Below are 72,089 nucleotides of genomic sequence, written 5' to 3' on the forward strand. Positions count from 1 at the left end.
GGTATAAACAATGTGAATTTAGGATTGCATTTAGATTATTTGGCATACTAGTTGGTAGAATCATATGCATTAGGATGTATATATGTTAGTTGCATCATGGCATGTAGTGTGCATGTTAGAAAAATTTTGTGAAACCGTCTACTTGGGAAGCTTGACAAGTGTATATAGGCCCTAGTAGATGCTTTTTTCTTCTTAAGACCTTACTTGTTAGAATATTTGTAAAACACCCTAGGATGTGTCATGCTAGTATCCTTTGATCCATGGATTAAGGCCTAGTCAAGAGTACCTTGTGGTGTGATAACTCCTTGGCTACCGTTTATTCCAAGGTGACCCTTGAAACCATGCAACCATCATTCATCCATGTTCTACCACATTTTTATCATCAAAGGGAATGGGCACAAAAAGCAATTGTTCAAAAATTTGAGTTCAAGGAAAGAAAAGAAAAGAAAAAGTTTGCAAAATGCATCAAAAAGAAAAGAGGAGTAACAAAAATAAAACTCCTATGCTTCAAATATAAGGCACCCTCGTTACTAATTGGGGTGACTTTGAAAATGTTCAAAAGAAAATGCAAAAGTTGAAAGTTGTCAAGTATTGAAATGCCAAAAATCAAAAGAAATGGCAAACAAAGTGTTCTCAAAGTGTTATATGCCACAAGAAATTGGGAGGAAAAACAACAACAAAAGCAAACTCCCAAATGAAACTCAAATACTATCGATCCCTTTATCCATCGTATCCATTTTTGTGCATGGTAGAGAGGGGACGACCCTTCTTCTTCTCTAGGCAAGAGGGGGAATTCCGCGATCCTCCAGTGTTTCTAACACCATAGGGAGTCTATTCTTGACAAAAGCATTTAACGATTGAGGACAAAGGTACCCTAGCTTGACATAACTTGGAGGTGATTTATTGGTATCCTTCTAGGCTTAGTAGTTTGAAGAAATTGCATCTATGAAGGAGTGTGTACCCTTGAATTGCTTCCCTTGTAGATAATTTCCGCCACTTAGATGAGGAAAGTGGCTATTCTTTTGTAGATGCATCCATTACTTGATTTTGTTTGCTTTAATGATTTGATGTGTCGCCATTTTGGCAAGACCCACCTTGCCTTGCAAGAAAGCATCCTACCTCATGGTTGTCTTGTTGTGAGTTGAAGGGGCGGAGTGAGACCCGCTAATTGTCTCATGTCGGCTATATTAGTAGGATAGTTTAAATAAGGGTCCTAGTTTTGTCACCTCTTTACTCGGGACGAGCAAAGGTTCGGTTTGGGGATATTTGATGTGACCATTATTTGAGCATATTTAGTCCCCGAATTAGCCTCGTTCCTATGCTTTTTAGTGCATATTTGGGTCATTTACTATCTTTAGTCCTTTGTTTTGCATATTCTTTGAGGTTTTGTTTCCTTGGTAGGAGAGGAGTGCAAACCTTGTATTTTCATGGCAAAATAGAGCTAAATTGATCAAATATAATGACCAAGCATCAAAAAGAAGACAAGACTAGAAGGCCTTTGTACATATTATAGTAGATGGGCAATGATGAAGAAATCCTTGCATCCCCGACTAAATCCCGGAGGATTATTGGAAGAAGAGAGGAAGAAAAGAAGGCTGGAAAACAATCCGCCCGTCCAACAAGGCAAGACGCCCGTCCAACAGTTCAGGAATCCGAGCGTCTTTGCCAGAGGGACGCCCGTCCAACCACGCCACAATCCGCTCGTCCAGCGTACCAATCCGCCCGTCCAGCCACCACGAAATCCGCTCGTCCCGACACCTTGGACGCTTGGATTCTCTTACAGTCCCATACGTCCTCTTCTTCCCTCCATGAAAGATGCGCATATTTATGAAAGACCGGCAAAAAGGAGACTCGCATATTTTCTGAGAGGAGCGATTCCTCAAGGACTTAATCGTCATTTAAGCCCTTAGTAAACCCTAATTTGTGTACCTAATCCCCACTACAAATACCCCATTAGTCTAATTAGATTAATCATGTTCTTCTTATCAATCTTTAGTGTAGTTTATATCATTCTAATCTCTTCTTAATCTTGTAATCAACTTCTAATCAAATATTAATACAAATCTCATTTCCTTAATTTCTGTTTGATTCATCTTTTATTTTGGGTAATTGAAGATTATTTGGTTTATTATTGGGAGATTGACAACCTTCCAATCATTCATCAAGTACTTCTATTATTCTTTGCTTTATTTTGGAATCATTAGTAGGTATAATTCTCTTAATCCCTTTTTAATCATTGTTAATCTTTCTTACTTGTTCATCATGTTTTGCTTTGTTAATGTGATTGACAATCTTGTTAACATGTTAAACTTGATAATGAGTGGGTAGTTTCTTTAACTAGGGTTAATGGGTAATTAGGGGAAACCAACATGGGAGATGATTCATGCTTAATTTAATATGTTTTCATAGTTTATTTGCTTTCTTGTTGTGATCTCAACTTATGCACATGTTATGTTTGATGAAATGCGAGCCTATGAATCCTTGTATTTTTTACCCATCACTTACCTTTTCAATGAGACTTATAAGACATAAACAACCTCGAGTCTCATTAGACCATGCATATAGTTGAGTAGGGAGGATTAAGTGGACTTGTAGGTGTTGTACAATCTAATCGATTCGGCTCCGGGACCCAAACCTTCCTAGGATTGTAAGATATAAACCAACTCAATCCATCACAACAATAATTGCTTGCTTATAATTTGAGAATATGTTTTTATGATCAATTCCCATGAATCCCATATGACTTCATGACACCCTAGTGCTTTTAATCAATTGTTTACATCTCGTTTTAATCATCTTGCTTGTTTACTTTTATTGCTATTTAGTTTAGTGATCTTCTCATCTCAATCCAATTCGTGACACCCCTTGACACCGCTACTTGCAATTGAAAATCCTACATCAATACCCGTCCCTTGGGATCCGACCTTTACTTGCCTCTTTACTAATAGTAGAGTTGTTTGTGAAGTTATAAATATTGTTTTGGTCTAGGTGCTCCTAACGACAAGTAACCGAAAATTAAGCTCCAACTGAGTCCGACCAAAGACATCACGAGAGCACTGACGAGTCAAACGCTCGCCCAAGTACCACACGGGACCCATCGACGTCCTCAGCAGCAACCGGCTCGAGCTCCTAGGTCGAAGGACCTCGGCCACAAAAGGAGGGTCGCCAGTGTAGTCCACCCAAGGCCTGGCCACCCACTATGAAAAGAAAACAAGAGGTCATTCTTATAATCAGTTCTAAAAGAAAGCAATGAAGTAGCAAATAAAGAAAGGTGTGTCGAAGGTACTCACGACCTCCAACTACAGAGCGTTCACATCCCATCGACAGACGTCGTGAAACGAACGCTGGCTCTTCGTGCGACACATCACCCAATCCCTCACAATGGGATAGGCTCTCTCCACTAGCTCCGTCCTCTTGGGCGCGAGACTCGAAAAGTAGGAGTACACCCACGCCTGCAAGACATGATAATCAATAACGATCTTTCGCGATTCGTAAGAAAAGAAAATGATCTTTCATGATACGAAATGAAGGTTTAAACTCCGGCAACAGTCCGGGGCCAACGGTGGCAGGAGAAGTCCCCTTCTCCATCAGCTCCGGACGAACCATGGCCCTCATATAGCGAATGAGGACTGCAAAATCAGCAGTGACCCAGTCCCAACGGCCTAGGTCACTAAAGTCAGAAAGGAAGGGAAGAAACTTCGTTGACAGCCTCTCTCCCTTGTCTCCGAGGTAGATCGAAGACAAGAACCACCAGAGCCACAAACGAGATCTCTGCTCTGCAGTACAACGAGGAGGAGCCGTCTCTCTCCCATCGATCACCACCATCGTCGGTCTCTTCCCAGCGAAGTAATCCCGGACGTAGGAACTCGGTACCAACCCGGGAACCGCAGCAGCCTTCGGCATCAGGTTCCAACCGATCAAGCTCCTAGCCTCGGCCGAGTCCACCCTCATAGCTGTCTCCGGCCACACCACAGCCTCGGTCCCGCACGGTAAGCCAGAAATCATACCGTAATCCTTCAACGTGACCCCAACCTCGCCAAAAGGCATGTGAAAGGTAGAGGTCGTGTCCTAAAACCGATCAAGGAAAGCTCGAACCATGATAAGGTTAGCCTGAATCTTCCTTCCCTTGATGTCCCTCCAAGCTCGTACCAAGGCACCAAACGCACCCCGCTCGATGATGGTCCGCTCCTCCGCCGACAACCTCCAGTAAAACTCCATCATCGTCGTGTAGCCCGAGAAAGATCTGATGTTCCCGGCCTCCTATTTGGATTCGAAGTATGAGATATCTTTAGCTCGAATGAAAGAGAAAAGGAATAGCAAATAAGAATAAAAGAAGATAAATGAAAGAGTGATGAGTTCAAATTACCAAGCTTTTCACCGTCCTGTAGGACAGGTGACCCTCCGCAACCCAGATGAGGTGTCTACTGTCCCAACTCTCAGCCCACTCGGGTGCTCCCCTCAGCTGATGACCACCTCGTCCAACGTTGGCCCGTCTCGGGGCCTCCTCCTCCTCAACAGCCTCCTCCTCGATGACCTCGTCCTCAGCAGCTGCCACTACAGCAGTAAAAGCCTCCTCTAACGCCTCCTCGAGCGTACGAGAAGGGTTAAGAACGGTATCCATGTCCATGGGACCTCTCCCTCATGTAGAAGCCTCATCACCTGCAAGAGTAAAGTGAATTTAGGCCGCGTTAAATGACGACGAGCCTTAGTTAGGGGATTTTCGAGTTTTCAAAAGCTCCGAAATCGCTCTTTTCTCGACATCTTTGGCCATTTTCCCACAAACTCGTCCGCTCATGTGGTAATATAGGTCAAGTCAAGTCTAAATTGAAGCCTAGTCATGCGTTCGAGTCGGAATTTCGACAGCATTTCATTATTACGATGATTATGCCCTAGAAAAGTGTCCTGAAAAAGCCGACACAAATCGAAAATCCGAGATGGTGGAAGTTTACCCATCATACAATGATTCTAAATATCAAGTTTCATCGCAAATGGGCAATCCTATGGCTATTTTCGAACTAATTTACGGTTCAGCTGTGAGACCGTCTCAATTTCACTCAAATGCTCAAAACTCAATGAAAATTCGAAATGAACACATGGTTATGATCCTTATATTGCCAATTATCCATTTACTAAGTCAATTTTACAAGGCAAAATCGTTTGGGAAAAAGCCCCAAATTTTCGACATTTTTAGGGTTGGAAACCCTAATTTGTCGATACAAATTGATCAAATATGGGAGATTAATGCAAAGATAATACACATACCTCGGTTAGTCATGGCAAATTCAAGCTTTTGATCAAATTTTGGCAAGAAATGGTTGGAATTTAAGAGAGTATTGTGAGGATTTATGTTTCGAAATTATGAATAAAACACGACTTTTATCGGGTTTTTACCCAGACAAAGCCACATCAAGGAAAAGACGCAGCAGGTGTTGCGCCTCTTCTAAGAGACGCAGCTCTTGCTGCGCCTCTTCCTCAGTTTCCCTCCAAATTAATTTTCGAAGATTCGTTTTAAGTTCGTTATTTGTGGGCCCATCTTTGGTGCGCCTCTTCCTCAACACCATATATCATATATTTGGTCCGTTTGATGTTTATTCTTCGCCCGGACCCGTATTTTCGAGTAAACTGCAAACTGTCGCGGTACGTTATCAAGACCTCGCTTGCCATAATGAGCGAGTACCCTCTGACAGGTGTTTCAACACACCTCTATTCTGTTCCCCCGGCGAGAGTCCTGGACAGACAATTGTCCCTCTCAAGACGTGGAGATCAGCCTCGATTATGTTCCCCCAGCGAGAGTTCCGAACAACCAGTCTTCCCTCTCAACACGTGAAGATAAACATCAACCTCAAGTTTTGCCGAAGTTTGCTTGAAAACCGACCCAAGCAGATTTCCCCAGCAGTTCCTGCCGACGTCCTGCTGCCTCTTCGATTTCACGTTTTACCTTCCCTTGGAGTCTCAAGGAATCTCAGGTATGGTCTCTTCTTATGGCTGGCGAGCCTCCTTACGTAGTCTAATGGACTTTAAATTATCCTCCTCGATAGTCAACAGACTCTAAAATGTTCCCGACGACAGGTCCTTGGCTCAGACCCCTTGAGCCGCCTCGCGTCGCCATAGTCGTCAGGTTGTAATCTTCGATTGACCTGATGGCTATACTTTGACTTTTCGCCTTGTCCAAGCCTCAGTCAAAGTGGGGGCTCTGTAGATACCTCATTTCTGCACCTCCCGCAAGCCACCCGGTGATGATTGGGCCGCATGTTTCGTACACGGAACGATTTATAACAGTTCATAAGTTTATCGTCAAGTGATAGCTCAAACACTTGTGTATACCTCATAGTCGTCATCTACGCGCCGATACGGTCATTTTGACAGTAATTAGAGTACATTTGGAATCCGGGTCAAAAACCGTCTTCATTTTCTAATAACCGTTTAAAATGCCGAGTCAGAATATTCTAGAATGTTCCGGATATTTCTATTCCATATTTTCAATCTTTTAATCTCTTTGGCAAATTATATCCCGGAAATATTATATAAAATATTAAGGAAATTGAGATCGAACCGCAATTCCATAATAGAAACGCGGAAATCTTTCTTCCGCAGTAGGAAACCACTTGGGAAAGGACGCAGCAGGTGTTACGCCTCTTCCAAGAGATGCAGTGGCTGCTGCGCCTCTTCCTCAGTTCCTTTCTGCGTATTTTTAAATCTTTACAATATTCACTTCCAAAGTTTCTCCGAAACCCTAATTCCTTCGTGTGATTAGTATAAATAGAGACCTTCGGTCCTCATATTTCTCACGCGAGTGTCCGCCCTTCTCTTCTCCCTTTGCATTCTAAGACCACGCTCTTGCTTTTTTGGCGTCTACGTGCTTGAACTTTCGACCACGTAAGCTCGGATCTTTCTGAGTACCAGCCTCGTTTTGCATGACCGACCAATTTGACCAACTCCACATCAATCAACTTAATCAATCTTGTTTAATTTCCTCTTAGAGGGCACTTTCGTCGTACATTCGAGTCGAGCATCACTCAACGTTAACTTAGTTAATCTCGTTTCGTCAAACATGTAAGTATGAGGGTGTAAATCCCATCTTTTATTATTGTACTTTATTTTTGTAATCATTATTGTAAGGTTTACGTCGAAAACACATTCAAACTCGATTTATAAAACCTTGTTTAAACCTTTTTTACGGATTAACAGGAGACAAACGTCGAGAAAGGACGCAACAACTGTTGCGCCTCTTCGAAGGGACGCATCACCTGTTGCGCCTCTTCCTGAGGCTGCCGCAGTTCCTGCTTCCTTTCTTCTTCCTTCGTCTTTTATTCGTCTGTTTGTTTTGTTTTTTCTTTGTTTGTTCATGTTTCATTGACACGATAATTCTAGTATAATATTTTTTAACATGTAATTCGTTATTAATTAATTCATCTTTTAAAACCCGACTTAAATTCCTTATAATTCATATTTGCGGGTTTTCGTCATTAAAATCAATTCGGGTTTTTAGAGGTTTGATTCATCAGTATTGAGTCTCTGGAATTCATCATTGGTATATTTTCATCTGTTTATTATCATTGCCATCATTATTTCGTCATTAATAACCTAATTAATCTAACTAGTTTGTTAATTTGTATCATTAATCCCGTAATTAACCTTTTTATTGATTTGTCCTAATTAATTTTATCCATGTTTTAGTGTTTTTATGACCCAATCATATGTAAATGATATGTTAAATCACTTCTATCCGAGTCAAATGTCCATAACCAATCCTTAAATCACCAATGAATATTAACAATTTGCAATTCCGGCTTCACAGCCAGAACTGAACTCAGGAAAAGACGCAGCGTTTGCTGCGCCTCTTCCAAAGGACGCAGCTCTGCTGCGCCTGTTCCGAGTTGAGTTATGTCTCTGAACTTCCGTTGTTGCTTTGACCTAGTTATTAGCTTACGTATTAATTAACTATTACTCGTATTTTCGCCTAATAATCTGTTCGTTAATTTATTTTCCCTTTCTTTTCTAAATCCATCCATTTAAATGTATTTTCGACGTAGATCAATTAACCCGATATAATTATTGTAATTTTCTTTATTGTATTTGCTTTGTATTTCTTTATTACCATATTGTTTGTATGCTCTCACATGCAATTAACCAAAATCTCTACCTCAACATTAATGCATGTTAAACTACTTGATCACCGACTTAGTCTAAATTCACATGCTAGGATTAATCTAATGGATGTTGCATAGCATGCATATAACCTTCAACATATCAAGTATAGACGATTTTCCCTAATCATTAGTAGAGGCCGTTATCGAGGCGGGTAGGATTAGGTTTTCGATCAAAAGAGCTTCCTAATATGTACCCTCACCCCTTACTCCAGATCTATGTGAACATCCGTGTTCATTGGCATCCACGAGAGTCATTCTAGACATAGAATGCTAAGGGTAACGAGTTCTTGGTGTTCATGTCACTACTTTGTGTCTTGACATGACACGAGGCATTCGAACGGTTTCCAATTTTCCACAATAAATTGGTGGCGACTCCACAAATGCAAAGCTTGCTCGTTTTCACCGATCGACCCCCGTGGGCCCGCATCCACAGGCTTAGTCTGTCGAGTAAGTATGATTTTATACGAAACAGTAGATGACCTGATGGGTACTCGATCGAGTGCGTGTGACACTCAATCGAATAAGGGGCACTCAATCGAGTAAGTCACTTACTCGATCGAGTAAGTGAGTCTTACGGGTATTTTATCCGGGTTTTTTTAATAACGCGTGATTAGTATAAAAGGTTTTCGTCATCTTCCTTAATCACTTTTACACTTTTATAAAGCCTTTCAAAAGAAAAAGAAGTTACGTAGTTCTCTTCCATCGCGGTATTAGCAAATCCTAAGGGCTAGGATCGTCGGATTGTCTTGTTCTATACATCGTTGAGTTCGTCGCGTCGAGGGTAAGATTCTTGTATAATTTTTATAATGTTTTGTTGAGTTTGGTTAAAACCCTAATTGGGTAGATTTGGGGGTTTTGGGTGTATTGTGTTGATTAGGCGTTAATTATGTGAATATATGTTATAGGAGGACGATTCGAAGAGGATTATTACTGATTAGCTGTTGTGACGGTCTTGTGGTTGCTATTCCAGGTAGGGTTTCCCTACTCGGTTATTATTCACATGGTATTGTTGATGATTGATCGTTGTTGTTGATTTATATCATATCGGAATTGATAAATAGTAATGGTTGTGGTATAATGTCGTTGTTGTATAACTGTCTGTGGTTTGCGAAGTGCGTCCTTGGCTTGAGTGGAGTCACTTGTGGGAGTGGCTTCACGCCCTTGATTTGCCCTCTGTGGAACCCACCACAGAGGGGATGTGCACATTTAGGAACATGGGTTATCTCTCGGATAAGATGAGCAGGGCTTAGGTGGGAACGGCTGCGGTCCCCCACTGGCGGTGTGGAATACTTGTTGCGATGAGTATTCTGGCAGGACTACACACTTTAGTATGTAGTCAGGTGTGTGGAGATATGATGGAGGTTGGATGTTTGTTGTATTGCCTTTGTTGTATTGTGATGTAAACAGTAACTGGCCCTGGTTTAAATATTTTGAAAACTGTGGTGATCCATTCGGGGATGGTGAGCAGTTATTGAGCAGGTATGAGATGATGCGCATGGGATAGCTGGGTTGAGTTGCCACGAGATGTCTAGAAGTCTTCCGCTGTGTCATAAACAATCTTTTACATTATTTTAGTTGGTTTGACAGTTTTAAGGAACAGTTGTATTTACTTTATCAGTTTTGACTTTAGACTTATATCAGTTTAAATTCATTTATTAAAGTACGTTTCTTTATTGTCTATTTGATATACATTGCCTCGGGTAATCGAGATGGTAGCACATGCATGGTTTAAGTGGTCCTGGTAAGGCACTTGGGGTATGGGGGTGTTACATTTATTCTGCCAATCCCTAGCCCGGGGAAAACCCTCAACCGCCGTTAAGTTAACCAGGATACACCTGAGGACACTCGAGACAAATCTGCAAAACCAGCCTGGGCCTTAAACCAGAATAAATCTGAGGACACCATTGACAAGTCTGGAAATGCAGCACCAGCATGGGCCTAAATCACAATGACTGGTAACCAATATGCATATGACATGTCAATGAATGCAACAAAGATGATATAATTCCATGAAGCACTCCATTATAATCTCTCAGCCAAAGCTATAAACCAACCAATCCAACATGCCATATGAATAATACAACACCAGAAAAATATAGTTGAGTAGATATCCTACCTGGCAAGCAAATATTCCAATTACGTATTCCCAAGAAATCAAGTAAAAGTATTCTTCAACAAATGTGTCACCTAACACAAATAATATTTACAATTACTAATTATTTATAATCCATTGATTTAATTATCTTTTAATTACATTAATTATATTATTATTACGTAATTCGTTATTTATTAAAACTCGTCTTTAACAAAACCCAATTTAATACCCAATCCCGTGTCAACAACCGACTTCTAAGACCCCACAAACACCAACACCAAACACGGTTTAATCCTATGTTACACCCGCACCAAATCCCGTGTAAAAACACCCATCTCACGGCCACCATTACCCTTGCTCTTTAATTAAGGTTATATTTAATGTTTTTAATGCATATCATAATGTCATTTGCAATTAGCAAGTTTATACCTATCGGAGGTATCTAAAATATAATAATAATAATAATAATAATAATAATAATAATAATAATAATAATAATAATAATAATAATAATAATAATAATAATAATAATAATAATAATAATAATAATAATAATAATAATAATAATAATAATAATAATAATAATAATAATAATAATAATAATAATAATAATAATAATAATAATAATAATAATAATAATAATAATAATAATAATAATAATAATAATAATAATAATAATAAAACTACATTTTATAATAATATATCAAAACATAACAAAAGTTAGAAAAAATTGAAGAAAAAAACAACAATAAACTGTTACAATGTACAATTATAAGTAAATTTTACTATAACTTCTCAAAAATTTATTCAAACACTTCTTAAATCCCTGTCAATTACATTTACACGGGTATGCAGTTACAAACTTGTTGTCTAAATTAATGTTAAAATGATGGCTGCGTTTTGTATAAAGTCGTATTTAAAAATTTCAATTTAAATGATTGACAAATTAATATATCCAACCTTAGTCATTTTAACACACTTAAAACATATAATATATTAACAAAATTAAATGGCAGACACTACTCCGTGTAAAATACAAAAGTGCGAGCACAAGACAAATTTAACCCGTGCAAATTACACGGGATTGTTTTACTCGTGTTGACTGTTAATTAGGACCCGTGTATTAAACTTATTGTGTAAATTGTACGGGATTGTATTACACGTGTTAACTGTTAATTAGGGCCCGTGTATAAAACTTATTGTGTAAATTGCACGAGATCGCTCAAGATATTTGTAATCTGGGCCCGTGTATTAAAATTATAATACGTAAGCATGTGTAAAACAAAACTGTGTAAATTGCACCTGATTGCTTAAACTTTTTGTGTGTTAGTGTTATGGTTGTTTTAATGGGAACAGTCTCGTGCAAATTCTTAATATAGTTGTTGTAATTTATAGAGTCCCCTGAATTTGAAAGAACGTACCTTTAGATTTACACATGTTGTCACTTGTCACGGCTGTTTCAATGGGAAACATGTAGACCTGGCAAAAGCAACCCGACCTGATTGACCCGACCCGAAAAAGTTGACCCGAGACCCGAAGTGACCCGAGCTACATCACCCGAACGTGACCCAAAAACCCGAATTGACCCGACCCGACCAGAACATGACCCGAGCTTTCTTGATCCGAACTGGCCCGACCCGAAAATGACCCGATCCGAAACCACCAAACCCGAAAATGACCCGACAAAATATAACTCTAACTGAACCGAAAAAACTTGAAATGACTATTTCTCTATTATTCATTGACCCGAAAATGACCCGACCCAAAACAACCCGACCCGTTTGACCTGAAACTGACCGGACCAACAAACCCGAAACCCGAATTGACCCATCCCGACCCGAGTTAACCCGAAATCAATGAGAAACCCGAACTGACCCGACCCAAATTGGCCCGACCCGAACCCGACCCGTTGACCCGTTTTGCAAGGTCTAGAAACATGCACTTTCTCCTATTCTTGATAATTGTCATTATTGGGAGTTGGCATAAGATTTAAGAAATGAAATTAAATAAGGCAAAGTATTTTTGTGGGGTAAGATAATTGGAGAGAGAGAAGGTATTGTAGGGTATTATTATGGGTGGGGTGATTAAAATAAGTATTGTTGTGGTTGAGTTGATTAAAATAAGTATTGTTGTGGGGTGAGGTGGGGTGTTGTGGGGTGAGATGATTAAAATAAGTATAAAACTTTACTAAAAGGGGAAAGTGGGACATTATTGTGAATAGACGATTATGAAAAGTGAGACATTTACGTAGAATAGGAGGGAGTATGATTTTATTAGGTAAATGCATACCCATGCAATTTACACGAAAATAGTAAAAGTATGAAAGTAATTGACAAATTAGTATAAATTCATATAAAAAAAACTATAATTATGCTAGTAGTTTTTAAATAAATATTACTTTGGTTGAAGGTTTTAAAAAGTGGATTGTGATGAGTAATATATCTACTGCCAAAATTAGCACCGATTTCAAAAACCTTCAATTTTTTTATAAAAAACGGTGATTATTCTGTATAAAATCATACTCCTTCTCATTCACTCCAAAGGTAACATGTACCCATTTTTCCTTTCACAAAAAGTGGGTCCATGTTACCTTTGGAGTGGATGGGAGGAATTGTAAAAAACTCGAAACGTAACTCGTATAATCATACTTGTATTATGACTCTACCCGTATAACTTATCTGAGACGATAGTTATACGCTCAATGAGGCAATGGTAACGTATTTAAATTCTACCGAATTAAACCACCCATGTATTCTCATTTAAGACGGTATTATTCGTCTTAAACTTAAAACAGGTCAAGTATCATACCAATTGTATATAAGACAAATTTATTGCTTTTGACTTTCATTTTATATACACAAGTGAAATTTAATTGACCTGTTTTAAGCTTAAGACGGATAATGTCGTCTTAAAATAAGACTTATTGAACAAACAAATACATGACTTAAACAATGGGCCACTAAAAATCAGATTTAATTTGGGCCAAAATTTGCTTGCGCTTATCTATAATAACTAATAAACCATATTTAATCCAACATATAAATAACTATTGAATACTGACCTTTCTATTCATTCAGCCTCTCGCCGTCTCAGTCTCTCAATTCTCAATTCTCTCACCCTCAGACCTTCTCACTCTCACCCTTGCCAACAAAATTTGATAAACTTCCCATCATGGCATATACATTGGCCTTCCTTTGATTTTGTTCTTTATCATAATTCTGAAATCTACCTCATTCTATTTTATTTTATTTTTATTTTATAAAAGTTATTTGTACATCAAGTTCGAATTTTTTGTTTTGTTTTACAATTTACACCAAGTTCAAGCACATGCAGAAAAAAAAAACTATAGTTGTGTCCCGACGTTTTATTTTATAAGGTTTGATCTGATTGTTTTACGTATTGGTATGATTTATTTTTAGAATATTTTTTTCTATTTTCCTATCTTTTGTTTGGATCCAATCCTTCGTCCTTGTTGATTTTTACAATTTCTAATTTTCATAAGTGTATTTTGTTAAATAAAAAGAAAGTAAAATAACGCGTCATCAATTAATGGGTCATCATGAACTGCGAACTATATCAATTTAGTTAATTAATTGTTTATTTACAATATTAATTTGGTTAATGGTTAATTATAAAATTTATTAATAATTAATAAGTAATGGAAAATAATTAAAACCATATTTGTGATCAAATCTTATATACCGTGCTTGTAAAATTCTTGAAGTTTATTATTTCGTTTTAACTGAAATTTGAGATTGTGATTTTTTTTTTAGGTGAAATGTGAGTATATTATATATGTATCAAAACAATCAAGTCCATATACAGTCAAAACTACTGATAAAGGACCTACAAAACAACAGAACCAATCAAATGAAACCTAGCCTTGCTTGAATATTCAGTTCAGTAAGGCCATCCTTTTCCTTTGCTTTACTTCGAATTCTCTTCTGCAGCATCTCCTTCAATTGCCTTGCAACCAGTTCAGGTCTCAACATATATAAATTATGCCTTGCAGAATTTCGATGATACCAAATAGCATATCTGAATGCTGTTAGTATCAAAGCCAGCACTTTTGTAAGCATCCTGTTACCATTTGCAGACTGAATCTCACTTACAGTAGGGAATGTCCTACCAGTCCAGGCTTCAATACAATGTTTAACTCTGCAGCTGTAGGTGCACTCTTCAAAGAGATGTGTAATTGTCTCATCTTGCTCTTCACACAGAATGCATAAAGCATCCTGACAGTAGCCATAAGCATGCAGTTTAGACTTAGTGTTTAGGCCTTCCTGCATTATCACCCAAGAGATAAAGGAATGCTTGGGTAAGTTCCAGTTGCTCCACACCATAGGAGTCCAAAGTTGTTGAGGATGTGGACCCATCAGCCAGTCATAGCCATTGCTAACAGTATACCCTTTATGATGGGGCACCCAACAGTTATCAATGAAGCCATCTCTGATCTTATTCTTCACCTTGCATATACTTTTCCATGTCCAAGTAGAGTGTTTGGAGGGGTGTAGTCATACAGATTAGCACCCTTTAGATAGATGTTATCTATCCATTTAATCCCTGATCTATCAGGCTTAGTATAGATCCAATTCACCAGTTTGCCCACAGAAGCTACATTCCAAACCTCAGCTTTTTTGATGCCTAAACCACCTTCAGTTTTGGGTCTAGTAACTTTATCCCATCCCACCAGAGGTACTCTATGGTACTCAGTACTACTATCCCAAAGAAAGTTCCTGCAAATAGTCTCAACTCTTTTAATTGCAGCCTTGGGTATAACAAACATAGCAGCCCAGTAATTGTATAGAGTGTTAAGGACTGAATTGATGAGGACCACCCTGCCTGCATATGATAACTTCTTAGCACCCAGACTTCTAATTCTAGTCACCATTTTCTCAACAAGGCTATTACAATCCTTCTTTGATATTTTGGCAGGTTGGATTGGCACCCCTAGGTATCTAAAGGGCATTTTTCCTTTCTGAAACCCAGTGACAGATAGCAAATCCAACTGCAAATCTTCATTCATACCATTAAAAAAGATCTCAGATTTAGTAGCATTGAGCTGCAATCCTGATGCATTTGAAAATGAAGTGAAAGCTCTCATCAACAGAAGAATGGAGGGGGCATCTCCTTTACAGAACATCAGCAAGTCATCAGCAAACATCAAATGGGTAAGTTTGAGCCCTTTGCACAAAGGATGATAATGGAAAGGCCATCTGACAGTAGCAAAATTGATGAGCCTAGTCAAATAATCCATACAAATAGTAAAAATTAGGGGAGAGACTGGATCACCTTGTCTTAGTCCTCTCTTCCCCTGAAAATATCCAAAATTATTCCCATTTAAGACCAAAGTATAGGAAGTGGTTCTGATGCAGGCCATAAGAAGAGAGACAAACTTGCTAGGAAACCTCAAACCAATTAGTAATTGTTCCACAAAATCTCACTCTACAGTATCATATGCTTTTTGCAAGTCTATCTTGAAAAGACATCTGGGGGAGACATTGTTCCTTGAATATTGATGGACTATATCTTGGCAAATCAGGACATTTTCTATTATGGACCTTCCCTGAACAAATGCTCCCTGGTTCTCATGAATAATGTCAGGTAACACATGAGCCATTCTATTGCAAAGAAGTTTAGAGACAACCTTATATAAAACATTGCAACAAGCAATGGGTCTGAATTGCTTTACAGAAGTAGGTCTCTCACACTTAGGAATCAGGCAAATGTTAGTTGCATTCAGCTGAGTTAACAATTGACCAGTACAGAAGAAATCCTGGACAGCTGCAACTATATCCTGCCCTATCAACTCCCACGCATCCTTATAAAATCCACTAGTATAACCATCTGGTCCTGGAGCCTTATCCCTGGGAATAGAAAAGATCACTTGCTTCACCTCCTCATAAGTCACAGGCTGGTTCAGCAGGACAATATGCTCATCAGTACAGACCTTACCATATCCAAGAACACTATTTCTAACAGGTTCAGTTTCTTTCCTACTACCAAGAAGCCATGTATAATAATCCAGAAAAGCAGTCTGAATGGCCTGACTGTCATTGCAAACAGACCCCTTCTGATCCTCAATTTGAATAATAGTATTCCTCATGCATCTCTTCTTAATGACACCATGAAAGTAAGCTGAGTTAATATCCCCCTCCTCAGTCCACAATGCCTTAGCCTTTTGCCTAAGAAAACTATCCCTTGCCTTCACCAATCCCCTCAAATTCTCCATAGCTGTCACTTCCATATTGATCAAAGAGTTATTGAGAGGGTCATCAATAATTTGAGCTTGTAATTTAGCAAGAACATGCTCAGCTTCAATGATCGGATCTCAATATCGAATAACATCGCATTTAAGTTCTTGAACTTAGGCTTCAAGCTTTTTAATTTCTTTACAATGCAAAACATTTTAGTGCCATTTATAGGATCATCCCATACCTCCTTAATCATAGGAAAGAATTCAGCAGCACTACCCCACATGTTGAAATATTTAAAACTCCTCTTAGTTGCAAAGATTCGAGTTTTTATTAGATATAACACAAGGGTTATGATCCAACAGCCCTTCAGGGTGAAAATGCCCCACCATTTCCGGATACATAGATATCCAAGCAGGATTGACTAGAAACCTATCAAGCCTACTGAACTTCCTATCCCCAGCATCCTGTTTATTTGTCCAAGTATAGAAGGCTCCAGTAGCTTGAATATCAACCATGTCACAAATACTCAGGCAATTCACAAAATCATCCATATCCTCAACCCTAGTCTGTCCCCCTAACCTCTCATCAGGATTTAAGACAGTATTAAAATCTCCAGCTAAAGCCCAAGGACCACTGCAAGAACTTGCAAACTGATTCAAACAATTCCATAACTCTACTCTATCTTTCCCTTCATTAAAGGCATAAACCATTGTTAAGTAGAAGCACTTACCAGTAGTTGTGCCCTTGATCATAGCATGAATGAACTGAGGATTATACTGCAGAACAGTAACATCAAACATCTGAGGTTGCCAAAGCAACCACACTCTTCCTCCCTTATGAGTGTGACAGTTAGTGGTAATACACCAACCAACAAAAAGATTGTGGGAGATATTCATCACATTATCACCATTTATTTTTGTTTCAAGTAGGCCAAACAAGCCAACTTGTTGCTTATTCATAAAACTTTTAACTACTTTCTGTTTATTTACACTATTTAACCCTCTCACATTCCAAAATCCTATGCTATTCATGAGGAACAGGTTGAGTAGGAGGGTCACCAGTTTGAACCACACTATTCTGTTGCTGCTCAATCTTGTCCAGGTCAATGATTTCCTCATCTTCTTCACTGTCACTCTCCTTATTCTGTAGAGAGGAGACAATAGGAGTACGTGGTAGAGCAGGAAATTCTGTAGGAGAAAGAACAGATGCAATTTTAGGCACTGGTCTCCACTCTTTGCGAACAACTGGCTTGGACTGCATTTTACCTTGTGCCTTCCTGCATTCATTAGCTTCATGTCCCATCCCCTTGCACTTTGAGCAAATGGTGGGCTTCCAATCATATTCAATCTTAACTTGCAGAAGACTACCATTTTCATCCTTAAATTGTACACTAGAAGGAAAATTATGCCCGACTTTTAACTCCACCAAAACCCTTGCAAATCCCAACCTGGTTTTCTCTTCTGTGGCTTGATCCTTTCTAACAAAAGGCCCTACCAATTCAGCAATCCTTGGTAAACACTTACCCTAGAACTTAAGAGGTAGACCATATAACCTTATCCAAGCGGGAACAATTTTAACCTCCTCCTTCAGAAGGTCCACATTACTCTGCCATGGTTTAACTATAAGAGGTTTATTATCAAACATATGATACCCAGCCTTAAGAACATCCTCTTTACTCTTCAAAGTGTTAAACCTAACCAAAAAGATGCCATTTGGTAAAAACGAGATTTTATCAACACCATACTTATTCCAAATTCGATGAATGAAACCCTCCAATACCTCCCATGGTGGATTTGCCCCTAGAACAAAACACACCACCGCATTATTCCAATAGTCTACCTCCTCCCCGCACGTCCTCTAACGAGAATTGCAGGATTTGTGGGATTTCATCATTAGGACATACAAAGACATTAGGTCTAACCTAGGTTCTTCATTAGAGACATCCAAAACAGGGGATGACACATTCTCAGTCGACTTAATACTCTGTGTCGCAGAATCAGATTTCTTACCTCTTCGTGTCACCCATTGCACATTTTCAGATGGCTCCTCTTCATCATCAAAGGATAACCCTTGAACTCCATTAACCTCATGCATGGGTTTGGTACGTACTACATCATCCTCAGAGGGACCCTGTTTTCCTCCTCCACTACGGCTTTTCTTTGTTTTTCCATTCGAATTAGGATGTTTCTTACTTGCAGATTGTTTAGTTCTAGATTTCGAAGCAGAATTACGAGCCATAAGGAAGAAAATTTAAGCCCTAGCAATGGCAAAAAATCGCCCTTGAAGTCGCCTCAATATCGCCTTGCATTAGGGTTCTTTTCAGAAATTCTATTTTGTGATTTTTGTTGCATTAAATTGGCTCTTGAGATTGTGATTTATTCTATGTAATTTACTGAATAATTAATTATTTATCAAATTTAAATTTAAAATACTGATATTACAATGTATTTTTTTTTCATAAATATATCGTATTAAATTTAGTGATTGAATTATTTTAATGGTTGATTTTGTTAATCGTTTGTATCATAATTAAGTGAATAACTATTTTATTTTGGTTAATTAAATTTATTGATTGTATTATTTAGTTTATTTGTACAACTTGATTTTTGTATATAAAAAGACTGATTTTGTAAATAAAAATGGCCAGAGAACGTGAGAGATAAAGTGGGCCACTTTAATAAAAATAATAAAATAATCTACTTTCAACCACAGGCTGACAACTAAGCCTTGTGGTTGTTTGTTTAATAAAGAGGATTATATACCTCCTTCAATTTTCTTTGAAACCTCTTATAAAGTTAATAATGTAATTGCCCAAATTATTTTAAGTTACTAATATTCACTCTATCTTGTTAATAGTTTATATTTTTCTTTTTTAAGTGTTTTAGTCAATAATTTACACTTCTCTTTATTGGGTATGTTTAACTCTTTGTGTTATCTTTTAATAATCTTAAAAACAATTTCCCTCTCTTTATACATTATCTTTGTATAAAGCATATGTAAACATTTTATCGAGACAGAGGGAATAATATTTATGAATATTGGTAAATGTCACGCATCAAAAATAAGGTGACAAAGTCGTTAATTAAATTCCTTAATTGCCAGTTTATATATGGCGCCGCGTACTATTAGGGCTGAGCAAAAAACGATTATCCGAACTGATTCGATCTCCAATCCGAACTTCTGGATATCCGAACCGAAGTTAAAGGGATTAGATATCTGTTCCAAATTTTTTGATATTTGGATCAGATATAGATAATACTCCCTCTCATCCAAACCAAAGGTAACACTAAACCATTTTGAAATCTGCTCCGATCGGATCCAAACCTATATATTTCTATTATTTACTACTCGTTCTAAGTCTCTCATTTGTTCCCTATTTCCTTTTCCATTCAAGTCACCTTTTATTTTATCTTTCTTTTTGTGGATGTGGTTGTATGGTCCAAATTTAATTGCACGTGGGGTGGTTTGTTTTGTATTGTCTAAATACATTCCCTTAATTTGTGTAAAAAAAATGGAACAAATGAGAGATCTTTCTCGTTGTTTATTACCAATTTTTTTATTCAATGAGTGTGTTTAGATTGCAATATTTATTGTGGGTTGGAAAAAGTTTCCAAAGTTGCAGTATTAAATTATTATTTTTTAAATCATTCTTTGGTGTTGTTTTAAACTTTCAGAGCCAAAGAAAAGTTTAAAATTTAAGAAAATATATAAGTGATACTTAAATTTTATGTTGAGATTATTGGAGTAATGACACAAACGAAAATAATTATTATGTAAAAAGATGAATACTATTGTGTTTTAAACTTAATTTTCAAGCAAATTCCAAAGATATCCGAAATATAGATATCCGAAATATTTGAGTAGGATATAAATATCTGACTTCGGTGATTTTTAATATAGACATCCGATCCGAACTATACTTTTGGATCCGATCTTCTCTAAAGAGTTATACGTCACAATTGCGTGAGACCATTATCATCCCACATACATGCAAACCACATTAGAAAAAATAATAAGAAAAAAGAAGCCGTAATCTAACTTTCCAGAATGCGACCAGATAGACACAGCATGCCCAACACTCAAAAAGCCAACTTGATGGAATCCGACATTACTATAACTTACTGGGTCCCCGTTTTATCGATGTTCCCGACGTATACTCTAAAGGTACGAGATATAAAAAAAAAAAAAACTAATTAGAAAAAGATTTTTAAAAACATACCATTAGAGATTGGGGTACAAACTAGTCTGTTTTGTTAATTCCATAATTTAACGGGAACGGGGTCATGTTGAGTTCAGTTAATTATTATTCCGTAATAGAAACCTAATATTAATATTAATGGCAATAGCTCCTGTGAACTGGATGTTGGAAATAGGGGCTTATGTGAGGCTTTCCTATTTTTCCAATTGTACCACATTGGTGAGGAAAAGAGAGTTTCATGTGTTTATATATGTTCTCTTACCTTACACTATCACTAGTGGGTCAAGGGAGGCTTTTGTGGAAGCCTTGCGAGGTGCTTAATCCAGCTCGCACACGCGCACAAAAAGAAGTATGTTGTGGGAAAATGGTTGAGATTTCAAATGGCTGACGGGAAACCTATCATGGATCAAGTCCATGTCTATGAAAACTTATGTGCTGATGTTGTGAATGAAGGCATGAAAATTGATGATATTTTCGTAACTAATGTTCTGCTAGAGAAATTCCCTCCCTCCTGGTCTGATTACCGAAACCAACTTAAGCACAAAAAGAAAGACTTGTCCCTTAAGGAACATTTAGGACATATGAGGACCGAGGAGGCTAATCGCCTTAAAGACCTTCCTGCTAGTCAATCTGTGACTGTTCCTGTTGTTGCTGCTGTTAAAGCTAATCTGGTTGAGTCTGGTGGTCCGTCTTATGCTGAGAAATATAAGGGTAAGGGTAAGGCCAAGGTTGGCCAGGGTGAGAATCAGGGTCCTGCTAAGAAGAATGGTTCAGGGAAGCACACCAAACCGGTTCCTAAGATTTAGAAAGCTGCTAAGGGTCCTATTGTCTGCTATGTTTGCGGAAAACCTGGGCACAAAGCCTACCAATGCTCTGAGAAGAAATCACGAGGCCAATGTTCTTTGGATCGATGATGTTATTGCGGTTTGTGGTTGTGGAAGCTAACGGTGGGTAATGTTCTTTGAATGAGTCTTGATATCTCGGAGCTTCGAGACACCTCTGTCCGATAGGAGTTTATTTCTTGAGTTCGAGGAAGTTTCTTTGATGGGGAATGCGTCTACATGGGTAATTCTTCATCCGCAAAGATCACAGCAAAGGCAAGATCTTTCTCAAACTCACCTCGGGAAAACACTTGCTCTCAGTAATGTTTTATTTGTACCCTCATTGCGTCGAAACCTTGTCTCTGGTGCCTTGTTAAACAAAGCTGGTTTGAAACTTGTTTTTGAGGCCTACAAGGTGGTAATGTCGCGTAATGGGGAATTTGTGGGCAAGGGTTATCTTTCTGGGGGGTCTTTTTGTATTGAACTCTGATTCTGCTATTAATAATATTGCATCTTCTTCTGCTTATATCGCTGAGTCTATTGATGTTTGGCATGGTAGGTTAGGTCATGTGAATGTGGATTATATTAAAAAACTTAGAACTATGAGTTTAATTCCGAGTTTGACGAGTCAAAAATTCTCTAAATGTGGTAGCTGTGTTGAGGCTAAGTTTACAAAGAAACCTAGTAAACCTATGACTACTAGGAACACGAGACTTCTTGAGTTAATTCACACCGACCTAGTTGACTTCAAAAATGTTGCAAGTAGAGGTGGCAAGAATTATTATGTTACATTTATAGATGACTGTTCTAGATACACCCGTGTCTATTTGCTTAAGACTAAAGATGAAGCTGAACACTCTTTTATAAACTTTAGGAATGAAGTTGAGAACCAACTTGACAGAAAAATTAAAAGGGTAAGGTCTGATAGAGGTGGTGAGTATAAATCCAGTTATCTAGCTGACTTTTGTGCTGCAAATGGTTTAATACTTGAGACTAGTCCACCTTATTTACCCCAATCCAATGGTGTAGCTGAACGTAAAAATAGAACCTTAAAAGAAATGATGAATGCTATGCTTTTAAGTTCTGGCCTATCTGACGATATGTGGGGGGAAGCAATTCTTTCAGCTTGTCACATTCTTAATCGTGTACCTCATAAGAAAATTGACAAGACACCCTACGAGATTTGGAAGGGCTATCCTCCTAACCTGAGCTTCCTTAGGGTATGGGGGTGTTTAGCTAAAGTGGGTTTACCTGATTTTAGGAGACCTACCGTTGGACCTAAGACCTATGATTGTGTGTTTATAGGTTATGCTCAAAATAGCTCTGCTTATAGATTTATGTCTTTGAGTGACCGTTCTATATCTGAGGCTAGAGATGCCGAATTTTTTGAGCATGTTTTTCCTTTTCGTAAAATCGTTGTACCATCTCCTAGTTTATCCGTTGCATCTCCGATTTGTCTTCACATGATAGTGCTAGCACTTCTATTGATGTTTCTGTTGAACCTAGAAGAAGTAAAAGACCTAGATGCCCAAAGAACTTCGGTGATGATTATGATACAACTATGTTGTCTGAACTAGGATACACTGTTTGTGCTAGTGATGAGTTTGTTTCGGCCTTTTTAATAGAAGATGACCCAAAAACCTATAGTGAGGCAATGAAATCCATTGATGCTAATTTTTGGAAAGATGCTATTAAAAGTGAACTTGACTCTATTGTGTCAAATCAGACTTGGGAGTTGACTGATTTACCTAAAGGTAGTAAACCCATTACAAGTAAATGGATCTTTAAAAAGAAAATGAAACCTGACGGTACAATAGAGAGGTTCAAAGCTAGACTTGTAGTTAGAGGCTTTACACAAAAGAAGGGTGTTAATTATTTTGATACTTACTCTCCTGTGACCAAAATTTCGACTATTAGGACTCTTGTCGCCTTAGCTGCTATTCATAACCTTGTTATACATCAGATGGATGTTAAAACTGCCTTTTTGAATGGTGAACTAAGGGAAGAGATCTATATGTCTCAACCTGAAGGTTTTGTGATTGAGGGTCAAGAGAGTAAAGTGTATAAACTGAACAAGTCACTTTATGGACTGAAACAAACACCTAAACAGTGGTATGAGAAATTTAACAACACTTTGATAAGTAATGGCTATGTGGTTAACAATTCTGATTCATGTGTTTATTCAAAAATGATGGGATTTGATTGTGTAATTATATGCCTATATGTTGATGACATGTTAATACTTGGTAATAATTTAGAGGTGATAATTAGAACCAAAGAATTTTTGTCATCACAATTTGAGATGAAGGACTTAGGAGAAGCTGATGTTATCCTAGGAGTTAAGGTCATCCGAAACCCCAATGGAATCTGTCTAAGTCAATCTCATTATGTTGAAAAAGTGTTGAGAAAGTTTAACTGCTTTGATGATGTGCCTGCTAGAACACCCTATGATCCTAGTGTAACATTGTGTAAAAACTTGGGCAAGAGTGTTTCCCAAGAAGAGTATGCTAAAATCCTAGGTAGTGTGATGTTTTTAATGAACTGTACTCGACCAGATATTGCTTATCCAGTTAGTAGACTGAGTCGTTATACACATAACCCTAGCAATGAACACTGGAATGCTCTTCGTCGTTTATTAAAATACCTAAAGGGAACAGTTGACTTATGTTTGCATTATAGTAAATTTCCTGCTGTGTTAGAGGGATATTGTGATGCGAACTGGGTTGCAGGTAACGATGAGATCTGTTCTACTAGTGGTTATGTCTTTACCATGGGTGGAGGTGCTATATCGTGGAAGTCTTCTAAACAGACTTGTATTGCACGCTCTACCATGGAATCTGAGTTCATAGCTCTTGAGTTGGCAGGACAAGAGGCTGAATGGTTGAAAAACCTTTTAGCTGATATACCAGTGTGGGGCGGACGGCTAACACCGGTCTCCCTGCACTGTGACTCGCAGGCTGCTATTGGTGTAGCAAAGAATAGTGTCTACAATTCGAAAAAGAGACATATTCGAATAAGGCACGCTGCAGTTAGACAACTCCAAGACAATGGAGTGATTGCTTTGGACTATGTGAAGTCCGAAAACAATCTTGCTGATCCCTTTACTAAAGGGCTGGCTAGGAGACTAGTCGTTGATACGTCGAGGGGAATGGGGCTTAAGTCCTTAGGTCAAGAGTGAGACTTGACTAGGTCTAAAGCTTCTATTCCTATGGTGTTGTATGATTCATAGCCTTAATGGTGGTGCTTTTGAGACGCACTTGATGGATCATACACCAGGTTGGACTTAGGTCCTTAATGACTCATGTGAGAAGTGCTGTTGAGAAGCACTTGAGCCACCTATGCAGGTGTGATGATCACAAGACTATGAGAAGTCCTGTGAACATGTCTGCCAATATCAAGTTAAACGCATTGCTCTAACAGAGCGCGTTGCACTTTCGCGGAACGATCATAATCTGAAGGTATGATATGTGTTGTGGGGGGTATCGACCGAAGCTCAGCTAGGAATTCAAACCGCAAGATATTCTCTCGCTGTAAGTAAGTTGTTTCCTCATTTCACTAAAGTGTCAATTCAAATCGAAAGATATTGATACCTAAGTATCCAATTCTTCCTTTACCCAGAATTCTTTTCTTGTCTCTGGCGCCCCTAGTGGGGGATTGTTGGAAATAGGGGCTTATGTGAGGCTTTCCTATTTTTCCAATTGTCCCACATTGGTGAGGAAAAGAGAGTTTCATGTGTTTATATATGTTCTCTTACCTTACACTATCACTAGTGGGTCAAGGGAGGCTTTTGTGGAAGCCTTGCGAGGTGCTTAATTCAGCTCGCACACGCGTGCGCGCGCCGTGCCCGAGCCCGGGCCCGGATTCGGGAATCGGGAATCGGGAACGGCGGGCTATGCCTATCTTTTGGGCCAGAACCGTTTGTTTTGTTATGGACTGAAGTGTCCAGGTGCTTAGTCAATATGACTGTTAGTGGGAGATTAATGTGCTGTTAATGCTCCCCTAATTTCTGCCCTTGACTGCTCAATTACAGGAACCGTTTTTGGCCCTTGCTCTTCTTCCGTTTTCCTATATAAGCAGTCCCTTCACTTCAGAAATGAAACAACATAAACACACTTCCTTCTTCCCTTTCTCTTCTGCTCTCTTAAAAGTTTCTGGGTATTGTTTTCGATCGTTCTAAGTCTCACAGTTCCGAGTGGGGCGGAACTGCGTGGAGATTGTAGTGTTAACCTTGGCGAACTACCGGCACTAGCTGATCGCCACCACGGTTGTACCGGAGAAATAGTTTTCAAGGCAGCGGTTCTTTATACGCGGCACTACCTTCCGGTTTTCGGTATTTCTGATTCTTTTGTCACTGTTTTATTCCTTTTCGAATAACACTGGATATTAACAAGTCTTGTACTAGAATTTCACACTTTTTTCTTGGTACATTACCTGCGTTGTGATATTAACAACCAAAAACTAAAATCCCACAACTTTTCACTAGTGGAAATGAGAATGATAATGACTTTTTGACCCCCAAAAGAAAAAAGAACATAGCTGCCACAACAAATGTAAAAGCATTATCAATTCCAATGTTTAAAAGTAAGTCACTAAAAATTAGAGTGCATAACAACCAATGAAGGCTTTATATATGTTAAGTTTCATCAACTTAGCAGTTTACAAGTTGATATATTCAGGGCACTGTCTGTCTGATAATATTCACATTGGTTATAACTTCACATTGCCAATTCCGGTGGAGTACATTCAAGGGTTTAACGGCAAGGCTTACTTAATGGAAACTGATCAAATGCCTCTTAATTTTCGGACAGCATTGAGTGTTGATGCAGTCGATGGCATCTACTGTTGTTCGCTCCAAGTTTTCTTAGGGAATGTTAAAGTTTGGAGCTCTGGACATCGTTCAATGTTCTGTACTACTTCTCAGAGTTGTGTTCTTGAGTTTACTGAAATTGGAGATTTAAGGCTCAAGGCCTTCAATGGTCAAATTGGTTGGCGTACTGCAACTTCTGGACAAGGTGTGCAGGTAATTCTTCTACTGTTTTTTATTTTATTTTATTATTATTATTTTTAATTGTGTGGGTCTGTGTTTTGTGGGACAGTAAAGTTTTTTTATGTATAGTTGTGAATTTGTAGTGAGTAGTCTTTTCAAAATGGTTTCCGCAAAATGGCTAACTAACGATAATGTGAGGTTGTTTCCGGATGAAAATGTATTTGTATACAGCGCCAACAGCGGCACATAAAATTTGACAGAGGGAGTAATTAAGTATATATGTATGTATTTCTTGTAGTTGGTCACACATTGATGTTTCCTCAAGTTTCCTCAATGAGAACACTGTTGGAAATAGGGGCTTTATTAGCCAAGAGTGCTTTTTCCAAATGTCCCACATTGGTGAGGAGTGGAGTAATTTATGTGTTTATAAGTGTACTCTCTCCTTACACTATCACTAGTGGGTCATGAGAGTCTTTTGTAAAGGTTTGCGAGGTGCTTAATTCAGCCCGTGCTCGGATCGGGATTCGGGATTCGGGATTTAGCAATCGCTTGCGGCGGGCTTAGCCTATCTTTTTGGGCCGGATTCTTTTGCAGTTGTGTTGTGAGAATAAACTGTCTAAGTTCATTCTCACATGTGTCTTATTGATTCAGTCAATAAGACTGTTAGTGGGTGAGCCTTCTGCTCCTGGTTTCGTGCGGTTGACTGCTGCATTCCAGGGAGCACGTTTTTGCTCTTAACCGCCTCTGCAGCTATCAGAAAATACAACTCAACACTTCTCCATCTCTTCTTTCTCTCATAATCATTTCTGGGTAAAGTATTATTTCGTTTCAGATCTCTTACTCTCGAGTGGGCGAGTGTAAAAGGCGACAATAGTGTAATCCTTGGGGACTACCGGTCATCGCTGATCGCCAACACGGTCGATCCGGGCAAATAGTTTTCAAGTCAGCGGTTCTTTATCCGCGTCACTACCTTCCGGTTTCGGTATTTCTGATTCTATTGTCACTGTTTTATTCCATTTCGCATAACAATTTGAAAACTATTTGGTTGCTGTAACTATGTCTGTTATGTCGAAAATTGTTCCTGATATGTCGAAACTGGAGTCATTAGACGGTCACAATTATAAGCGCGGTCCCGAAATTATTGATGTATTTTTGATTAGAAATTGATTACGTTTTATTTAATGACCCGCCTAAGCCTATCACCAATACTGATGCTGAGAAAACCCCTCCTCCCTCTAAAGATGTTAAGTCCAATGAAGAGGATATTGCAAAATTCGTAAAGGACAATAAAACATCTAGGTGTCACATTTTGAATAATATGACAAACACCCTGTTCGACTTACTTGCTGTGAATAAGTCCGCTAAGTTTATTTGGGAGGCTTTAGAAGCTAAGTATGGAGCTGATGACGCGGGGAAAAAGAAATATGTTGTGGGAAAATGGTTGGGATTTCAAATGGCTGACGGGAAACCTATCATGGATCAAGTCCATGTCTATGAAAACTTATGTGCTGATGTTGTCAATGAGGTCATGAAACTTGATGATATCTTTGTAGCCAATGTCCTGCTAGAGAAATTCCCTCCCTCCTGGTCTGATTACCGAAACCAACTTAAGCACAAAAAGAAAGACATGTCCCTTAAGGAACTTATAGGACATATGAGGACCGAAGAGGCTAATCGCCTTAAAGACCTTCCCGCTAGTCAATCTCGTGACATTCTCTTTTGTTCTTTGTTATAGCTAATCTGGTTGAGTCTGGTGGTCCGTCTTATCTTTGAGAAATATAAGGGTAAAGATAAGGTCAAGGTTGGTCGGGGTAAGAACCAGGGTCTGCTAAGAAGAATGGTCCAGGGAAGCATACCAAATAGGTTTCTAAGCTTAAAGTCGCTAAGGGTCCTATTATGCCGCTATGTTTGCGGAAAACACGGGCACAAAGCCTACCAATGTTCGAGAAGAAATCACTGAGGCCAATGTTCTTTGTGATGATGATGTTATTATTTTGTGGTTGTGGAAGCTAATCGGTGGGTAATGTTCTTTGAATGGGTCTTGAATCTTTGGAGCTTCGAGATACCTGTGGCCGATAGGGGTTATTTCTTTGAGTTCGAGGAAGTTGGCGATGGGAAATGCGTCTACATGGGTAACTCTTCATCTGCAAAGATCACAGGTAAAGGCAAGATCTTTCTCAAACTCACCTCGGGGAAAACACTTGCTCTCAGTAATGTTTTTATTTGTACACTCATTGCGTCGAAACCTTGTCTCTGGTGCCTTGTTAAACAAAGCTGGTTTGAAACTTGTTTTTGAGGCTGACAAGGTGGTAATGTCGCGTAATGGGCAATTTGTGGGCAAGGGTTATCTTTCTGGGGGTCTTTTTGTATTGAACACTGATTCTGCTATTAATCATATTGCATCTTCTTCTGCTTATATCGCTGAGTATGTTGATGTTTGGCATGGTAGATTAGATCATGTGAATGTTGACTTCATTAAAAAACTTAGAAGTATGAGTTTAATTCCAAGTTTGTCGAGTCAAGAATTCTTTAAATGTGCTAGCTGTGTTGAGGCTAAATTCACAAAGAAACCTAGTAAACCAGTTACTACTAGGAATACGAGTCTTCTTGAACTAATTCACACCGACCTAGTTGACTTCAAAAATGTTGCAAATAGAGGTGGCAAGAATTATTATGTGACATTTATAGACGATTGTTCAAGATTCACACGAGTGTGTTTGCTTAAAACCAAAGATGAAGCTGAACAATCGTTTATAGATTTTAACACTGAAGTTGAAAATCAACTAGACAGAAAAATCAAAAGAGTAAGGTCTGATAGAGGTGGTGAGTATAAATCTGATTATTTAGCTGCCTTTTGTGCTGCAAATGGTTTAATATATGAGACTAGTCCACCTTATTCACCTCAGTCTAACGGTGTAGCTGAACGTAAAAATAGAACCTTAAAAGAGATGATGAATGTTATGCTTTTAAGTTCTGGCCTTTCTGACGACATGTGGGGAGGGGGGGGGGGGGAGTTGTACTTTCTGCTTGTCACATTCTTAACCGTGTACCTCATAAGAAAATAGACAACACCCTATGAGATCTGGAAGGGCTATCCTCCTAACCTGAGTTATCTTAGGGTATGGGGGTGTTTGGCTAAAGTGGATTTGCCTGACTTTAGGAGACCTACCGTTGGACCAAAGACCTATGATTGTGTTTTTATAGGTTATGCTCAAAATAGCTCTGCTTATAGATTCATGTCTTTGAGTGATCGTTCTATATCTGAGGCTAGAAATGCTGAATTCTTTGAGCATGTTTTTCCATTACAGAAGAATGTTGATTCATCTCCTAGTTTGCCTGTTACATCTATTGATATCTCTTCACATGCTAGTAGTAGCACTTCTATTGATCATGTTGCTGAACCTAGAAGGACTAAGAGACCTAGATGTCCTAAAAACTTTGAACCTGATTTTGTTTCAACATTGCTGTCTGAACATGGTTACACTGTTTGTGCTAGTGATGAGTTTGTTTCAGCATTTTTAATAGAAGATGATCCAAAAACCTATAGTGAGGCAATGAAATCCATTGATGCTAATTTTTGGAAAGATGCTATTAAAAGTGAACTAGATTCTATTGTTTCTAATCAGACTTGGGAGTTGACTGATTTACCTAAAGGTAGTAAACCCATTACGAGTAAATGGATCTTTAAAAAGAAAATGAGACCTGACGGTACAATAGAGAGGTTCAAAGCTATACTTGTAGTTAGGGGCTTTACACAAAAGAAGGGTATTGATTCTTTTGATACTTACTCTCCAGTTACCAAAATTTCGACTATTAGGACTCTTGTCGCCTTAGCTGCTATTCATAACCTTGTTATACATCAGATGGATGTTAAAACTGCTTTTTTGAATGGTGAACTAAGGGAAGAGATCTATATGTCTCAACCTGGAGGTTTTGTGATTGAGGGTCAAGAGAGTAAAGTGTGTAAACTGAACAAGTCACTTTATGGACTGAAACAAGCACCTAAACAGTGGTATGAGAAATTTAACAACACTTTGATAAGTAATGGCTATGTGGTTAACAATTCTGATTCATGTGTTTATTCAAAAATGATGGGATCTGATTGTGTAATTATATGCCTATATGTTGATGACATGTTAATACTTGGTAATAATTTAGAGGTGATAATTAGAACCAAAGAATTTTTGTCATCACAATTTGAGATGAAGGACTTAGGAGAAGCTGATGTTATCCTAGGAGTTAAGGTCATCCGAAACCCCGATGGAATCTGTCTAAGTCAATCTCATTATGTTGAAAAAGTGTTGAGAAAGTTTAATTGCTTTGATGATGTGCCTGCTAGAACACCCTATGATCCTAGTGTACCATTGTGTAAAAACTTGGGCAAGAGTGTTTCCCAAGAAGAGTATGTTAAAATCCTAGGTAGTGTGATGTATTTAATGAACTGTACTCGACCAGATATTGCCTATGCAGTTAGTAGACTGAGTCGTTATACACATAACCCTAGTAATGAACACTGGAATGCTCTTCGTCGTTTACTAAAATCCCTAAAAGGAACAGTTGACTTATGTTTGCATTATAGTAAATTTCTCTTTGTGTTAGAGGGATATTGTGATGCGGCGGGTTGCAGGTAACAATGAGATCTGTTCTACTAGTGGTTATGTCTTTACCATGGGTGGAGGTGATATATCGTGGAAGTCTTCTAAACAGACTTGTATCGCACGCTCTACCATGGAATCGGAGTTCATAGCTCTTGAGTTGGCAGGACAAGAGGCTGAATGGTTGAAAAACCTATTAGCTGATGTACCAGTTTGGGGAGGACGGCTTACACCGATCTCCTTGCACTGTGACTCGCAAGCTGCTATTTGTGCTGCAAAGAATAGTGTCTATAATGCAAAAAAGAGACACATGCGAATAAGGCACGCTGCAGTTAAACAACTCCTTGAGAACGGAGTGAATACTGTGGACTATGTGAAGTCCGAAAGTAATCTTGCTGATCCCTTTACTAAAGGGCTGGCTAGGAGACTAGTCGTTGATACGTCGAGGGGAATGGGGCTTATGTCCTTAGGTCAAGATTGAGACTTGACTAGGTCTAAAGCTTCTATTCCTATGGCGTTGTATGATTCATAGCCTTTATGGTGGTGCTTTTGAGACGCACTTGATGGATTATACACTAGGTTGGACTTAGTTCCTTAATGGCTCATGTGAGAAGTGTTATTGAGAAGCACTTAAGCCACCTACGTAGGTGTAAAGATCATAAGACTATGAGAAGTCTTCAGAACACATCTATTAGTACCGAGGTAAATGCATAGCTCTAAAGAGCGCGTTGCACTTAGAAACGCGGAACGATCTTAATTTCGAAGGTATGATATGTGTTGTGGGGGGGTATCGACCGAAGCTCAGCTAGGAATTCAAATCGCAAGATATTCTCTAACTGTAAGTAAGTTGTTTCCTCATTTCACTAAAGTGTCAATTCAAATCGAAAGATATTGATACCTAAGTATCCAATCCTTCCTTTAGCAAGAAATTTCTTTTTCTCTCTCGGACGCCCCTAGTGGGGGATTGTTGGAAATTGGGGCTTTATTAGCCAAGAGTGCTTTTTCCAAATATCCCACATTGGGGAGGAGTGGAGTGATTTATGTGTTTATAAGTGTAATCTCACCTTACACTATCACTAGTGGGTCAAGGGAGCCTTTCTTAAAGGTTTGCGAGGTGCTTAATTCTGCTCGCAGACGCGCGCGCGCACCGTGCCCGTGCCCGAGCCCGGCCCGGATCCGGATTCGTGATTCGGGATTCGGAATTTGGGATTTGGCAATCACCTGCGGCGGGCTTAGCCTATCTTTTTGGGCCGGATTTTTTGCAGTTGTGTTGTGAGAATAAACTGTCTAAGTTCATTCTCACATGTGTCTTATTGATTCAGTCAATAAGACTGTTAGTGGGTGAGCCTTCTGCTCCTTGTTTCGTGCGGTTGACTGCTGCATTCCAGGGAGCACGTTTTTGCTCTTAACCGCCACTGCAGCTATCAGAAAATACAACTCAACACTTCTCCATCTCTTCTTTCTCTCATAATCATTTCTGGGTAAAGTATTATTTCGTTCCAGGTCTCTTACTCTCGAGTGGGCGAGTGTAAAAGGCGACAGTAGTGTAATCCTTGGGGACTACCGGTCATCGCTGATCGCCGCCACGGTCGATCCGGGCAAATAGTTTTCAAGTCAGCGGTTCTTTATCCGCGTCACTACCTTCCGGTTTCGGTATTTCTGATTCTATTGTCACTGTTTTATTCCATTTCGCATAACAATTTGAAAACTATTTGATTGCTGTAACTATGTCTAATATGTCGAAAATTGTTCCTGATATGTCGAAACTGGAGTCATTAGACAGTCACAATTATAAGCGATGGTCCCAGAAATTATTGATGTATTTTGAGCAGTTAGAAATTGATTACGTTTTATTTAATGACCCGCCTAAGCCTATCACCAATACTGATGCTGAGAAAACCCCTCCTCTCTCTAAAGATGCTAAGTCCAATGAAGAGGATATTGCAAAATTCGTAAAGGACAATAAAACAGCTAGGTGTCACATTTTGAATAATATGACAAACACCATGTTCGACTTATTTGCTGTGAATAAGTCCGCTAAGTTTATTTGGGAGGCTTTAGAAGCTAAGTATGGGGCTGATGACGCGGGAAAAAAGAAATATGTTGTGGGAAAATGGTTGGGATTTCAAATGGCTGACGGGAAACCTATCATGGATCAAGTCCATGTCTATGAAAACTTATGTGCTGATGTTGTCAATGAGGGCATGAAACTTGATGATATCTTTGTAGCCAATGTCCTGTTAGAGAAATTCCCTCCCTCCTGGTCTGATTACCGAAACCAACTTAAGCACAAAAAGAAAGACCTGTCCCTTAAGGAACTTATAGGACATATGAGGACCGAAGAGGCTAATCGCCTTAAAGACCTTCCTGCTAGTCAATCTGTGACTGTTCCTGCTGTTAAAGCTAATCTGGTTGAGTCTGGTGGTCCGTCTTATGCTGAGAAATATAAGGGTAAGGGTAAGGCCAAGGTTGGTCAGGGTAAAAACTAGGGTCCTGCTAAGAAGAATGGTCCAGGGAAGCATACCAAACCGGTTCCTAAGATTCAGAAAGCTGCTAAGGGTCCTATTGTCTGCTATGTTTGCGGAAAACCTGGGCACAAAGCCTACCAATGTTCTGAGAAGAAATCTGCTGAGGCCAATGTTGTTGTGGATGATGATGTTATTGCGGTTGTGGTTGTGGAAGCTAATAACGGTGGGTAATGTTCTTTGAATGGGTCTTGATATCGCTTCGACACACCTCTGTCTGGCCGATAGGGGTTATTTCTTTGAGTTCGAGGAAGTTCTTTGATGGGGAATGCGTCTACATGGGTAACTCTTCATCTCGCAAAGATCACAGGCAAAGGCAAGATCTTTCTCAAACTCACCTCGGGGAAAACACTTGCTCTCAGTAATGTTTTATTTGTACCCTCATTGCGTCGAAACCTTGTCTCTGGTGCCTTGTTAAACAAAGCTGGTTTGAAACTTGTTTTTGAGGCTGACAAGGTGGTAATGTCGCGTAATGGGGAATTTGTGGGCAAGGGTTATCTTTTTGGGGGTCTTTTTGTATTGAACACTGATTCTGCTATTAATAATATTGCATCTTCTTCTGCTTATATCGCTGAGTCTATTGATGTTTGGCATGGTAGATTAGGTCATGTGAATTTTGACTACATTAAAAAACTTAGAGAACTATGAGTTTAATTGCAAGTTTGTCGAGTCAAGAATTCTCTAAATGTGCTAGCTGTGTTGAGGCTAAATGCACAAAGAAACCTAGTAAACCAGTTACTACTAGGAATACGAGTCTTCTTGAACTAATTCACACTGACCTAGCTGACTTCAAAAATGTTGCAAGTAGAGGTGGCAAGAATTATTATGTGACATTTATAGATGATTGTTCAAGATTCACACGAGTGTATTTGCTTAAAACCAAAGATGTAGCTGAACAATCGTTTATAGATTTTAAGACTGGAGTTGAAAATCAACTAGACAGAAAAATCAAAAGAGTAAGGTCTGATAGAGGTGGTGAGTATAAATCTGATTATTTAGCTGCCTTTTGTGCTGCAAATGGTTTAATACATGAGACTAGTCCACCTTATTCACCTCAGTCTAACGGTGTAGCTGAACGTAAAAATAGAACCTTAAAAGAGATGATGAATGCTATACTTTTAAGTTCAGGCCTTTCTGACGACATATGGGGGGGGGGGGGGAGAAGCTGTACTTTCTGCTTGTCACATTCTTAACCGTGTACCTCATAAGAAAATAGACAACACCCTATCCTCCTAACCTGAGTTATCTTCGGGTATGGGGGTGTTTGGCTAAAGTGGGTTTGCCTGACTTTAGGAGACCTACAGTTGGACCTAAGACCTATGATTGTGTTTTTATAGGTTATGCTCAAAATAGCTCTGCTTATAGTTCATGTCTTTGAGTGATCGTTCTATATCTGAGGCTAGAAATGTTGAATTCTTTGAGCGTGTTTTTCCATTACAGAAGAATGTTGATTCATCTCCTAGTTTGCCTGTTACATCTATTGATATCTCTTCACATGCTAGTAGTAGCACTTCTATTGATCATGTTGCTGAACCTAGAAGGACTAAGAGACCTAGATGTCCTAAAAACTTTGGACCTGATTTTGTTTCAACATTGCTGTCTGAACATGGTTACACTGTTTGTGCTAGTGATGAGTTTGTTTCAGCATTTTTAATAGAAGATGATCCAAAACCCTATAGTGAGGCAATGAAATCCATCGATACTAATTTTTGGAAAGATGCTATTAAAAGTGAACTTGATTCTATTTTTTCTAATCAGACTTGGGAGTTGACTGATTTACCTAAAGGTAGTAAACCCATTACGAGTAAATGGATCTTTAAAAAGTAAATGAGACCTGACGGTACATTAGAGAGGTTCAAAGCTAGACTTGTAGTTAGAGGCTTTACACAAAAGAAGGGTATTCATTATTTTGATACTTACTCTCCTGTGACCAAAATTTCGACTATTAGGACTCTTGTCGCCTTAGCTGCTATTCATAACCTTGTTATACATCAGATGGATGTTAAAACTGCTTTTTTGAATGGTGAACTAAGGGAAGAGATCTATATGTCTCAACCTGAAGGTTTTGTGATTGAGGGTCAAGAGAGTAAAGTGTGTAAACTGAACAAGTCACTTTATGGACTGAAAAAAGCACCTAAACAGTGGTATGAGAAATTTAACAACACTTTGATAAGTAATGGCTATGTGGTTAACAATTCTGATTCATGTGTTTATTCAAAAATGATGGGATCTGATTATGTAATTATATGCCTATATGTTGATGACATGTTAATACTTGGTAATAATTTAGAGGTGATAATTAGAACCAAAGAATTTTTGTCATCACAATTTGAGATGAAGGACTTAGGAGAAGCTGATGTTATCCTAGGAGTTAAGGTCATCCGAAACCCCGATGGAATCTGTCTAAGTCAATCTCATTATGTTGAAAAAGTGTTGAGAAAGTTTAACTGCTTTGATGATGTGCCTGCTAGAACACCCTATGATCCTAGTGTACCATTGTGTAAAAACTTGGGCAAGAGTGTTTCCCAAGAAGAGTATGCTAAAATCCTAGGTAGTGTGATGTTTTTAATGAACTGTACTCGACCAGATATTGCCTATGCAGTTAGTAGACTGAGTCGTTATACACATAACCCTAGTAATGAACACTGGAATGCTCTTCGTCGTTTACTAAAATACCTAAAAGGAACAGTTGACTTATGTTTGCATTATAGTAAATTTCCTGCTGTGTTAGAGGGATATTGTGACGCGAACTGGGTTGCAGGTAACGATGAGATATGTTCTACTAGTGGTTATGTCTTTACCATGGGTGGAGGTGCTATATCGTGGAAGTCGTCTAAACAGACTTGTATCGCACGCTCTACCATGGAATCGGAGTTCATAGCTCTTGAGTTGGCAGGACAAGAGGCTGAATGGTTGAAAAACCTATTACCTGATGTACCAGTTTGGGGAGGACGGCTTACACCGGTCTCCTTGCACTGTGACTCGCAAGCTGCTATTTGTGCTGCAAAGAATAGTGTCTATAATGCAAAAAAGAGACACATGCGAATAAAGCACGCTGCAGTTAAACAACTCCTTGAGAACGGAGTGATTACTGTGGACTATGTGAAGTCCGAAAGTAATCTTGCCGATCCCTTTACTAAAGGGCTGGCTAGGAGACTAGTCGTTGATACGTCGAGGGGAATGGGGCTTAAGTCCTTAGGTCAAGATTGAGACTTGACTAGGTCTAAAGCTTCTATTCCTATGGCGTTGTATGATTCATAGCCTTTATGGTGGTGCTTTTGAGACGCACTTGATGGATTATACACTAGGTTGGACTTGGTCCTTAATGGCTCATGTGAGAAGTGCTATTGAGAAGCACTTGAGCCACTTACGTAGGTGTAAAGATCATAAGACTATGAGAAGTCTTCAGAACACATCTATTAGTACCGAGGTAAACGCATAGCTCTAAAGAGCGCGTTGCACTTAGGAACGCGGAACGATCTTAATTTCGAAGGTATGATATATGTTGTGGGGGATATCGACCGAAGCTCAGCTAGGAATTCAAATCGCAAGATATTCTCTAACTGTAAGTAAGTTGTTTCCTGATTTCACTAAAGTGTCAATTCAAATCGAAAGATATTGATACCTAAGTATCCAATCCTTCCTTTACCCAGGAATTTCTTTTTCTGTCTCGGACGCCTCTAGTGGGGGATTGTTGGAAATAGGGGCTTTATTAGCCAAGAGTGCTTTTTCCAAATGTCCCACATTGGTGAGGAGTGGAGTGATTTATGTCTTTATAAGTGTACTCTCTCCTTACACTATCACTAGTGGGTCAAGGGAGCCTTTTTTAAAGGTTTGCGAGGTGCTTAATTCAGCTCGCACACGCGCGCGCGCGCGCCGTGCCCGTGCCTGAGCCCGGCCCGGATCCGGTTTCGTGATTCGGGATTCGGGATTTGGGATTTGGCAATCACTTGCGGCGGGCTTAGCCTATCTTTTTGGGCCGGATTCTTTTGCAGTTGTGTTGTGAGAATAAACTGTCTAAGTTCATTCTCACATGTGTCTTATTGATTCAGTCAATAAGACTGTTAGTGGGTGAGCCTTCTGCTCCTTGTTTCGTGCGGTTGACTGCTGCATTCCAGGGAGCACGTTTTTGCTCTTAGCCGCCTCTGCTTGGCTATATAAGAGCCTCACTTCAGCTATCAGAAAATACAACTCAACACTTCTCCATCTCTTCTTTCTCTCATAATCATTTCTGGGTAAAGTATTATTTCGTTCCAGGTCTCTTACTCTCGAGTGGGCGAGTGTAAAAGGCGACAGTAGTGTAATCCTTGGGGACTACCGGTCATCGCTGATCGCCACCACGGTCGATCCGGGCAAATACTTTTCAAGTCAGCAGTTCTTTATCCGCGTCACTACCTTCCGGTTTCGGTATTTCTGATTCTATTGTCACTGTTTTATTCCATTTCGCATAACAAACATGGCTTGGTAGTCTTTGAGACATCGAGCCGTGTTTTAACAATGTTTATTTTCACTTTGGTTTTTGAGGTGTGAAGAGCAGTTTGGATACGTTTTGAACTCAAGTTATATATATATATATATATATATATATATATATATACATATATATATATATACATACATATATATATACATATATATATATACATACATATATATATACATATATATATATATATATACATACATATATATATACATATATATATATATAACTGGGTTAAAACCAAGTGGTGTTAGTCCAGTGGTAACCGGGTTAAACTTTAAAGCTTGCAGAAATGCAGGAGTTGAGAGGTCCCGGGTTCGACTACAAGCTGAGGCGATGATCACTTGGCCACTGCAGCCCCTGAAGGGGGTGGCTTACATGGTCCATGTGATGGTGCGGGAATGCATGTGCCCGGAGATTCAACCCCCTCGTCATTAAAAAAAAAAAAAAAAAAAAACCGGGTTGAAACATTGTGGATGCGCCACGTGTCATACTCGGCATTTAATACATCATCAATATTAAATACAATGTATTAATTACATGTAATAAAAATATAAGTTTTAAATAATCACCATCGATCAATTACCAATTTATTAATGTCGTCTTTTACGAGATAGGTTTTAGCTTTCAATTTTAATAAAAAATATATTAATTGCTTCTATTCATACTTAACATTTAATATGCATGAATGAAGAATGAAGATATTCATTCTACATACTAATAAGCGGAACGTATACACAAAATTTTTATATTTTCAAGATACATACATTGAGATTAAGAGTATTTGTTTTTTCAAGATACATACATACCAACGAGGCAACCACCATGTTTTTCAACACAATATTTAGGATATTCAAACACTCTTAATAATTTGTCTGTTATGTACACATTCACTACTCAATATACTTCTCTTCGGTGCACACACCTATAAATATAGAATTATTTCTCCTCACAGCAAGACACTACCAAGTACTAAAATTTAGTTTCGTGTTGCTACATACAATCGTACGTCAATCTTTAAAAACGTGAGAAACAAAATGTAAGTTTTTCAATTTGCTAGGTCTACACGGTACAATAGCCTCATTTGCAGGTCCGACATTGCACGCCAATTTGAATGATATGATTAGCTAGAAACGATAAGGATGACTGTAAGGTGAAAGAGCAAGCATCCATATCGTAGGAGGATATGATGACCTTGAATATTTTTTGGATGCAAATTCCTTATTGGTCCAAGAAACCAACTTTCCTATTGACAATAGTTTGTCAAATATTTATCAGCCACAATTATTATCAAGTCGATGATGAATATTCATTGAAGTGAGGAGTAGAAATAGATCAAGTTGAAATGAGGAATTTCGTGAAAGAATAAATCGGAGGAGTAAAGATAAGTAAAAGAAAGAGATTGTCTGGTCTTTTTTTTTTTTTTTTGAAGATTGTTTCAGTTAGAAATAGATAATCTTTGCAAATTTTAGAGCTATATTAAGTAATATGCATGGGAAGGTTGTCGTGCAACAAATCAAAGAAATAAACTCAATCCAACTTCTTTTTTTTTTTTGAAGAGAACCCCGGAGGTTCTACTGCATTACTATTAAATCAAAATTAACAGCATCGTTCGCGATCAAAGGTAGTTCCTCCGACCAAACAAACTTACCAACTACTCTAGGGACAGGATGGGCTAAAGCATGAGCCACCCCATTGTTCAAACGATGAGTAAAAGACCAAACAACAGAATTGAAAAAAGAGCATAAAGAAAAAATGTCCGCTAAAACTAAATCAAACACGCTTCTGCCAGGACGGGATTTTCGCAGAGCTTCCACCACTTGTAGACAATCGCTTTCCACAATAATCTTCGTATGACCTCTTCGACGAGCTTCCTTGACTCCCTCCAAGACCGCCACAGCCTCCACAATTCGAACCTCCCACAGTTGTTCCAAAACCAAAGTCGCCCCCCAGATCACCCGACCTCGACCATCCCTACACACCATTCCCAAACTCACGCCCATTCCTTCGTGTACCCCCGCGTCGACATTAATTTTCACATACCCTTCCGGAGGAGCCACCCAACCTTTCCTCGCCTTTTCCCTTCCCCGAACTCCCTCATCTTCCCGACTGCTCTTCTTCACGTAGCCCCCTCCCTCAATTTCCTCCATGACATCTCTTATCCTCTTCACCACACCACCTGGATCCACTTCCCGCAGCTCAAAAACAACCTTGTTTCGATGTTCCCACAAAGCCCAGCAACCCACCATGAACCATCCACACTCCCGTGGCCCAAACACCTTCCACCGAGATTCAATCCAATCTCTCACACTCCCTCCTCCCACGTCCTCCTCCTCACCCGTCAACCCCAGTTCCTCCCAGACCCTTTGAGCCACCCCACAATCCCGGAATAGATGTGCACTCGATTCAAAACAAGAATTACAAAAGGAACAAAAAGAGGACTCACCTCGAACTCGAGAAGCGATGTTTGCCCTTGTTGCTAAAGCCGCATTTGACAATTTGCCAAAAGAAGAGCTTCACGCGAGGCCAAACCGGGATTTTCCAGAGCCTAGTCCAGAGCCATTTCTCTTTCTCCCAATTTGAAGCACCCCCGATCTCCAGAAAATCACTTCCTCCCACCAACAGGCGATATGCCGACCTGACAGAGAACACTCAATCTCTTTCCGCACTCCAAAACCAATCGTCACAAGTAGCGGTCTCACTGAGTCGAATGTTCTTTATTCTCTCCCCTTCGAAACTCAAGAAAAGACTATCCACCAGCTGCTCATTCCACGAACGTCCTCCTTCGCTCAACAGACCCACCACCATCATTCCTTCAAAACCCGGGGGCTGGGGTGAAATAACCCGTCCCAACTAATTCGCCTCCACCCAAGCATCCCCCCACACTCGTGTCGAAAGGCCGTCTCCTATACGCCGTCTGAGCCCCAAGCCTAGAGTTCCTTTCGTCTCATAAATACTCCTCCAGGTATAGCTAGGATTATTACCAATGTTTGACGACAAAAAATCCCCATTTGGGTAATATCTAGCCTTCATGACTCGAGCCCATAAACTCCTTGTCTCCGTAGTGAGCCTCCATGCTTGTTTGCTTAGTAAGGCCAAGTTAAACAGCTTGAAATCTCGAAAACCCATGCCGCCCATACCCTTCGGTTGACAAAGCTTACTCCACGAGACCCAAGAAATACCTCTCTTCCCCTCCTCGTGCCCCCACCAAAATCTCGACATCATCCTCCGCAGCTCCTCACAAAAATTGACGGGAATTTTGAAAATACTCATAACATAGGTAGGGAGTGAATTGGCAACAGCCTTTAAGAGAACCTCCTTACCAGCCCTAGACAAGATTTTTCCACGCCAACCTTCCAACCGTTTACTCAGCTTGTCCCGAAGAATATTAGTTAGCACTTTTTTTTACCGCCCCACCACCGTAGGCAACCCCAAATAACGCTCCTGTTCCTCGACTTCAATAATGCCCAACCTCGTTGCTAGATTGATCCTCTTCGTCCTTGGTACCCCCTTACTGAAAGAGACAGTAGTTTTATCTAAGTTTACCAGCTGCCCAGAAGCATATTCATATCGTCGCAAAATATTACTCACAGCTGCAGCTTCCTCCTCCGTGGCCTTAGTAAAGAAAATACTGTCATCTGCAAAGAGTAAGTGGGAAATTTCAGGAGCCCCAGCTGAGACCCGAACCCCATGAATGACCCCATCTGCCACAGCTCTACGCATTAACTCAGATAAGACTTCCGCACAAAGGATAAACAAATAAGGGGAAAGAGGGTCCCCCTGACGCAGCCCCCTAGTAGGCCGAAAACCACAATCCAACTTCTTGATTAGCAATATCAACTCACAAACAAGGAGTATTATTTGTATTTATTGATTGGAGTCAAGGACGAAGCTCGGACCAAATTTTAGCCCGGGCCGAAATAATTTTAGGTTCACTAAGCATGTAAACATCATATTACCTTTACATTAGAGCGCGCAAGTGGGAGAGGGACTATGAGATGTCACAAGCTCGTGATCGTCACAAGCAAGACCGTCTGAAACCCACTACTTGACAAAACCCAAAGTCTGCCTCTTCACTTTTATCCATTTCGGCAACACAAAGCTAATCACTTAAGCTTCTAGTAATCCCATCAACAAAAAAGCACATCCTCACTACTGCTTCTCCATTTTTATGCAATTAAAATTCATATTATTCCCAACCTCCATCATTGTTTATTTTCTAATGGCCCTTAACGATGACGTAGCAATCAATAAAAGACTACTAATTTTACTAATCTAGAAGGGAAAATAGATTAGACGAGAAATTACCTCTATTTGATCTCTAAAGACAGAAGTTTCTATGGCAAATGAGCAAATCAGCAATGAAGAGTATACGTTTTTTGTTTATTGTGATTCTCCGGTTTTTAATATGACACAAATTTATGTGCTTACATAATTTAAGAATGTCAATTTTTTAATTATGGTAGTTATTTTGCAATTATTTTGTTTACAAATTTAACCATTCATTTCCTTGTTATGCAAGAAGGATATGGAGAAGATTAAGGACAATTGTTTTTTTTCCCAATATATCTTTATGTATAAATATTTTTCAAAAAGTCTGCCGGGGCCGCGGCCCGGCCAGCCATACCTATGCTTCGCCTCTGATTGGAGTATTGGACGATGAACAAGATGGTGCATTGCTCGGTAAAGAGTAATTCATTAGTAGTCATGAATCGTTGTAATAGCCCGAAACGTAGTAGATACGGATTGAAGGAAGATCGACTAGGTATGGAGCTAGGAAGATTTACTAGAGGAACAAAGAGTGAAAGGAGTTTTGTCCTCGAGAACGTTAAACGAGATTAGTAAATTTTACGGGTTCCTGAGTAGTTATCCATATACGGAGTACTATGGATCATACAATTAACTTTAAGTTTTAATTAGTAGTATATACTCCCTCCGTCCCGGTCATTTCTTGTCCTTTGATTTTGGCACAAATACCAAAGAAAGGGGAGGGAGCCAATTACTAAATGACAAGTGGAATAAATTGAGGTTGAATGATCAAATCACTCATCAAATTCATTCTTAAAATAAAAAGGACAACAAATGACTGAGAAACCTCAAAATGAAAAAGGACAACAAATGATCGGGACAGAGGGAGTATATTTTGAGGGGGTCTGCTCATACACACAGTACAAGGGTAGGTATGATATAATATTTTTTTATATATACAAGAATGAGTTTATTGTTATGTTTAAGACAAGTAAATGACTTTGATATTATATTAAAATAACTAGATATTTTATTTAAAAAGTCTTTCATATAAATAATTATTACAACTATATAAATTTTAAATTCATGACGTAAAGATTATATATAAATCAAAATAAAAACTCATTATAAGGAGACACTTACTGTTATGAGAAAAAAATGGTAATTTAACAATTACTTTTAGTAGGTAATTGAAAAAAACGAAATTAGCTAAAAAGTGAAACGGATGGAATCGAAGAAACAAGAGTATGACTACGAACCTCCGTTGTAGTAATGCTTTAGATATCTATTTTTTATTGTTGTGTTGTGTATCAATTACCTATTACACAATAATTTACGTGTTCAAATTATGTACTTAAAGAGATATCAATTTGAATGAATTGTTTTTTGTAAAAAAGCTGAGAGTTATAAATGATTTCTTCGTCGTAAATTAATATATAAAGCTGGGTTGAATCGCTGTGGATGCGCCACGTGTCAACCCATCCATAAATATAAACATTAATTATAGTTGAACATTAAATATAAACATAATAAATGTTGTATAAATCTCAGCATAATATTAACTAGAGTTTAATAAATATACGTAGTTGCTAAATCCAACACAAGAAACGCTAAATCCTACACATTTTGTACCTCTTTTTCCGACTATGCCCCTCTCATTTCTCACACAATTAGAGAGACTCCATAAGAAAGTAATGAAATCTCCCCCATAAAAACCCAAAACTCCGACCACCTTCCCCTGCCCACTTCCTCCGGCCACCCCCAACCCCCTCCCACCGCCGTCCACAATTTCCCGGAGCACCACCCAAAGCCGATCAGCAGCACGTGCCAGAACAACCTATGACCAACCGCCCCACACCACGTCCTACACCAATCATTCACGAATCGCCTGACTCCAATCGCTCCAACGACCACCACGCCTGACTCCCACCGCGCCAACTCCACAAATCGACCACTTAGCCGTCGACCAATCCTACTCCGGCCAAATCTACAACCACCACCTTCTTCAACTACCCATCCAAACCTAATTGTTAAAAAACCCCTTTTTTAACAAAAAAAAAACACATACAATCAATCGATTAAGAGACAAATTGCCGATAAATCTGAAAAATTACTTCTTATATGTGCAAATTAATTCATAATTGTCGAATTATTAGGTATTGTGTTTATGAATTAGTAGGGTTTGAGGGAGAGAAGAGCGAGACTTCTTAATTTTGTATTTTTTTAAGATAAGGGTAATTATGGAATAATAGAGGGAATATGTGCGGGATTAAGTAAAATAGTGTGCGGGATTTAGCATGTCCCTAAATATATTATAAAATTACATATAACAATTACGTGATTTGATTCTAAATTTATTAAAGAAATATTTTGATAACAATTCTAAAATGTAAATAATTAAGTTCATTACGAAAAATGATTTCAATTGAGTATAATTTTCATTATATTTATTGAAATATTTTGATATGTAGATATGATCAAAGTGAGTGTCTCATAATATTTTACATTTACGTAAAAAAACATTTTAAGAAAGTTATACAACTTAGACCACTAAATCATTAAAAAAAATATATTTTGAAGAGTCATTTATGTATTAAAAACAGAACTTAAAAAAACTATTAACAGATGAGTTTTTATATCGTGAGAATGAAAAAAAAAATTATATTGCGAGAAATTGAATACATATGAGATTTTGATAGGTTTAAATAGTGTGATAACGAGTATGTGTACGAGTATGTATGTACACAGTGATCGTGAGTGGATTTGAATAATCAAAACTAAAAGTAATAATTATTAAGTCTTATAGTATTATAAACGATATGAAAAAGTAGAAAACATATTATAGTTTTCTTTAATATCTTTAATTAAATATGTATATTTCAAGCATAAAATAGTGATCATGACTAGCTAAATATTAGTTTTAGTTAAATATTTTATAGAATGAAATCTAAAAAAATTAAATTTGAGAAAAATTAACATATTTGTATTTATAATTAAAAATATTAAAGGTTATATATAAATTATATTATTTATCTATAATTATAATAATAAAATTTTAAAACAGGCCGCGCGAAGCGCGGGATACTACCTATTACAGAGGCGTAGCTACCTAGTAGCATGGGGTAGCAGCCGCTACCCTAAATCCCAAAAATTTGACTAAGAAGACGAAATTTTGCTACTCCATATATCGCCGATATGTGTCAAAGGATAAATAAATAATACGTTTAAGGTAGCATCAGAATGTACATGGTCTAGTGGTAAAGTATAAGTACATCTCTCAGGAGAGTCGTGTTTGACTCCTACAATAAGCAATTTTTTACACTAATATCTCTCCTAATATCCCATTCTCTAATTCCGAACTCCATTTCCCTCGAAGGCCCGTTTATAATTTTTTTTGTATAATCTTTATATTGTAATATTATTATTTTAAATTATATTTTATTTAGATATTTATATAAGTATGTTATAATATAATAATTTTTAATATTTTATAATTTTATTTGTTTTTAAAAAATATTTATATTTAGTTAGATTTAAAAGGTGAGAAAGTGAAAAATATATAATGACAAAACGAGCTCGATTCGAGTTCGAGCCGAGCTCGAGCTTCAATTTTTTAGGCTCGACGAGCTTGAGCAAAAAAAAATGCTTAATGAAAGGTCTTAACTACCTAGGATTTGAGGCACCGTCATTCCCGTCAACAACCACGTCAATTATTGCGAAAACATTTTTTTTGTATTTACAAATTGAAAGTGTAGTTCTTATTGACAACAAAAAAACGAATTGTTTATAAAAAAAATTCTATGTTGTTATTGTGCTCACGGCTTCACGCTACTTTCGCTACCCCAAATTTTCAATCCTGGCTCCGCCCCTGCATATATATATATATATATAACACCCACAAAATAAGTAACTAGAGTTCATTTTGGTTTGTTTGAATGCAGAAATTGCAGCTGTTTGATAGTGGCAATTTAGCCCTGGTTGATGCCCAGGAAAACATAAAGTGGCAGAGTTTCAATTTCCCAACAAATGTGTTACTAATGGGGCAAAGACTCAGTGTAGCTACTCACCTCACCTCATCAATTCCTACTAACAATTCCAACTCATTCTTTTCATTTGAAATTCACCATGACAAGCTTGCTCTCTACTTGAATTTAGGTAGTAATGACATCAAGTATTCCTACTGGGAGTTTCACCCTTCCGCCACCCGTAACATTACCTACATTCACTTGTCTTCAAAGGGTCTCTATTTGTTCGATGACAAGTATCGAAATTTCTCACAAATTCTTTCTCCGATTGAACAACCAGTACGTTTTCTAGCACTCGCTAATGACACGGGAAACCTCGGTCTTTACTACTATTCACCTTACAAAGATAAGTTTGAGGCATCATTTCAAGTCCTGAATGCTACATGTGACCTTCCTCTAGCTTGCTCACCTTATGAAATTTGCACATATTCAAATACTTGCTCATGTATAAGATTATTAACAAACCCGGGAGATCATACTTCGAAATTTGACTGTGATCAGGGAATAACAGGGAAACTCTGTGGGAAGAAACAAGTAGAAATGATTGAATTGCAGGATTCTGGGACACTACTAAGGAATTCAACCACAATGACTAATGTTAGCAAGGATGAATGCGCTAATTCTTGCTTAAATGACTGTGATTGTGCTGCTGCATTATACTCATCGCGGATTGGTGAATGCATGTTCTATGATACAGTCAGAGGAGTTAAACAGGTTAATAGAGGAAGTGGGTTGAGTTATTTGGTAAAGGTTCCGAAAGGGAGTACTGGAAATCAGAAGAAAAGTGGTTTAAGAAAATGGGTTTTGGTTCTAATAATAGCAGCTGATGGGTTGATACTGTGTGTAGTAATTGGAGGGCTTGGCTACTTCTTGATTTGGAAGAGGAGGAAGATGTCTAATGATTGCAACAGTGATGCTTCATGACCATCACGAGTCATTCACGACCCTAAATCTGAGTCGGAATTTATTAGATTGTAGTGCAGCAGAACAGCCATATAAAAATGACAATCGATTCTGCAGTAGGAATCGATATTCAATGCCATGACTAGAGCTGATACACAAGCAACTACAACTTGTCTTTGTGCAAAGCTGGTACAGTGATGTTTCGAGTTTGAATCTCGACAGTATCAAAATTATTCTTGTGGCCATTACACCAAAAGATTACTGTCTTTGTAATTACCATCTTTGTAAGAGTGAAAAAAAATTAGAAAACCCCACATCACGTGGGTGTTTACATCAAAAGTATTATGTTTAGGTCGATATTTTTACAGAGAATCGACTATTTTGGAATGCCTCGATTGCACTTGTATTGAATCAGATGTTTCTCATTGACACACATGATTAAATAAAAATTCCAACTTTACAGTTTATTCAAGCACATGAGTCGAAGGCTAATATATGTTACAGTCGCCTTCCATGGACGATGAAAGGAGACATAAATCAGCGCATAAATCTAGTTCCTCATCATATGACGAACGTCTACTGAACAGTGTGAACAAGTGGTGGCTTGATGTATACCACACTCCGTTCTTCGAACCGGAATTGGAACATAATGTCATTAGATGGTAGTAAGCCAAAGAAACATTGCTCTGCTAGAGAGGATGCCTTCTTCAATGAATCAACGTGAGACCACAAGAACTCCACATGACGCCTCTCCCCTGATGCCAAGCCCGCATTTTCACCAATCTGCAAATCCAAAGGACAACCTATTACTCCACGTAAATCTACACAGTATCAAATGTGATCACATTAAAAATCACGATATTTTGTAGCCTTCTAGGTGGAATAACCATTTCTTAATTCAAAGAGTAGTGATTCCTTTTCTCTTTGCTATAGTTATGGATGAGTTGACAAGGGATATTCAGGACGACATTCCTTGGTATATAATGTTTGCGGATGATATTGTGTTGATTGATAAGACAAAAGAGGGGGTTCAGAAAAAGTTGGAACTATGGAGGCATACTTTGGAGACTCGTGGATTTAGGTTAAGCAGGAGTAAGACCGAGTACTTGAGGTGTCAGTTCAGTAACGTGGCGGGGTCGAGATCGACAGAGGTGGGGAGTATTATTTTCGATAGAAATGTTGTTGGGCAGATTAATATATCTGAGATCTATTATTCAAAAAGATGGGGAGTTAGACGGAAATGTGGCTCACAGAATTAAAGCGAGATGGTTGAAATGGAAAAGTGCTACTGGGTTTTTATGCGATAAAGATATGCCCCATGGATTAAAGAGAAAATTTTATGCCGTGAAACATTAAATATGAGTATGGCAGAGATGCGTATGTTGAGGTGGATGTGCGGCCATACAAGGAAAGATCGATTAAGGAATGAGGTGATTAGGGAAAAGGTGAAAGTGGCGCCAATAGAGGACAAGATGATGGAAAACCGACTAAGATGGTTTCGCCATCTGAGAAGGAGACCTATGAACGCACCAGTTATTAGGCAGTTACTTCGGGTGGGGAACAGAAAAGGTTGCTAGGGGTAGAGGGAGATCAACACAGACATGGCTGAGAGTGATCGAGCACGATATGAGATTTCTCGGGTTTGATAAGGGAATGGTGACGGAGAGGGCAATGATACATGTGGATTTTTAGCATTTGACGTTATTTGATATATTTAATGTTTTTCATTTAATTTTTAAAATTTATTTGTTTCTTTTCGGATTTATTACACCTTTTTACCAACAACTTTCTTATATATTAATACTTGGTTAACTTTTAAGTTTAAGTTTTATTTCGATTTTCAAAATCGTTTTAATTTTTATTCTCGATTTACTTGGCTTTCGTATTATGTTTCACTCCCCTATTGTTTTTCACTTTTTCATTTTTGTTTTTCGCATTTTGAGGTGTGCGTTCACACATGGACGGTTCTAAAGGATGATTCATGTCAGCCGACCCCAAATCATTTTGGGATTAAGGTTCTGATGTTGTTGTTGTTGTAAAGAGTAATGATTCCAGGAAATAAATTTACCTCCATGTTACATCTGAATTCCCATTCGGTTTTACCAATCAAGAACTTCATCTCTCATTGATGTTATGTCCATCATCCTTTGTTGAACATCAACAGAAAAGTGTATGACGTGTCGAAAGTTGAAAGTGAGGATCTACGAAGTCGGAAAAAAATAAAAGAAAGAACATAATTGTCAGATCTACCTAATTGATTAAAACCATTTGTGATCATTTCTGGAATCATGGTGTTGAACGCTTCAGTTGGTATGATGGCCTCACAAGTGCGAGACATAGTGCCAGAGTATGCATTGATGCCAACATTGTTTTCTTGCAATCCAACTGTTGGTGTATGGGGGAGTATATGAGGTAGAGTGGAGATTAGTTGTTTGTTTAGTTGATTAATCGAAGGTTGATTAGTTGGAGTTTAGTTTGAAGGAATTAGTTTGTATATTGATTTGTTGTGAATTTTGTTGGATACATGAAATGGGAGGGGAGTACCTCTATTTATAGTGCTCCTCCTCCTTCTCCTACATTCTTGGAATTCTCTAGAATAGAGCATTCTAGAGTGACCTAGACTTAGTACGTTTCTAGAGTTCTCTATACATACAAGACATCTCTAGAAGGTTCTAGACTTCTCTACACATATCTAGACCATACATGATCCTTCTAGAGTATTCTAGACTATTCTAGTAACTTCGACATTATTCTAGAACATTCTAGAAGTTTCTACATTATTCTAGAATTTTCCGAAACCTTCTAGAACACTCCAGAAAAGTCTCACACTTCAACACTCCTCCTTGAGACTTTTGGAGTGACGCCCAACTTTGATCTTAGAAACTCGAACCTTGCGGTCGGTAGAGCCTTGGTTAAAATGTCAGCTAGTTGGAACTCGGATGGGCAATGGATAAGTTCCACTTCCTTTTCTTGCACGGCATCTCGAAGTGCATAGAACCTCACTTCATGTGCTTTGTCTTCTTTCAAGCACACTTTGGATTCTTCGCGATGGCGATTGCTGACTTGTTATCCACCATAACCTTGGTTGCTCCTTCTTGCTTGTAGCCTAAGTCCTGAAGTATCTTCCTTAGCCATATTACTTGATTGACTGCTGCTGAAGCTGCAACGTACTCGGCTTCGGCTGTTGACTGAGCTACGATATCTTGCTTCTTTGAATTCCATGAGAATACTCCTGAGCCAAAAGTAAATGCATAGCCTGAAGTACTTTTCATGTCATCTACCGATCCTGCCCAGTCACTGTTGGAGTAGGCTATTAATCTTGGATTGTCGCAAGGCTGGTAAAATACTCCAAACTCTAGAGTACCCTTTAGATATCGAAGTACTCTCTTCGCTGTACCCATGTGAACCTCACTTGGTTTGCTAATAAATCTTGATAATAAGCTTGTGGCGAACATAAGATCAGTCTTGTAGTCGTGAGGTAAAGTAAGCTTCCAACCAAGCTTCGGTATTGCTTGAGATCAACTTCTTTTGACCCATCATTTTTGGATAGCTTCTCATTCAGGACCAAAGGAGTAGAAACCGCTTACGTTCTCCATCTTGAACCTTTTGAGGATTTCCGAGCATACTTAGTTTGAGAAATAAAGATTCCATCTTCTGCTTGATGGACTTCCATGCCAAGGAAGAAATTCATTAAGCCCAAATCCGTCATTTCAAACCTTTTCTTCATCTCCTCCTTAAATGTAAGGATCATTTGGGCATTGTTTCCTGTGACAAGGAGATCATCAACATAGAGAGAAACGATGAGAAGATCACCTTGTTTTTTCTTTACGTATAGTGTATGCTCATTTTTACTCCTCGTGAATCCTTCTTTGAAGGAAGTAAGAATCAATCTTCTTTGTACTCACGCCCTTGGAGCTTGTTTGAGGCCATATAGAGCCTTTTTCAGCTTGCACACCTTTTCTTCATTTCCTTGTGTGACAAAGCCTGGAGGTTGCTCGATGAATATCTCCTCCTCGAGTTCTCCATTAAGGAAGGCAGATTTGACATCATGTTGATAAATTTTCCATCTTTCTTGAGCAGCTAGAGCAATAAGAGTCCTTACCGTATCATGACGAGCAACTGGAGCAAATGTGTCTCCGTAGTCTATTCCAGCTTGTTGTGAGTACCCTTTCACGACCAATCTTGCTTTGTACTTATTGATTGAGCCATCTGGATTCAACTTTGTTTTGTAGACCCATTTCACTCCAATAACCTTTCGATCCTTGGGTTTGTCCACTAATTCCCAGGTGTTATTCTTCTTTATCATGTTTATTTCTGTCTCCATTGCGTCTTGCCACTCTTTGTATTTGGAAGCCTCATCATAGTCTCTTGGCTCCTCAAAAGCGAAGTAGCATCTCTCACATTCCTCTTCATTCAGATTAATAACGGGACATTCTGCATAAATTTCGGAGAGATCTTTCTTACCTCGAGGTCCCGTAGCATTCTCCGAATTGTCGTTTGAGGATGGAGAGTGTGCATGCATTGGAGTTGATGGAGGTGTAGGAGGATCATTATTGTTGATCGTATCATCACCACCTTCTGGATGTTGGTGATCAGGAACTAGGATCACATTTCTTTCCACCTTCTTTTCTTCCCAATTCCATATTGCATCTTCATCAAACTCCACGTCTCGGCTTATCATGATCTTTTCCGTATTGAGATTGAAAATCCGGTAAGCCTTTGATTTTGAGTCGTAGCCAAGAAATATACCTTTCTCTGCCTTATCATTAAGCTTGCTCCTTTTTTGCGCTGGGACGTGAGCATAGCAAATTGAGCCAAACACCTTTAAATGCTTAGCTGTAGGCTTTTTACCGCTCAAGCTTCTATGGAGTTTTTCCTTAATCGCCTTTGTTGGAAGTCCGTTGAGCGGTATACGGAAGTGTAGACAGACCTCAGCCCAAAATTTCTTGGCATTTTCTTTTCAAACCAACATGCATCCGGCCATCTCCATCACTGTCCTATTCTTTCTTTTCGATACTCCGTTTTGTTGTGGAGTATATCTGTGTGAGTGATGTTCTACACCTTCATCTTCACAAAATCGGTCAAATTGTGAAGAAGTATATTCTTTCCGCGATCGGATCTAATCATCTTCAATTTGCACCCGCTTTGATTTTCAGCGAGAGCTTTGAATTTTGAAAGACTTGAATACTTCGATTTTTGTTTCATAAAATATACCCAAGTCATTCGAGTAAAATCATCAATAAACAGGATAAAGTACCTGTTTCCAAGATGAGATAAAGTTCTTTGAGGACCGCATACGTCTGTGTGAACAAGCTCTAGCTTTTTACTTGCCCTCCATGCTTGGCCTTTTGGAAATGGCAGGCGGTGTTGCTTTCCAAGTTGACAAGGCTCGCATAGTTCTTTAGTTGCTTGAATCATTGGAAAATCCCGCACAACATTCTGCTTGTGTAAGTCGGCTAGTGCACGTAAGTTGAAATGTCCGTACCTTCTATGCCATAGCCAGGTCTCTGCGGCGTGAGCTCGATATGATGACTCTAGGCCATACTTCCATTTCAAGGAGAAGCTTTTATTTTCCATGGAAACTTTAGCAATCTCTTTATTTTAAAGGGGTCATATATGGTGCAATGATTATTCGCAAAGACTAGTGAATAACCATTCTTGATCATTTGTGCCACACTTAGCAAATTTTCAGCAAGATCCGGGACAAGCAGCACATCTTTAATGTATTTTGTACCCCGCTTAGTTGGAACAATGATCGTACCTTTGCCCTTCGATGTCAGAACTTCGCCATTCCCCATTCGTACCGGAGTTTGGACAGAAGTATCCAACTCGCTAAAGATGCTTGAATCATTCGTCATGTGACTTGTACAACCACTGTCAATTAGCCATCTACTTTCTTTGCTTGAAGTCTTTGCTTGGCCGGCATAGAAGAGGTGCTCATTATTAACGCTACTTGAATAATGAGCTTGGTCCTTGGACTCCATTTGTTTTTGTCTACAATCTTTTTTAAAGTGTCCATACTTCTTATAATGGTGACACTGGGGCTTGCCTTTGAAAAAGCAATTCTTTTCTGCATGATTATTCTTTCCACAAATGCCACAAGGAGGAAACTTGCCCTTTGATTGTGACATTTGTTTATTGCCACCATCGTCACTTTTCTTCTTCCACCCTCCGGACCGCTTTTCTTTATGCGATGACTTGAAAGCATCCTCGGAAGAAGATTCTCCGGTCTTGAATTTTTGATCATAGGCGAGTAAGGATCCAAGTAGCTCGGTTACTGTGAGCTTTGAGAGATCCCTTGATTCTTCAATAACAGTGACAATCATGTCGAACTTTTTGGTTAAAGTCGCGAGAATTTTTTGCACGATTCTCGTGTCGGTAATATCTTCGCCATATATCTTCATTTGATTAACTATCTCCGTTACTCTTGAAGTGTAAGTTTGTATGTCTTCATTCTCCCTCATCTTCAAATTTTCGAAATCTTTTCTTAGGGTATTGAGACGTATTGTTCTTATCCTTTCATCACCATGGAATTCTTTTTGGAATGGAATTCTTTTTGGAGTGAATCCCATGCTTCTTTTGCGGTAGAAGCCCGCATTATTTTTGGAAAGATGGTCTCCGAAAAAGAATTAAAGATAAAAGACAAGGCTTTGGCGTCCTTTATCTCATCCTCATTTATTTTCTTTAAGGATGCTTCAGTGGGTTGAACACCTTCTTGTTGCTTTTCGGGACCATTTTCCACAATCTCCCATAGTGCATTTGATTTTAAGAGAGCCTTCATTTTAATGCACCAATAGTCGTAATTTTCTCCTCCAAAAATTGGAAGAGTAGACGATAGAGTATTTGATGCGGAAGCCATAGTTTTATTTTGTTGCCCTAGGATCTTTAGAGCTCTGATACCACTTGTTGGTGTATGGGGGAGTATATGAGGTAGAGTGGAGATTAGTTGTTTGTTTAGTTGATTAATTGAAGGTTGATTAGTTGGAGTTTAGTTTGAAGGAATTAGTTTGTGTATTGATTTGTTGTGAATTTTGTTGGATACATGAAATGGGAGGGGAGTACCTCTATTTATAGTGCTCCTCCTCCTTCTCCTACATTCTTGGAATTCTCTAGAATAGAGCATTCTAGAGTGACCTAGACTTAGTACGTTTCTAGAGTTCTCTATACATACAAGACATCTCTAGAAGGTTCTAGACTTCTCTACACATATCTAGACCATACATGATCCTTCTAGAGTATTCTAGACTATTCTAGTAACTTCGACATTATTCTAGAACATTCTAGAAGTTTCTACATTATTCTAGAATATTCCGAAACCTTCTAGAACACTCCAGAAAAGTCTCACACTTCAACACCAACTCCCAATACGATGCCAGGATAAGTCACTGAAATTTTATGACGATAAAATTTCAAAGCCAGGCAACCAAATATGTCATACGCTTACTTCAATTGATTCCTACTTCAAAAAATAGTATTTTAACATTCATAGCCTAGATCAAAGGAAGGCACTAGAAAGAGCTACTTGAGGTGTTTTCTTAACATTTTACTAGAGACTTAATCACAATCAGAAAAATTGAATTGTACTAAATAAACATTCAAAGACAAGCATCGTTTTATTCGCCTATAGAAGTTATTACTTATTATGTAGGACAATAATTTATTTGTGCACTCTCAACAACAAATATAGGAGGTGTAAAACGTAAATCTCCTATTGCACAAACGAGAGCATAGAAGTAAACCCTCTGAGTATGGTTGGCAAATGAGTTGAATGACTCGACTAACTTCAAAGGAATTATTATGGTAAGTTTACAGTTCATTTCTAGTAGGATGGTTAGAGTTTAGACTGAATGTTCTCTATTACTCTTTGTATTAGGCAGTAAAGACTACTACTTTATAATGTTTTCTTATTCTAGATGTAAATATTTGAACTGCTAAACTCAAAAAAGCTAAAGATGTGCTTCTACATATCTAGGAACACCTCACTTCAAGATCCAACTTATCAGGTGACAAGTTATGCAAGCCAGTTAGTACGACTCAAACAAACAGCCTATCCAACTACTACAAGAAACAAATGCGATCCTGATCATTGTCAAAAAAAAAAAAAAAAAAAAATGCGATCCTGATCACATAAAAACGAGTCTAAACCACATAGAAGAAAACAAGCAGAAGAAAGTACTCATAAGCCCAAAGGAACTTCTATTCTAAAACCAACTAGCAAGAGTAGCAGCCGGTGTCTCCCAGTTTAAAAACACACCGAAAACTCCAATCCATTAGCGAAAAGCAAATATACCAACAACAAAAAAAATAGTACTTTGAATAATTAAAAAACGCAACATTACGTCCTGAACTTGAATCTTCAAAACCTATGTTTCCCTACTAAAACCCATTATAAGGGTCCGTGATTATTGTGTAAGACGCTTTTACAATATAATATGTTTAAATAGTTTTCAAAATCCACAACAATAATATCACACAAAACCCTAAATAATGAAATCAAAATCAAAAGAACAAAAAACCCAGAAACTTACCAGATTCAAAAGAGAGCATTGAAGAACCATTTTCCAGATAAAAATTAATACCATCCTCTTCAATTGCTTGGAGCATCCTCAACAAAAACATTAAATTAACCATCTTGTTCATCAAGGGTTGGCTACATTGGAAATTTTCTAATTCATTGGGTTTCAATGTCAATAATTCCCGACCCTTTCGAATTAGCTAGGGATAGAGCTTCAATGGCGGTCTTTAGTTTACCACCGTGGTTTGTTTGGAAGCTTATGGTTTTTGTTGCCATGACAATTGATTGAAATTTGCGGAACACGATTAGGAGAGATTTTCGGGATGAAGATGAAGTATTTGATACGGGGTATATATAAACCCTCGTAGATGTATAATACATGAGATTGATATAGCTAATGAGTATTAATATAAAACTAGTTTTGTGACCCGTGAAATTCACGGGTTCTGTGTAAGGATCGTTCATGCATTTTCCCCTTTAGTTTTTTGATGATTTTTTCATTTTTCATTCGTGGTCTATCTCTATAATTATTTTAGCCGTTCATATTTTAGGTATGTTTTACTGAGCTAGAAAATGAGTCGTTTCTATGAATCGATAACAAAAATAAAGTTAACACATGAGACTCTCCACGATATCTCATACTAATATACTCATATATTTTATAAAAGTAAAAGATTGGGATTTTAAAGAGGATGATTGTTTTAGCAGGATTTTCCCTGAACGGATCCGGCTTTATTAAAGAGTAATTAGGGTATCTAGTTCTATATGTTTGGAATGATATGAGTGAATAATAAAGGAAGAATTAAGTATAAGGAATAACGTTTTTATTATCTTGATAAGCCGAGTACAATATTATATGTATATCTGAATATTCAGGAGTAAAAAGAGATAAAGTGCAAAAATAATCGAATAGGATTGAATGCCTTTACAATTGTTTAGATTCTGCTATTTATAGTTCTACAAATGATAACGTTGGATTCATCCTCAACGTTCCCCTCTTTTGTTGGAGCTGTTACCGTATTAATAGGGCATGCTCCCTATTAATTCGCTTGACCCGTTCTATTCTCAACCAATCTTTAGCTTTTCCCGTCTTGATTCATAGATGATATAGTCTCATGGTTTGGACTTGGTCTTCCTTGAGAATAGGGCACGATTTATTGGCCCATACAACTATATTTCTGACTTATCTTCTCAATCCAGCTTATTTGAATACTCACAAGGTTATTCGTATTTACCATCAAGCCTTTCGCCAGGATTTAGTAGCCTTCTTGTTGTGATGTTCTTCTTTAACGGCTTTATAGTAGTAAGACTTGTCCGGTCCTGGGTTGCCTTAATCGGCCCCTAGTAGGGTCGGGCTAGGCTATGATCGACCAGCTAAACCGGGCCTAACAATTGCCCCTTGACATTTTACCCATCGGATCCGGCCGGGGTGAGATGTCAACTTTACCGGGTTAAACAATAAGAAGAGTCATATTTACTCAGTGACTCTTAGACTCCTACTTACCGTTGAACACTGCAACAGCTAATTGATGTCATGCTGACAGTTTTGCAATTCCTAGGTTTTTCATGCCGTTATACACCTCCTATAAATACGGTATTTGATGCGGGGTTGTTCTTTACCAAATTTCCTCCACTTTCTTTGCTAAATATTCTTCTGAAATTCTCCTCTATTTCCCAGGAACCTTGTTCTGCTAATTTATACTTTCTCAATAATTTCAATTTCATCACAATAAATCGAACATTCAGAGATATGGGAGCCAAGAAACGTCCTGCATCCCGGAGCAGAGTCTGCTGCTGTTGAGCCGAACCCACAGGACATCCAAGAGGAAGAGGTGAGGGAAATTGATCCTCCCGCTCGTCTTTGTGGCTTTCAAGTATCGTGGATTCATTTTTTTACCGCTCTTCAATCTCTCGGATTCTTCTTTCCCGAGGAAAACTTACTAAAAACAAACTATGACAAGATTCTAAGGGAGAAGAAAATAATTCCTGAATCTACCGAGGTATGGATCGCCGAGTCTTGTCCGGTCGGGGCTAACGGGTATCACCTGGCTGGTTCTGTATTTTTGAATGGGCGTTCAAAGCAGGCTGTAAGTTACCTTTTACTCCCTTAATGATTGACACCATTCGTGCTATGGAGGTGTCACCTTTTCAGATTATGCCAATGGTTTGGAAACTTGTCCATTCTATTGAAAATTTATGTGCTAAACATAATCTTGTAATTACTATTAATGATATCAAGGCAGTATATCATATGAAAAATCATGTTGATGGTCGCTTTAATTTGAGAATAAAATCGAAAATGTCTCCATTAATTACTAACCTGGACTCTGGAGATGATAAAATTTGGGCAAAGACTTTCCTGTTTGTCCGGACCGAGACTTTGGGATCTGGCTTTGATTATCGAGATATCCTCCTTGGAGAGTGGTAGGTTCCTTGTACTTTTTATTTTGCAATATATATTACATGAAATTAATGGATTTTGATTCTTACCGGTGTAACTTTGACGGTTTTTGCAGCTCCTGATTGGAGTTGTGATCCTCTTGATGAGGAGGTCGTTTCCGGGAAAGAGGCTTTCCTTGCTATTCCCGAGGAGGAGAGGACCGGCCAGCTAGTTTGGGCGGGGAGTTGTTCCCAGATATGAAGACGAGGCCGATGGGGTCGAGTACCCAAAGGCAAGCCTAGTTCTCGCTTCTTTCCGTACGTCTTCGTATGTTTTTATGTTGGCCGTTATCTTCTGTCGTTCTTTGTTTTGATACTCACGTATATTTTTTATATATTCAGTATTTAGGTCTTTCGCTAGGGTGGCAGCTTTTTCGCAAAGGATTTGAAGGTGGGGTGGCTAGGATTCTTGAATGACCCAAGAGCCAGGAGGCTAGTGGGAGTGACAAAACGCTTGATATCCTGGTTTCGATGTTCACCTCCTCAAGATCCACCCAGGGTAATGTCACCGGAGATCGTTCAGGCTCAAAAAAGAAAAAGGGAAGATGTTATCCTGGAAGAGGAGGAAGGAGAGAAATTGCCTATCCGGCTCACCAATCGGGAGTATAAGGCAAGTGCCTGCTAGGATTGATGACATGGATGATGCCCGGCACGATAGATAGATGAGTTTTCGCAAAGATGAGCGACCAGCTATTGTCGCTAGTACCCTTGAGTCGTCTACCGTGAGTGGTTTCTATTTCGACTTCTCTTGTAACAAGGGTCGCTTTGAACTTGCTTCCTGTGCTAGGGAGGTTAGTTGTAAAGGGATATTTTTAATTGTTCATGTGTTTTTTGTTTTGCCTTGTATTTGGCTGATTGGTTTTGTATGTATGTAGGGGTTGGATGCCGGGTTGGCTCGCTTGTCGCCTTAGAGACGCCGGACCGGGGTTTCTAGTTTAGAGGAAAAGCCGGATAAAGTTAATCGTGACCGCACACATCCGGGGTAATGAAGTAGTACTTCAATCTCAGTTGGGGAGCTAGGGAGTCAACCAGGGTGCTATAGTTTGTGAGGTGGTCTGCGAAAAATGCCGAGAAGGTGTCAGTGGAGTTGGAGGTCGAGAAGGTGCAATGCAGGATCGATTGAGAAAGAATGAGGAGCTTGCTGCTGAAAAGGAATTGGTGGAGGCGAGGTTGGGTCGATGCCTCAATACTTCTTCGGGAAAGGCCGGGTTGATGCTATGAGGGATCCAGAATCCGACCGGGCTAATTGGAATCCGGACCGGGATGAGATAGCTTTGGACGCTCGTATCCCGATTTGGCCAGTATGGGTCAAGAAGAAGAAGTGGATTCTCCTCCTTCCAAGGCAAAGTCCGCCGGTGACCAGAAATGGCGGATGGTTGTGAGTCGGTCACCGGCTCAAAGATAGCTTAGTTTTGTTTTTCTTTTGGGTTTTGGTCTATCCAGGGGGAATGTCCCTGGAATGAATATTTAGAAACATTTTTTTTTTTGACCCATCCAGGGGGATGTCCTGGAATGGATGTTTTTTAGGTGTGTGGTAAGGCCATTTATTTTGGATGAATAAATATTTGGTCAAATTTTCTTCTTGTGTTTTGAAAAGGTGATGTTGACTGTCTCATGGATCTGGCCGCAGTTATTCGATCGATCAGGCCGATTTTATCTTGGATCCGCCGATTTAATGTGTTATGGTGGGGTTGTTGCCTGTCCTGGAGGGCTTATGTCCCTTGCCCGTCAGGAGGGCTTATGACCCATTTATGTCATACTGACCCAGAATAGATTTTCCAGGTTTGTATGTTATGTTGAGCTCGTATTATAAGGTTCTGTTTTGCAAATCGAATTTTGATATCGTTGGGTATTAGTTAAATGTTGGTGGGGGTAGCCCCAATCTTTAAGATTTGTTTTAAATAAAATGCAAGTATGTAGAAACAAGTATTCAAGATTCTACTTGGTAAAGATATGGGAACATAGATCAGTACTTTGACACGCAATTTTGAAGAAATCATATATTGCATTTATTCACGTAATGGCAAGTATCATACATGTAATTTCATATCAAGCTAGGCAGGAAATGTGAACACGAAGATTATACCTGAACCGGGAGATATATTTTATATGTGAAATAATTTTAGGTGTGCAATGTTCCAAGCTCTTGGGATCATCTCGCCTTCCAGGGTTTGTAATCTGTAGGCTCCCTGGCCGACTATTGAATCAATTAGGTAGGGACCTTCCCAGGTTGGGGCCAATTTGCCAGCATTCTTTTCTTTTGTGTTTTGGAAGACTTTCCTTAGGACAAGGTCTCCTACCCTGAATACCCTGGCTTTGATAGTCTTGTTATAGCTTTTCGCAACTCTTTGTTGATATGCTGCTAATCTGATGCTGGCTGCATCTCTTAGCTCTTCTGTTAAGTCCAGGCTGTCCTCCATTAGAGGTATATTGCTTGTTATTGTATTCAGGCTACATCTGGCTGATGGAACGTCCACCTCAGCTGGGATTACTGCTTCACATCCATAGACCAAGGAGTAGGGGGTTTGGCCTGTCGATGATTTAGGTGTGGTTCTGTCAGCCCAAAGGACCAGGGGGAGTTCTTCAGCCCATCTGCTTTTTCTTTTTTCCAGCTTTTTCTTTATGCAGCTGATTACCACCTTATTACTGGACTCTGCTTGACCGTTAGCTTTTGGATATCCTGGTGTGGATGTCACCAGATTGATGTTCCATTGAGCACAGAAGGCTGCTGTTCTTTTTTCCACAAATTGCGTGCCATTATCACATACTATTTCAGAGGGGATGCCATATCTATATATGATGTTGTGTTTGATGAATGCTATGACATCCTTCTCCTTGACTTGCCTGTATGATTCAGCTTCTATCCATTTGGAGAAGTAATCAGTCATTGCTAGCATGAAAACCTTTTGTCCGGGTGCTTGAGGTAGTTTTCCTACTATATCCATGCCCCACTTCATAAATGGCCATGGTGCGGATATGGAATGTAGTTCCTCAGATGGCTGATGGATATATGGTCCGTGAATCTGACAAGCTTTGCATTTAGAGCTAAAATCCAGGCAATCGGCTCTCAAGGTAGGCCAATAATAACCGTTTCGAGTACTTTGCTTGCCAGGCTTCTTCCACCTTTGTGATTTCCACAAGATCCTTCATGGATTTTCGATAATATCTGCTCGCCTTCCGTGGTTCCAGGCATCCGAGGTACGGCCCGACTGCGATTTCTTAAAAAGCACGTTGTCAATAATAGTATATGAAGCAGCTTTTATTTTTAGTGCTCTGGCATCTTGCTTATTTAAGGGAAGGATTCCCTGTTGTAGCCAGTCATAGTAAGGTTTTGTCCAAGAATTAGCAATGTAGATTGGGAAACTCTCATCTTGTTTATTTATTGCAGGTTCTAATAAATGCACGATGGGTATTTTGTCGAAGTCAAGGGGACTAAAGTTGGATCCTAGGCCGGCTAGAGCATCGGCCTGGGTATTCAAATCCCTGGGAATTTGGTCAATATTAAAATTTCAAAATTTTCCTTTTAAAATTTGGACAACGTCCAGATAAAGCATCATTTTGGAGTCTTTTGCAAAGATATATCCCATTTACTTGGTTGGAGATAAGAAGGGAATCAATACGTACCTTTAGGTTTTGCACACCAAGGTCAATACATACCTTTAATCCGGCTATCGTGGCTTCATATTCTCGCCTCATTGTTGGTAGCCTCAAATGCACTGACTTATAGCCTGTACTATCTTATCCCCCGTGGCGATTTTAGTACTAACCCAGTCCCGTGCCCCTCATGTTGGCTCGCACCATCGACGAATAGGGTCCATTCTAGGTCCTGTTTGGTCGCTGGTAAGTTTATTCACTTCTTTTATTAGGTCGGGTTCTAGGGTCGGACTAAAATCGCCCACAAAATCGCCTAATGCTTGTGACTTAATTCTTTGTCCTTGGTTCAAATGTTATATTGTATGCGCTTAGTTGGTGACCATTTGCACATTCGTAATGGGACAATTCTAGTTTCCTAAGTACAGACTTGATAGGGAGATTAGTTCTGACTATTATAGGGTGACTTTCAAAATATGGTCTTAATTTTGTGCAACTCATAATTAAAGCTAAAACATATTTTTCAAGTAGGCCATACCTGATCTCTGCGTCCAGTAGACTTTTACTTACATAATAGACATGTGGTGCTTGTTGTCCGTCCGCTTCTTTGACCAGGATCGCACCGACAAAGAAGCTGTGGATCGAATGTATACTGTCGGGGTTCATCTTTGATTGGTTTTGCCACAGAGGAGGAGAGCATAGATATATCTTTAGGTCTTCAAAGGCGGCCCGATGATCAGGGGTCCATTGAAAGTCCTTGTTTTTCCTTAGTAGGTTATAGAATGATTTGCACCTCTCTGATGATCTTGAAATGAACCTGTTCAGGGCCGCTATTCTTCCGTCGTTTTTGTATGTCTTTGACTGTCTTTGGTGGTTCTAGCTCCAGAATAGCTTTGATATGTTCAGTGGTCGCCTTCTATTCCTCTTTTTGTCACCATGTAGCCCAGAATTTGCCTCTTTGAAACTCCGAAGTGGCATTTTTGTGGGTTGAGCTTCATATTGAATTTCTCCAGTATTTGAAAGGCTACTTCCGTGTCCTTGACGTGGTCTTCGCCTTTTTGACTTGACTACCATGTCATCTATATAGACTTCCATGGTGTCTCCTATCTGGTCTTTGAACATCATGTTGACTAGCCTTTGGTAGGTTGCACCGCATTTTTAATCCAAAGGGCATAGCAAAGATAACAATATATACCTCTTTCCGTGATGAAAGTCGTGCTTTCCTGGTCTCTGGATGCATTTTTATCTCGATTAAACTACTGGAGGCATCCATGAATGTTAACATTTCGTGGCCTGCGCATGGCATCTACCATTGCATCGATGTGTGGCAGGGAAATGGATCTTTTGGGCAGGCTTTGTTCAAGTCGGTGTAGTCTACACAGACTCTCCATTTGCCATTTTTGTTTTGGACGACTACTACGTTTGCAAGCCACCAGGGTACATTACTTCCCGATCATTCCCATGTCTAGTAGCTTGTCAACTTCTTGGTTGATGATTTCATGCCTCTCTGCAGCGAATTTCCTTCTCTTTTTCATGTACAGGCTTAAAGGATTTGTCAATATTTAACTTATGAGTAATAACATCAAAGATCTATACCGGTCATATCAAAATGTGACCAAGCAAAACAAGACATTTTAGTTTTGAGAAAGTGACCAGGTTTGGTCCGATTGAGTCGGGTGTGTCGACCCTACGAGTACTTTCCGTCGGGAATTCTGGATCTAATATGACTTCTCCTGTTTCCATCCGTGATTGTGCTATATATTCTTCCCGACAGGTGACTTTAATTGCTATGCAAGGGACTTACCTGACTTTGAGGGTTTCAAAGCCTGAGTGTAACATTCCTGAGCCGTCCTTTGTTCTCCTCTGATGGTGGTTATCCCCCATTCTGTTTGAATTTTCACGCATTAATGGTATGTTGATGGGATTGCTTTGACATTGTGGATCCATGGTCTGCCCAGGATTATATTATACGAGGATAGGCAATCCATTACTCCAAATCTCTCATATGAAGCCACGCCTTCCACATAGGTAGGCAGGCTGATTTCTCCCAAGGTGTTCTTTGTTTCTCCACTGAATCCAACCAGGACGCTGGATTTCTTGATGATCTTCCCTTCGTCTATCTTCATAGCTTTAAGGACGTCAAGCATCACCAGGTTGATTGAACTGCCTCCGTCTATCAGGATCCTTGACACCTTTGCTGTGCCGATTTGCATGGTGATTACCAGGCTGTCATGGTGTAGATCTGATATTCCTTGCAGATCCGAGTTATCAAAGGTAATAGCAGGCAATGACTTGGGCCTGGGAGGAGGTTGGAGTCTGGATTCCCCGGATATTCTTTTGGCGGCCGAGCTGGTCGGACCATGATTTTCGATCCTCCATTTATGAATTTGACTTCATAGATGGGGGAGGAGGAGGAGGGTCTCTGCTTTGCTTCCGGGTCTCTCTTGTTTTGTCCTTCATCTTTGTTCTTTGGCTGCTGGATTATGTCTTTCAAGTAGCCTTTCTTTAGAAGATATGCCACTTGTTTCCTGAGTTGGATGCATTCTTCTGTGGTGTGTCCGATGTCCTGATGGAAGTCACACCATCTTGTTGGATCTTTCCTGGGGTTATCAGATTTCTTTGGCCATCTAACTGTATCTCCCAGGTTTTCCAGGCGTTTGATTAATCCTGCAGTATTAATAGAGAAGTTATATTCAGGAATAGTTGGGAGGTTAGAAAGGTTACCTTTATGTTCTTGTGCCATATTGACTTCGGGATCGTTCGGGCCTGGAATAGGGTGCTGATCCTGGGATTGCTTCCTTTCTCGGTAGGAACTTTTCCGTTAGTGTGTCCATAGCCTTGCTTTCCTCCGGATGAGTTCGTTCTGAAGTTGAGGTCTTCTTCCAATCTGACATGCTCTAAAGCGATGGATTGAACAGTGGCAAAGGTTGGACATGCTTTCTTGGTCGATCGCATAGATGTCACTGTCAAGCAGGACTCCTTGCTGAATGCTTCTACCGCTGTTTCTTCATCGCATCCTGGGAATGGCCACCTTTTCTTTGACAAATCTGGCCAGGAATTCTTTGAGAGATTCTTCAGGAAGTTGCTTTATCCTGAACAGGTTACTGGGTCTCTTGGCCATATCTCTGCTATTTGAGAATTGTTGATTGAAGGCATTGATCAATTCTGCAAAATTCTTGATACCTCCATTTGGGAGATTGATGAACCATTGTAATGCCGCTCGGTCGTGGTTGTACCAAAGTCTTTGCACATGCGAGACTTGCCTCGAGTTCACTGGGTATTGAGGCACCAACATTTTTTGTTTGAATATGGCAACATGATTTTGTGAATCAGAGGTTCCATCATAAGTTCTCATGGATGGAACAAGAAATTTATTGGGAGATCAATCTTTGCAATTTCATCCGCAAAGGGTGAATCGCAAAGTGTCAACTTCTACTTGACCCACATGTGGTCCGGCACTCCGAGTATATTTTCTATTTTGTTGTGGAGTTTTTGGATTTCCTGAAGCATAGCCATCATTATTGCTGCTTCAGTTTTGTTTGTCTCATCATTGGGAATGGTTGGGTGTCTTGGATAATGTGTCCTTCTCCGGGGTTCCAAAATTAGAGAAGTCAATGTTTTTGATAATGGATGAGAATGGGGTTCCTGGTTCGAATCTGGTCTTGGAGCCCGAAGCCTGATTTTCCAATTTCTTCTTCAGGCTAGACTCAGATTCCTTCAGCCTATTGATTTGGCCTTCACTGGGCGCCTTCTCTTGGATTGTTTCCAATTCTTTGATCTTGGCCAGGGCGTACCGCTAATTGTTGTTCTGCGGTGAGTTCCACCATTTTTGTGTGTGAATATTAAATGATGAAGGGAATTTTATTGGTTGAAGAACTAGATGCCCCACGGTGGGCGCCAATTGTTTTAGCAGGATTTTCCCTGAACGGATCCGGCTTTATTAAAGAGTAATTAGGGTATCTAGTTCTATATGTTTGGAATGATATGAGTGAATAATAAAGGAAGAATTAAGTATAAGGAATAACGTTTTTATTATCTTGATAAGCCGAGTACAATATTATATGTATATCTGAATATTCAGGAGTAAAAAGAGATAAAGTGCAAAAATAATCGAATAGGATTGAATGCCTTTACAATTGTTTAGATTCTGCTATTTATAGTTCTACAAATGATAACGTTGGATTCATCCTCAACGTTCCCCTCTTTTGTTGGAGCTGTTACCGGATTAATAGGGCATGCTCCCTATTAATTCGCTTGACCCGTTCTATTCTCAACCAATCTTTAGCTTTTCCCGTCTTGATTCATAGATGATATAGTCTCATGGTTTGGACTTGGTCTTCCTTGAGAATAGGGCACGATTTATTGGCCCATACAACTGTATTTCTGACTTATCTTCTCAATCCAGCTTATTTGAATACTCGCAGGTTATTCGTATTTACCATCAAGCCTTTCTGCCAGGATTTAGTAGCCTTCTTGTTGTGATGTTCTTTAACGGCTTTATAGTAGTAAGACTTGTCCGGTCCTGGGTTGCCTTAATCAGCCTAGTAGGGTCGGGCTAGGCTATGATCTGACCAGGCTAAACTGGGCCTAACAATGATGAATTTGAATTTATGGCAAATTAATGAAAGAATTAAAAGTTAGAAAAGATGCAAAGACACAAAGCATTTGTGTAGAGTTCTAACTATTGCAATATTATGATAGTGAAATTAAAAGGATGAGATGTGGTTTTGATAGGCTATCGCACACCTATGCAAAGATAATATTTATACCCTAGCAAAACAAATGAATGTAGTACGTAGGGGTCAAACTACAGAGAAACGGAAGTTGTTAATTAGTTGTTATAAAGTGAATTTTACCTTGAGGTCGGTTATCGTTTGTTGATTTGTTGGTTGGATTATGGAAGAAAACAATAATGATAAACGAAAAATCTAGGGAGGTCGGGTCACACATGCAAATTATGTAAATGCTCAAATTAAACATAGGAATTGATAAATCGTTAATTGTTTAGGCTTAGAGACACCCACCTTACGATATTAGTGTCAACCATAGACCGAGTCCTAGAGAAACTCTTGTCCATGATCGTCCTACTACACATGCTTAGCCTAATTCAATTCCGTGCGTCTCGACTTTAGAACGAATGAACAAACTTAATCAATGAATAAGGCCTTTAAACAAACATTAAACATTAAGGTGCAAACATGTGATAGAAACAATTAGACAATATTATATCAACCTAATTTAACATTTTACAAATACTTTTTATGCATGGCTCCCTTTATTCCCTAGACAAAAGAAACTACTCTAACATAATGTAAATGTAAACTAAACTAATGCCAATTGAAATGATAAACATAATGAAAATAGGAAATAGAATTACCTTGAAGTAGGAAATGGAAATGAAGGACAAATGAAAATGGAAATAACTTGAAATGAAGCTTGAATATAACTTGAACTTTATAATAGAAATGTTGTAACAAACTAATATAAATTAAAACTAAACTAAACTACCTACTAATATTTAGAGAGAATTTAGGAAGAAAAATATATGTAAGAGTGTGTAAGAGGTGAATCCAATGGTCGAGCATAGGCTCTTATTTATAAGAAAACAATAGGAGTAACGCATGCACCAAGGAGGAGCCAACCCCGATCGGATTTGGCAACCCCGATCGGGGTCGTAGTGTCCATCATATTTTCTCTTAATTCCGTCCTTAATTGCAAATGGTATCATATGTTAAAGATTAATGCCTTGTTTAATGGTGCGATTAAGAGCATTAAGGAGGGCATCTTAAGTATTTTGGCATCCTAGGCTCTTCTTTAGCATCCAAATTTTCCACCACATTTTGGACTTGAATTCTTGGGCTTTGACTTGCACATTGACTTTGCTTGCATTTTCAGTTTGATCCAACACTTTCTTCATGCAAAATCCATGCACTTCCAACACTTAGTCCAATCTTGCTCTCATACTTAACCTTACTTCTAGTGTTAGCACATTTTATAGTACTTTATCTCATTTTCTTACAAAACACACTTGAACACACAATTGCACTAGAAACACAATATTAGCTTAAAAACACTTTGATAAGTGATAAATGATATTTAAAATCAAACTAATATAAGGGGTTAAAATGTATAGAAAATACACTTATCAAACTCCCCCAAGCTAAGTCCTTGCTTATCCTCAAGCAAGATCATCTCGACATTGCAAATCCCAAGTAGCTAACAAGCAATTGATTCAAATCCCGAAACAATTTGGGCATAAGGATATGCAAAATCATGGATGAGATTCACATGGCGACGTAGGATGGATGACTTCAAGTAAACTTTTCGGCTCTTGCATGATCTTTTGACTTTCGAAATCTCACGATCCACTCATAACTCAATTTTGTGTAAAGGACATTTTGTGAATAATCACTCAAGGTATCTCGACTCATGAGAATGTGCCCTCAATCTAATATAGTAAACAATCAAATCATGAGCCAAAACAATCAAATGCAAGCAAATAATGAAGCCAAAGGGTTAGAAGAAGGCTTTATTGTGATATGGGACATAAGGGGGACAAATGATTATGGATATGTAGAGCTAATGTTAAGCTAGCAACAAAACCATGTGAAAATGCTCATTCCAACCCAAAATAGCCCAATTAGAAGACAAATGACTTCTTACATTACAAACCTTAAGAATTTCTCCAAAATATATAATTAACCATATGAGAAATCTTAACTTCTTCTTCTTCTACCACTTATTATTAACATCAACTTCATCAAACAAATCTTTTCTTTCTTTTTTTTCTTTTCATTTTCTTTTCTCCCTTTTTTTTCATCCCTTTTTTTTCTTTTTCTTTTTCTTCAACTCTAATTCTTTCTTTCATAGCACAACCGGAAAACAATGACATCCGGCAGACAAATTCACAATGACATAAATTTTAAAGAACATCCCAATTTTGAGCATCCCATCACCAAAAGACATAGCTACTAGCTTTAATAAGGGTAGGTTATTTTTAATGTAGTTAGGGAATAAGAACATGTGAAGGGGGTTAGAAAATGGGCAAATTTATCAATGTGAATTTGGCTTCAAAAATGCATAGCAAAATGAAAGTAATGCTTAAAAGAGATGAAAAGAAGATCATATTTGTGTGTTTTGATGTAACACACACCATAAGGAGACCTACCACTCACTTAAGTGAGACCAAATAAAGATGAAATGGCCTTTAAGGAGGTTCTACCTTACAAATTTTGTAGCTTGCCAAAAGTCAAGATCAAGCCTACTTGGTTTAATTTCCATCTTCCACCTACTATGTCAAGACATCCCCATGCATGCTATATCCCGTCAAAAGTAGCGAATCAAGAGCTATCAAGCCAAAAATGGGACAAACAAGAGGGCATAAGTAGGACAAGCAAAGAATTAGAAGCAAAAATTCACACAAATTTTTCAAAAATTCTCACTAAATCTATACTAACTAAATGCAAACTAACTAATATGCGAATGCAATCTCTCCCCAAGTTAAACATAACATTGTCCTCAATGTGCCAACAATCAAATTACCCAACGAAACCATAAAAATGGCGCAAAGCACATAAACAAGAAGGACAAGAGGTCATATTTAATGGGTTGCGAGAAATAAACGAAAATTCAAAGGAAAGAAAACTTACTAGACTAACGAGCCTCCCCCAAGCTAGCATAAACATTGGGGGATTCCTCCACTTAGCATCTCATAAAAAAAATGGGTCAAAATTCCGATGGGTACTTTGTCCTTGATGCTAATAGAGGTTTTCGGAGGTGATTTGATTTAAAAATGAAGAATAATAGAGAGAAGGAGTACCATCCTTTGCTTTTAAAACATATGGAGAAGATTAGCATATCCCGTCTTTATTAAAACACGTAATAAAGTAGAAAGTCGCGACCCCGATCGGGGTTGACCGTTGGCTTTTTTTTTGCTTGAAAACGGAAATGTTACGACCCCGAACGGGGTTACAACATGGGGTAGTATGCTATCCTTCAAAACGCCTCTTCTCCTCTTCACACCTACAAGTCACAACTCAAAATAGCTAATTAGTCTAAAATTTATTCCTAATTCTAATAAAACATGAAATTTGCGTAAAAATTGAAATAAAACAAACTATTTTATTTTCTAATGAATCCTCCATTATCCTCTAAAAAGCACGTCAATGCCCTTAGAAATCTATCATATATCTGCGCATGAGCAACATGAAAGCATATGTACACAATTGAATTAAATTATGAAAGAGCAAGGGTAGAAATTTATAAATCTTATCGATGAGCGCAAGAGAGACTTCAAATATTACCACCGTATCACTCCACTCGTCAGCAATAGATGGAGCATCATGCTTAAGACCATAAAATAAATCGTTAGAGCACAAATTATAATCATATATGGTCTCAAATGGGTGGCATAAAGAATAAAAGAGGAGAGGGTCATCAAAAATAGGGGGATCATCCCACTTAATTTCCATATCAAAATTGCTTAAACCTCTATCTTTCTCGAATGGATCAACAACATCCTCTACAAAAGGATTTCAAAGGGGTTTAAGGTCTCGTGTAAAACCTCATCTTTTTCATTATATTCGGGCCCCACATCGTCCATGGTGAGTGTGTTATCTAATACGAGGTCAATGTCATCAACGTGAGTCTCTAAATTTTCAATTGGAATGACATTAGGGGGACTTTTAGAAGAAAAAGTCGGACTATCATCGTCGTCATCCAATAATTCAAAATCATTAGATTGAAAAGACTCACATTGGGGAGGTAAAAAGGCAAAATGAGAAAAGATAGGCTCACGTGGTCTCGGTTTCTCTTGAGAAGTTTGTTTTAAACGAGCCTGTAGCACTTTGAGCTCCTCTTGCATGCGCCACTCATTGTATTGGCGTGATACCTCCCGCAATTGACTTTGGCTAGCCATGAAATCAAAGGAATTCCAAAGTTCTAGCCCTATCATGTAGTAGACACTCCCATTACTCAAGTTTAGATCTATTTCTCGGGTCTCAAAATTCATGCCATTAAGCCCGAATTGAACCATGTAATCCCTATCAAGGATATGTCCAAGAGAGAGGAGACTATCGCAAAAATGGTTGAATTGAATCGGGCAAGATAGTCATGAAAGGCTCATCTTTGAGTTGTGGGACGAATTCGTAATTCATTATGTAAGGCCAAGCTTTATTACCTACAAAATAGGCACTAAAACTACAAAGAAACCGTGAGAAGATCACAAGGAACAAGTGTTCCTCGAGACAAAATAAAATAAAATAAAATTCAACAACTAATTAGCAAACAAAACCGTCTCCCCGGCAACGGCGCCAAGATTTGATATTGCACACCTATGCAAAGATAATATTTATACCCTAGCAAAACAAATGAATGTAGTACATAGGGGTCGAACCACAGAGAGACGGAAATTGTTAATTAGTTGTTATGGAGTGAATTTTACCTTGAGGTCGGTTATCGTTTGTTGATTTGTTGGTTGGATTATGGAAGAAAACAATAATGATAAAGAAATAATCTAGGGAGGTCGGGTCACACATGCAAATTATGTAAATGCTCAAATTAAACATAGGAGTTGATAAATCGTTAATTGTTTAGGCTTAGAGACACCCACCTTACGATATTAGTGTCAACCATAGACCGGGTCCTAGAGACACTCTCGTCCATGACTAGGTCGTCCTACTACACATGCTTAGTCTAATTCAATTCCGTGTCTCTCGACTTTAGAACGAATGAACAAACTTAATCAATGAATAAGGCCTTTAAACAAACATTAAACATTAAGGTGCAAACATGTGATAGAAACAATTAGACAATATTATATCAACCTAATTTAACATTTTACAAATACTTTTTATGAATGGCTCCCTTTATTCCCTAGACAAAAGAAACTACTCTAACATAATGTAAATGTAAACTAAACTAATGACAATTGAAATGAAAAACATAATGAAAATAGGAAATAGAATTACCTTGAAGTAGGAAATGGAAATGAAGGACAAATGCAAATGGAAATAACTTGAAATGAAGCTTGAATATAACTTGAACTTTATAATAGAAATGTTGTAACAAACTAATATAAATTAAAACTAAACTAAACTACCTACTAATATTTAGAGAGAATTTAGGAAGAAAAATATATGTAAGAGTGTGTAAGAGGTGAATCCAATGGTCGAGCATAGGCTCCTATTTATAGGAAAACAATAGGAGTAACGCATGCACCAAGGAGGAGCCAACCCCGATCGGATTTGGCAACCCCGATCGGGGTCGTAGTGTCCATCATATTTTCTCTTAATTTCGTCCTTAATTGCAAATGGTATC

At 38.7% G+C, this 72,089-nt stretch overlaps 2 protein-coding genes and 1 long non-coding RNA gene across 3 annotated transcripts; 1 reads left to right on the forward strand and 2 right to left on the reverse strand.

Annotated features, from left to right (window-relative positions):
- Positions 1 to 16,747: 16,747 nt before the first annotated feature.
- On the reverse strand, positions 16,748 to 17,401 carry LOC141633034 (uncharacterized). Its single transcript, XM_074445531.1, has one exon. The coding sequence runs from the start codon at positions 17,399 to 17,401 to the stop codon at positions 16,748 to 16,750; it is 654 nt and encodes a 217-aa protein (XP_074301632.1).
- An 8,542-nt stretch (positions 17,402 to 25,943) lies between these two features.
- On the forward strand, positions 25,944 to 47,700 carry LOC141633582 (G-type lectin S-receptor-like serine/threonine-protein kinase SD2-5). The gene is made up of 2 exons (XM_074446024.1): positions 25,944 to 26,481; positions 46,241 to 47,700. The coding sequence occupies exons 1-2, from the start codon at positions 26,077 to 26,079 to the stop codon at positions 47,246 to 47,248; spliced, it is 1,413 nt and encodes a 470-aa protein (XP_074302125.1). The 5' UTR covers positions 25,944 to 26,076; the 3' UTR covers positions 47,249 to 47,700.
- Positions 47,666 to 49,350, reverse strand: LOC141633584 (uncharacterized). The gene is made up of 2 exons (XR_012538382.1): positions 49,296 to 49,350; positions 47,666 to 48,010 (listed from the first exon to the last, which is right to left on the reverse strand). It is a non-coding gene; the product is annotated as an uncharacterized LOC141633584 (long non-coding RNA).
- Between the last annotated feature and the right edge of the window lie 22,739 nt (positions 49,351 to 72,089).

Source organism: Silene latifolia, chromosome Y, assembly GCF_048544455.1.
Source record: "Silene latifolia isolate original U9 population chromosome Y, ASM4854445v1, whole genome shotgun sequence".
NCBI classification, from domain to species: Eukaryota; Viridiplantae; Streptophyta; class Magnoliopsida; order Caryophyllales; family Caryophyllaceae; genus Silene; species Silene latifolia.

Excerpts from the sequence above, each read along its gene's own strand:
- LOC141633034 (XM_074445531.1), bottom strand. The coding sequence starts at position 17,401 with ATGAATAAGCAACAAGTTGGCTTGTTTGGCCTACTTGAAACAAAAATA.
- LOC141633582 (XM_074446024.1), top strand. The coding sequence starts at position 26,077 with ATGAAGGCTTTATATATGTTAAGTTTCATCAACTTAGCAGTTTACAAG. Across the intron at positions 26,482-46,240 it reads CTTCTGGACAAGGTGTGCAG|AAATTGCAGCTGTTTGATAG; the intron begins GTAATTCTTCTA and ends GTTTGAATGCAG.